The sequence below is a fragment of the Gopherus flavomarginatus genome, chromosome 5 (assembly GCF_025201925.1).
Source record: "Gopherus flavomarginatus isolate rGopFla2 chromosome 5, rGopFla2.mat.asm, whole genome shotgun sequence".
Classification (NCBI taxonomy): domain Eukaryota; kingdom Metazoa; phylum Chordata; order Testudines; family Testudinidae; genus Gopherus; species Gopherus flavomarginatus.
The window spans coordinates 57,096,116-57,168,026 of record NC_066621.1 but is presented as its reverse complement, the minus strand read 5'-3'; the positions used below and the strand labels follow the sequence as shown (position 1 = coordinate 57,168,026).

General features: G+C 42.0%; 1 protein-coding gene across 1 annotated transcript; it reads right to left on the bottom strand.

The window, feature by feature from the left end:
• Nucleotides 1-21,870: 21,870 nt before the first annotated feature.
• LOC127051786 (vitamin D 25-hydroxylase) lies at nucleotides 21,871-58,758 on the bottom strand. The gene is made up of 5 exons (XM_050954560.1): nucleotides 58,546-58,758; nucleotides 37,903-38,044; nucleotides 27,661-28,293; nucleotides 23,631-23,960; nucleotides 21,871-22,247 (listed from the first exon to the last, which is right to left on the bottom strand). Exons 1-5 carry the CDS (start codon nucleotides 58,756-58,758, stop codon nucleotides 22,072-22,074), a joined length of 1,494 nt encoding a protein of 497 aa, XP_050810517.1. The 3' UTR covers nucleotides 21,871-22,071.
• Nucleotides 58,759-71,911: the final 13,153 nt, after the last annotated feature.

Here is a 71,911-nt window from a genome sequence, read left to right as displayed (position 1 = left end):
AGCACATTGCCATGTGCCCTAGGAGCCTCATACAGTTTTGGGCTGTGAGTGGATGAATCTTGAGGTCTGTCGCAAGAGATCAAATAGATTGAAATCTTGACTTTGGGAGAAATGGTCTCACCTGGGTAAGTCCAACACAGCCCCTATCAACTCTATCCTCTGTACTGGGCAAAGGATAGATTTGTCTGCATTGATCAGGCCTAAGGCCTTGAAGGCTGACTGAATGAGTTGAACCCTGAATATAACCTGAGCTCTGGACTAGCCTTTGACCAGGCAATCATCCAGATAAGGGTAAACATGCACTCCTAATCTCCTGAGGAATGCTGCTACCATGGTCATACATATTGTGAACACCCAAAGAACTGCAAGCAGGCCAAATGGAAGCACAATGAACTGGCAATGCGAGTGCTTCAGTAGGAATCTGAGTAACTTTCTGTGCTGTTAGTATATCAACACATGAAAGTAGACATCTCTTAAATTGAGGGTCTCCTGGATCCATGTACGGAATAATGGATGCCAGGGTGACCATGCTAAACTTTATTTTTTGAGATAGCTGTTGAGCTGATGCATGTTTAAAATAGGTCTGAGACCTCCCTTGGCTTTTAAAATTAGGAAATAACCAGAGTAAAAAACCCTTCCATCTTAAATTCTGCAGATCACCACCTATGGCTCTCATCTGAAGGAGAGATTGAACCTCCAGGACCAAAGTTCTTTGTGAGAGGGGTCCCTGATGAGGGATGGGGAGGGAGGGTGGGAAGAAGGGGTACAAATAAACTGGATAGTGTATCCTCTTTCTACAGTGCTCAACCCCATTGGTCCATGGAGATATGGGACCAAGCACTATAGACATGGGAAAGGTAGTTTGCAAACAAAGGAGAGTCTGAACTGAGCTCAGGCACTGTCCCTGTTTTGGGGTCCTAAGTATATTCTTGGGATGCAGACCCTATATCTAGCACCTTCTCTAGAGTTGCAACTAAATTATCCAATTGCCCAGCCCCTAGAACAAGTGCTGAGCTCTCCCATACTTCAGACACAACCTCTTCTAGAACTTCACCCTACGATGTGAGCCTTGTGGTTCACCTCCTCAAGGGGCCATGTGGTTGGCACAATTTATAAAACACAGATTCTTTGTACAGGGTTCTTACCCATTAATTTTTCTTTACTAGCACAATAAATACACAGCTCTCTACAAAAATGATAAACCCTATGTGCATTTCCCTACCTCAGTTTCCTCACCACTCCAGAGCATTCTTTGAGCTAGGGTCAAGGTCATCTGTGTCCTTTTGTTGCAGAGCATGTTTTGGTTCTGAAACATGGAGCCTTCTCCCCCCACCTCACCTCGCTGATTCATCCTCCTCCTCTCTCCTGCCCAAACTTCCTATGTGTTACCCTAAGCTGTCCCTCCTGCTTTGTCATTTCTGTCTCTTTGCCTTTCTTGGGGAACTTCCACTGTCTCCACTTCCTCCACCCTCTTTAGGCAGGTAAAGGAAATACCTTCTCTCGGGCTCCAGCAAATCCATTGTCCCAAGGTACTTCACCCTGAATTGAGTTGTAGTAACCCACCAATATACCTATCTGGGAGATGCTTAAAACTTGTCAGCATTGGTGGATACACATAGATAGAGGGGCATTCATGATACAGAAATTTTCATAGTAACAACTTCATAATAACTTCATGATATCAACCAGAATTCATAAGTTGTACATATGTTCCCCAAATCATCACACAGAAATAGTAGGTGTACCTGGAGCCCTTATATTTGAAGGCTTCTGAGGTACCAATGACTTTAACAGTCTAAGACCAGCCCCAAGGCCATCATCAAGAGTATTGATGTCACTGTTATTAGCACCAGGCGTGAAGATGTCAATAGAATTGATGCCAAGGTCAAGATATTGAAGGAATGGCAATGTGTACCAGCTTCATTGGTACCAGAGTTGGTTCTTGAAGAGCCTTTCTAGTTTTGAGCTACTTATGAACACTACAGAGTCTTAGGGTCCTTTAACTGGCCTCGATATGGAGAACTGATCCTCTTTTCCGTAGGAGTCATATGAGGTTTTCTGCCCTCTATTACAAGTTGAGGATCTCAGTGACAGAGCTGCTGAAATTCTAGCTGCCTAAGTACTTCTTACAGAGGTGTATTCTGCTTAATCAGCCCTGGGCTGGTATCATAACCTTAGTCCCAGATTTGGACCTTAGCGTCCAAAATATGGGGGTTAGCATGAAAACCTCCAAGCTTAGTTACCAGCTTGGACCTGGTACTTGCTGCCACCACCCAAAAAATTAGAGTGTTTTGGGGCACTCTGGTCCCCCTGAAAAACCTTCCCTGGGGACCCCAAGACCCAAATCCCTTGAGTCTCACAACAAAGGGAAATAATCCTTTTTCCCTTCCCCCCTCCAGGTGCTCCTGGAGGGATACACAGACACAAGCTCTGTGAATCCGAACAGAGTGACTCCCCCTCTCCGTTCCCAGTCCTGGAAACAAAAGCACTTTCCTCTTCACCCAGAGGGAATGCAAAATCAGGCTAGCAAATCCAACACACACAGATCTCCCCCTGATTTCTTCCTCCCACCAATTCCCTGGTGAGTACAGACTCAATTTCCCTGAAATTTCCCAGAAAAGAAAACTCCAACAGGTCTTAAAAGAAAGCTTTATATAAAAAAGAAAGAAAAAATACATACAAATGGTCTCTCTGTATTAAGGTGACAAAATACAGGGTCAATTGCTTAAAAGAATATTGAATAAACAGCCTTATTCAAAAAGAATACAAATCAAAGCACTCCAGCACTTATATTCATGCAAATACCAAAGAAAAGAAACCATATAACTTACTATCTGATCTCTTTGTCCTTACACTTAGAAACAGAAGAGTAGAAAGCAGAAACTACTTCTCCAGAGCTCAGAGAAAGCAGGCAGACAGACAAAGACTCAGACACAAAGTTCCCTCCACCCAGAGTTGAAAAAAATCCGGTTTCCTGATTGGTCCTCTGGTCAGGTGCTTCAGGTGAAAGAGACATTAACCCTTAGCTATCTGTTTATGACAGCTGGCTTGGATCAGAGGCTGGACACAGACTCTCTCAGAGGTAATCTCTCAGAAGGGCTTCTCTGGATTTTTGCATCGTCTTAGAGAAGAACTTGCAAACAGTGCGTTTGTCCCTAACATGGCCTTCACCTAAACAGATTTGGCATCCAGTAATGCCCACTGTTAACAGGCATGAGGGCCTCACAGTTTTTAAAACCTGGGGACTTAAGTTTTGCTTCCTCTTCCCCTGCAAGGAGTGGCTGGGGCTGTGTCAGACCCATCCCCATAAACTCCCCCAGCTGCAGGAAACTCAGTATCCTCCCCTGCTTCCTGCCCTCATCACTCCTCAGCTGTGGGGGGAGGGGTCACTGGACGGGGAGCTGCTCTCCCATCCACCCAACCCCCATGCATCTGGACCTCCCATACCCAGATACCCCCGCCACACCTCACCCCATACACCCAGAACCCCCCTAGCCTTCCATACCTGAGCCCCACCCCACTGAACCTCAACCCCTGCATCTGGAGCCCCCTGCACCTGGACACCCTGCCTCCGGGCCCCCACCCCTGCACCCAGACCACCCCCCACTGAGCCCCCTGCATTCAAACCCCCACCCTGATGAGCCCTACCCCACTGCACCACCCTGAGCCCCCACATCTAGACCCCCACACCACTGACCCCTAACTAGCTGCACCCAGACCCCCAACCCACTAAGCCCCACTCCTTCAGCACCCAGACCCCCCTGCTGAGACCCCCACTCCCAGACTTCTCTGCTGAGCCCCAACCATTTTCACCTGGAAGCCCCTGCAGAGTCCCCATTACCCCTGCACCTGGACCTCCCCCTACCCCCAAGAGCCTCTGTGCATCCAAATCCCCCCACACCTAGATCCCCCTACTGAGCTGCTTGCACCCAGATTGTCCCACACAGAATCCTCTCGCCCCACATCCAGATCTCCCCACACACACACACTGAGCCTCTCCCCACTTGGATTCTGCCTGGTGGAACCTGCCTGCCCCACACCTTGTGCATGTGGCGCAGAGGGGCAGGGCCTCAGGGTGTTTCTGGGACAGGCCCAGGCCTTGTGCTTTGTCAGGGTCAGGTGCAGCCTCACCACTGAGTCCGTGTTCGGGGCTGCAGGGACATCTCCCACCTTCATGCAGCCAGTGGCCTGTGCTCCCTACTGCCATGCTGGAGCCTCTGCATTTATTTATTGACAAATAAAACTTGCAGAATTTTAAAATATTCTGCTCAGAATTTTTAATTTGTTGACGTAGAATGCCCTGTAATAAGTATGTAAGTTTAAGACAGAAATGTGATCTGACCATCTCAGATTAAGGAACATCCTCTTTTCTGTGGTAGCCTGTGATGCTTAAAAGGTGATATCTTGTCCCCACTTAAGTTGATGGCAAAAACTCTCATTGACTTCAGTGATGCCAGGATTTTACCCAGAGTCTCCATTGAGGAGGCTTTCTGATGGATGAGGACCTTAAATAGCAGTACATTTTCATTATCTGTACAAAAGATTTAACATCTCATTCCAAAAACTGCAAACCAAATTGTCTTACATTTTAAGTATATGGTTTGAAATGCAGTAATCTAATACAACCCCCCGCAAAAAGGCATGTAGCCTTTTTAATTTAAAAAAAAATTAAACTTTGGACAATTTTAGAGTGAAACTGGCAGGCTCTTCAGAAATTGCACTCTGGCTAATGTTATCTGTTTTTACTGCAGATTCAACAGTTTTTATCTATGGCTCAATCAGCACTTAGTCAGTTTTAGAAATTCCACATGGACTCTTCAGTGAGTAAACTGTAACAAACCAATTTTTAATGTGATCGTTTCCCCATATATTTTAACCCTATTCAGCAAAGATAAAAATAAAATAAATTGCACATAGGCAGGCTGCTTGCCTTACTCTTGGGGCTTCTCTGTACTAGAGAACTTGACCGTTTATAATGGAACCAGTTGTATTACATAAATTTAAGCACAAAATGTTCAGTGTTTCTGCACTAGCAATGTTCAAAATGATTATGGTTGCGATGTTTTCTGGGTACCTATCCCTCAGTTCCCAGCACAGCTCCCAGAAGCAACAGACCACTATCCTGGGAAGGACGGGCAGTTGGAATGTTTCAAGGGAATGCTTCACAGAGACTGGTAAAGACTTTTGAATCTGAGGAGATGACTGTCCACTGGGATGAAAATGAACTCTCCAGAGGACAGCCTGCAGAAGGTAAGGGCAAATAGCTACAAACCTTTATGCCCCTGCTTGGGAGCTGAGAGAAAAGATTTGTGTTTCATGTCAGGATTATTTGTGGGTAGGTGGTCGGGGGAGTATCCCAGTTCTCTGTGCTTTGAACTCTGGAGCAGATTTACTAAAGATTTTATGAAGAAGTGACTTTTCCCTGAGGAAGAGAACTTAAGTCTCCTTCTCTGAGAGGAGGGAACAGGGAGAGGCTTTGGTATGTGACAAATCACATCAGAGTGACATCTTGCATTTCCCTACAAAACCTATCCCTTTTGAAGGCAAAGGCTATCTTCTAAATTATGACAAGATATCCTCCACTCCATCTATGAAGTAATGCATATGCTCCGTGTGCCCCTGAGTTAACTGGAAGTTAACTTGAGGGAACCCTGGGCAATTGCACGAATCCAAGAGGATTCTGGGTAGGTTTTTCCTTAACTTTTAGAGACAGAATAAATGAGAAACCTCATCCTGCTATAACTAACAGCATCTGACAAACCTGGACATACAGGAAAGAGTGCTGCAGAAAATTGTGTGGTATGCAGGTCAAAAGAGAGAAAAAAACCAGTGACTGCCTCCACTTCCCTATCCATGCGGTCCATTTAGGCTGACATTGGATCCATAAAGATCTCTCTCTCTCTCTCTCTCTCTCTCTCCCTCTGTATGACATAAGATTTAAAAAAAAAAAGTCCACTCCATTTATGGTCTGATGCATATCTTTTTTTAAAAAGGTCAGCCAAAAAAATAAAAAATGGCTTGGTACATTCCTTCTGAGGATCTTTGAATTTCATGGCTGCAGAACCCTGCCTCAACAAATGTGAGACGTGCCTAGTGAAGTCTGGGGCCCAGTCCTTGAATTTCAAGTCATAAGAAATCTCTCTTTTCTCTGTTTTTAAGCCCTTGGCTGAAAAGATGGTTATCAAAACTGTGAGGAGCAGAGGGCCAGGGTCCGGAGAAGTATTGCCAGTGCTTGTCTGTCAAAGCAAGTAAGAAAAACCCACATATGGTCTCTGGTGGAGCAAACAGAATCATTGAATTAATTGTTCACAGTAATATAGAGAGAGATAAACTGGTTGCCTTTCTTTTTGTTATGCTGAATTTGCAAATCTTATTGAATTTTTTGGCCCAGTCTTGCTGCAATGAAGTCAGCGGCAAAACTGATTTAAATAAAAAGTGGTTCAGTGCCCAGATAGTATGCACCACTTATAGTAGCTGCATTTATCTTACATACTAGTAAGTAATCCTACATGCTGCTCTAGAAAAAACCTGCAGCACTCCCTCCACACTCAAACTACATTTAATAGTCACTGCCACAAACAATTCTCAGATATCAACTTTCAACTTTTTTAACTTTACAAAATGTATTTTAGTTGTAAAGATCAAATATTGTGGGGAAAAAAACAAATTTGATTAAAAGCTGAGGAAAACTGTCAGCTTTTCAAAGTAATACATACTTTTCATGAATAGTGTGTTAAAAGTCTGACATAAAATCCTGCATTTTATGTCAGTTTGTGTTCTGTCTCAAGTACAGAATTAAGTAAATTTGATACAAACAGCACAGCTATAGTTGTACAAACTTGTCCAGATGAAATATTTGTACTATAGAACGTTTAGTGGTTAGTAACATATGAAAATTAAAGCAATTTTGATTAGTTTTATTTCCATTTACTATATTTCTTCACCTTTTCAATGTTTCCTATTTTAATTATCTTTGCTTTACATTGAAGATGATGTTTGATCCTTTGAATAATTATCTCCCCTATAAGGCTGGAGGAGATAACTGAAGGATTATCTGTAAAACAACACCATACCATTTGAAGTTAGAATAAGCAATATTTTCAAAATAAAAGACAGTAGTTTTCACTCCATCTTAGCCCTATTTTATCCTTATTAATAAAATTTGATTACATTCATTTTCTCTGTACATTGTTCAATGAAAGATGGCTTAACTGTGGTATCTGGCAGGAGTTTAATCACTATAGTGTATATTGCAAATTACAGAAATAGCATATTTAAGATTATACATTTGTAACATTTTGGGGTGCAATCCAGACCACTTCCAGTCCTGAATTTCCCCAAAGCCATCTGTCCTGAAGTGCCCAGCCCTCTCCTGGAACACTCAAAGAAGTAATAAGATTTGTGGCACCTTTTAAAGAGAACAAAAGCAGAGTTTATTCATTTAACTGGAATTAACAATCACTTCGATTCACACACAGAGCATTGGGGTGGTTTAGATTAAAAGTAAAACAAGCTCATTAACAAAGAAAGAGAGGTTTTAAGTGAGTTCAGGGCTGTAACTAGGGTGGGATAAGAGGGGCAGTCACTTAGGGTGCAGAGCTGGAGGGAGTGCAAAAATTGGACAGTGCAGGAACATTTCTGAATATAGCTCTGTAGGGGGATCAACATGTTCCCTCAGTGCCTTCAGACAGTGTCTTGTCCTAAGATGGAATAAAAAGACCAAAGATGTTAACATTACCCAGTCACTGTCCAATGTTACACAAAAGTTTGGAGTTTCATATACAAACACCCCATAAAAAATTCTTTTAACCTTTTATTAAAGATAAAGAAGAGTAGGAAAAACAGTTTACATTTAAAATGCTGTAAGTATTAAATAATGCTTTTATTGGTCATCATTCATTGCCCAATCTCCTTTTAGCTGAAGAGAATTTTTACAAGGAAAATCCCTTTTGTTTGGCAGTCTCTTAGGTGGTATCAAGGTGATGATAACTTGTGGCAGAGCTCCAAAATTGTCCCCATGGGTCCCACACTTCCAGGCAGTTTATGCTAGCTTCAGAGGCTCACTGCAACCTTCCACATAGCCCTTTTCTCTCTAGGGCCAGGGATACAATCTACTGAACTCTTTTCATCATAAGCCAGCAAGGAGGTTGGTGAGAGAACTCCCAGTCTCTGTTGCTCCTACAGCCTTATACCAAAACAGTTTAGCCTCTTATCCTGACAGGGGTCCGTCTTCCCCTCCCAGGAGGTGTTTCTATAGTGGTGGGTTGGGGGGAACCCAGGCCTACCCTCTACTCCAGGTTCCGGCCCAGGGACCCTAATGGTAGCAGCTGTTGGCAGCCAACCTTTCACCGCCAGAGTTGCTACATTTCCCTGGGCCACTTCCCCACAGCAGCTCTCCTACTTCTCCCTTCTTCACCCTTACCAGTGACTTGAGGCTGTCTTCATTAACTAGCCCTTCAGCCGCACTTCCTCTCCTCTGGCTCCCTAGCTCTCTTCTGCCTGACTGGAGTGAGTCCTTTTATAGTATCTGAGGGCCTTAATTAGAGTCAGGTGGTCACGTTAGCTTAATGGCCTCACCTGACTCTTTGCAGGTTAATTGCAATCAGGTGTTCTCATTAGCCTGGAGCAGCCCCAGCTCTGATCAGTCAGGGAACAGAAAACTGTTAATCTAGTGGCCAGTATATCTGCCTTCTGCTACTCTGCTGTACCCAACTGACCTGGGTCTATCACACTGTCTTTTTGGGAAAAGAGAAGTTGAGATGGGCTGGAACTATTGTTGCTGCTAAATATCAATCCCATTTCATCCCAGGTGGTGGTTGGTATTCAGTTGGTCCCAGTAGAGGTGGTTATGTCACCTGGGTCCCTCTCTCTGGCCCAGTCTACTCAGGACATCCCTCAGGATCAGGACGACAAAGGCTCAGTCCCAGGAGACAGTAGGGGTGGCAGCTATAATGGTGAAGCTTGCTCCAGTAGCCAGTTTTTCTCCCACAGTCTCTTTCTTTGAAGACTCCAAAAGGGAGTGGTGAGCAGCCCATGGCCTCATTCTGCCCACCTATTAGGCCTTGTTTCCAACACACCAGTTTTGGTTCATGGATTTCTGGCTCCACACTGTCCTTGTTTACCATAGTCCTTACTTAACGCAGTCCTTGAGTTATATGAACAGGCCTTTTTTGTTTGGACTAATTCATTCTAGGTTATTGTGACATCTTATAAACTTACATTCACTTTTTACAGATGAACTTGCAATTAGAGTAAATTTATAGGCCCAATTATCACAACATAAGCTTTCCTATCAATCAGTTCTGCCAAGACTGGATGTTTGTTCACAAAACCACAATTTAAAAAAAACTGTTATAATTTTAAGCATATAGAAGAAGGAAAAGAAAAAGGTACTTGGTTATATTTTACAATTTGCAAATTTCTTAACCCAAAATTGGGATTTAATCAAATATTACAAAAATGATTGTTAAACCTTTCAGATGTTAATGGAGCTTAAGAACTTACAACTCACTTCACCTATAGCTAAAACAAAATTTAAAACTGCTGCTGTGTTGTCCAGCTATACTGAAAGACAGGCAACACTTGGTATGGTTTTAATCAGGCCACAACTTTATTATTAGGTGTCTGGGTCTACTCAGAAGATACAAGTGTACCATGCAGGTAACCCTGTGTTCATTCAATAATTACCTGGGGGCTTCCATCAGCTCCTCCTCTTTTTTCATCCAGGTCCCCCAGTCAACACATTAATGGGAACTTACCACCTCCCTCTGTAGGAGGGTTAAGGCCAGATGCGCCCAGAGGGGGGAGCAAGTGGGGCAATTTGCCACAGGCCCCGGGCTCTGCAGGGGCTCCCAAGAGAACGGTTGAGGCTCCCGCCCCAGCCCTGGCCCGACCCTGCCTCTGCCCCTCTCTCGGAGCCTCAGCTCATCCAGGAGCGTCCCTGAACAGCGCTGCAGCATGGCTCGGGCGGGGCCTGAGCTCTGCACCACTCAGAGCCGGGGTGGGGGGGCTGCGAGCTCCAGGCTGAGCGGAGGGAACTGAGCTCAGCCTGGAGCTTGCAGCCCCACCCCCTTACCACACGGCTCTGAGTGGGGCGGAGCTCAGGAACCCTGCCGGAGCCACACTGCAGCTGCGGAAGGACGCTCTTGGATGCGCTGAGGCTCCAGGTGAGGGGGTATCATAACCTAGTCCCAGATTTGGACCTTAGCGTCCAAAATATGGGGGTTAGCATGAAAACCTCCAAGCTTAGTTACCAGCTTGGACCTGGTAAAGCTGCCACCACCCAAAAAATTAGAGTGTTTTGGGGCACTCTGGTCCCCCCCAAACCTTCCCTGGGGACCCCAAGACCCAAATCCCTTGAGTCTCACAACAAAGGGAAATAAACCTTTTCCCTTCCCCCCTCCAGGTGCTCCTGGAGAGATGCACAGAAGCAAGCTCCGTTTGGATCAGTGGAGCCTCTCAGGGTAGCCCAGGAAAGGGAAAGTCTGGAAGGGGGAAGGGAGGGGGGATGGTTTATTTCTCCTGGTTTTAAGACCCAAGGGGTTTGGGTCTTGGGTTCCCCAGGGAAGGTTTTGGGGGAACAGAAAGTGTGCCAAACACTATATTTTGGCTGGTGGCAGCGCTATCAGATCTAAGCTAGGAATTAAGCTTAGAAGTGTCCGTGCAGGTCCCCACTTTTGGACGCTAAAGTTCAAACTGGGGGAAAAAATACCTTGACAGTAGCCATAATGGAAAAGCTAACAGCTTGGCTCTTCTGCAAGCCTCAAACTGCTGAATGAACTTTAGGGTAGGGAAGGCTGTGCCTCCCAAACAGCCTGGCCCTGCCCCCTATCTGACCCCCACCCACTTCCTGTCCCCCAACTGCCTGCCCCCCTCAGAATCCCTGACTCATCCTGCTCCTTGCCCCCTCACCATCCCCCCGAGACTCACCACCACCACCCCAGGACCCCACTCCTACTCCCTGTCCCGACTACTCACACCACTATCTATCTTCCCCAGCTGAGTCCTGACAGACCCCCAGAACACCCACAATCCAACCCCCCCATTCCCTGTCCCCTGACCACCTCCCGAACCTCTGCCTCCTCCATGTGCCCTGACTGTTCCCAGGTCTTTCTGCCCACTGATCCAAACTCCTTGGATCTTAAAACAGAGAGGAATTAACCTTCCTCCCCGCCTTTTCCCCCCACCAATCCCTGGTTAGTTCAGACCAATCCCCTTGGGTCTTAAACAAGGGGAAAAAAATCAATCAGGTTCTTAAAAAAGAAAGCTTTTAATTAAAGAAAGAAAAAGTAAAAATTATCTCTGTAAAATTAGGATGGAAAATGTTTACAGGGTAGTCAGATTTATATAGCCTAGAGGGACTCTCTCCCCCCTAGCCTGATATTCCAAGTTACAGCAAACAGAGGTAAAACTCCTTCCAGCAAAATACTCATTTGCAAGTTAAGAAAACAAACCAAAGACTAATCCGCCTTTTCTAGCTCGTACTTACTATTTTGAACATGAGAGACTGTTTCAGAAAGATTGGAGAAACCTGGGTTGCACGTCTGATCCCTCTTAGCCCCAAGAGCGAACAACAAACAAAACAAACAGCACAAACAAAGACTTCCCTCCACCAAGATTTGAAAGTATCTTGTCCCCCCATTGGTCCTCTGGTCAGGTGTCAGCCAGGTTTACTGAGCTTCTTAATCCTTTACAGGTAAGAGAGACATTAACCCTTAACCATCTGTTTATGACAGCTACCATCCCTTTCACTTCTCAAATGCCAAATTATAGTCTATATTTAATTTCAGTGCCATAGGGAGATTCATGTCAAGGGAGAGTAGCTTCATTTAAAATTAGCCACTGGCGGAGGGATCACATGAGAAGAGCAATATCCTTCCCAACCCTACCAAGGGAGACCCCCCCCCTCCACTGCATTCTCTGAGGCTTCAGAGGGGTTAATTCAGTGGTTCTCAAACTTTCGTCCTAGTGACCCCTTTCACATAGCAAACCTCTGAGTGCGACCCCTCCCCCCCTTATAAAGTGAAAACACTTTTTTATATATTTAACACTATTATAAATGCTGGAGGCAAAACAGGGTTTGAGGTGGAGGCTGACAGCTCGCGACCCCCAGTAATAACCTCGTGACACCCTGAGAGGTCTCGAGCCCCAGTTTGAGAACCCCTGGGTTAATTTAATTTTAGCACCCTGTGTCCATTCACATGCATATGCTATTTTGAGCATTTCAGTTTTCACGACATAAGTTCATCCCAGATTCTGGAACAAGCTCAAATGCTCAGTTTGTGGAGTATGTACATAAGCTATACTAAAGACAAACCCACAGTAACTGTCTCCAGTTTGTGAGGGACCCCATGGAGCCAGTCTAGGAAACAGATAAATGCATGGAGGTTAAGTCCATTAATGGCTGTTAGCCAGAATGGGTAAGGAATGGCATCCCTAGCCTGTTTGTCAGAGGATGGAGATGGATGGCAGGAGAGAGATCACTTGATCATTACCTGTTAGGTTCACTCCCTCTGGGGCACTTGGCATTGGCCATTGTTGGTAGACAGGATACTGGGCTGGATGGACCTTTGGTATGACCCCATATGGCCATTCTTATGTTCTAACCTAAATGAACCCAAAGTTATGGAGACAGATACGAGTCAAGGAAGCCAGCAGAGTATCAGAAACCTGGAAAAATCTCTGACTGGATGGGCTCAGGCGTTTGGTCACAAGCTGAGGTGGTTCAAAAGTTTTTTTTGGATTATTTTTTTAGCAGAATTTTTTTATCGTTTCTTTAAACAATCAAACACAGCAAGCAACAAATATTTGGTCACACACTTCTGAAACCCCAAACCATATTCAGGTTTTGGCAGACTAATTTCAGCTTTTCAATTAAAAAAAACCACAACAAATTTTGAAGGAAAGCAGACATTGTCCATGATTTTTTTCTGCTTTTTAAAAACCCCTAGTTTTTGATCCAAAAAAAATTTTGACAGAAAATATTTGTCCAACCCTTTTAATGAGCTTTGGTGCCTTTTAGCACTAGCTGATGCTGAGAACCAGTGATACCTTGTAAAGAAGTTTTTTCAAAACTGGGTTTGTGCCAAGATGCGGAAGGTTTATTTTTCCCAGGGCCTCCCGTCGGGGCAGGGGAGGGAGCAAATGGGGCAATTTGCTCCCTCCTCGAAATTGCTTTGCCCCAGGCCCTCTGAATTCTCTGGGTGGCCCTGGTTAAGGCGTGCTATAAGAAAGGGGGATTGTCTCCCTGCTGTACCATTTGTAGGAGCCCCAACCACTCCCACCATCCCTAATCCGTTCCTTTAACCAACACCTCCTTTTAAGTCCTTTTCCAAGGCATTATCTGCTCACTGTATCCCTTCCCTACGGAGTACCTGCACTGGACATCCACCCCACACTTACATAATGAGTTGTGACATATAGCCTAACCCCTTCATGCTGTACATTAACAAAGCCCTCCCTGAACCTGCTGTGGGGAAGGTGTGGGGAAAAAAACCCCACTCCACCAGGACAATCTGGTGGCGAGAGAAAAATTCCTTCCCAGACCCCCTGAAAAGGGCGGCTAGTGTAGTGCCCACACAGGTCTTGACCAAACTGGATATTTTATCAGCTAAGGGGGAGGGAGGGTGGGTGGGTCGGTGGGGGCAGCCTTAGCCTGCTCCGTGTAAAAGGGGCTTCACTGCTCAAGGCTCCCCTTTTAATCCCCTTCTGCCCTTCCAGCTCCCAGGAGATGAGTCAGTGACCATGCTGACCCCTTTTTGCAGGAGTTTCTGACCTCTTCCCACCCTCCCCAGGAGTAAAGCATTATTCCCTTCATTTGACGAGCCAGACAAAATCCACCCCACTTGAAGGAGCAATGTGGTCATTTGTAAGATGTTTAAAAACAAACTAGTTCTTATCACTTATCAGAAGACTATTTCTGCCTCTGCTTTCCCTGCCAGTTTGGGACTCCAGCACCCTGTCTTGCTAAGCCAGACACGCCCGTGTTCCAGGGTCTGAACCATGTGACCCAAAGCTGCAGACTTAACTGAAAGCAACTTACAGAAGCGTTCCTGTCTTTAACACTCAGGTGCCCAACTCCCAATGGGGTCCAAACCCCAAATATATCATTTTACCCTGTATAAAGCTTATATAGGGTAAACTCATAAATTGTTTGCTCTCTATAACATTGATAGAGAGAGATGCATAGCTGTTTGCGCACACACATACACCCCCGGTATTAATACAAACTCTGGGTTAATTAATAAATAAAAAGTGATTTTATTAAATGCAGAAAGTAGGATTTAAGTGGTTCCAAGTAGTAACAGACAGAACAAAGTGAATTACCAAGTAAAATAAAATAAAACATGCAAATCTAAGTCTAATACAGTAACAAAACTGAATATAGATAAAATCTCACCCTCAGAGATGTTTCAATAAGTTTCTTCCACAGACTGGACACCTACCTAGTCTGGGCACAATCCTTTCCCCTGGTACAGCCCTTGTTCCAGCTCAGATGGTAGCTAAGGGATTTCTCATGATGGCCATCCCCTTTTCTCTGGTTCCACCCATTTATATATATTTTGCATAAGGCAGGAATCCTTTGTACCTCTGGGTTCCCACCCCCCACTTCTCAATGGAAAAGCTCCAGGTTAAAGATGGATTCCAGTTCAGTGGACATGATCACATGTCACTGTAAGACTTCATTACCCACTTGCCAGCACACACGTATACAGGAAGACTCACAAGTAAAACAGAGCCATCTACAGACAATTGTCCTGGTTAATAGGAGCTAACAAGATTCCAAGCCACCATTAATGGCCCACACTTTGCATAATTACAATAGGACCTCAGAGTTATATTTCATATTTCTAGTTTCAGATACAAGAGTGATACATTTATACAAATAGGATGACCACACTCAGCAGACTATAAGCTTTGTAATGATACCTTACAAGAGACCTTTTGCATGAAGCATATTCCAGTTACATTATATTCATATTCGTCAGCATACGTTCATAAAATCATATAGAGTGCCACGTCACAGTATACATTAGTGGTTAAGTTTGCGCTGTTTGAGAAAAACTTTAGCCCTGATGGCATTCTTACCCAACTGTGTTGCCTTATTTAAAAAGAAGCAACAAAATGATGTTTTTTTGGAATCACTTTTGCATTCATGAGCAATTTGCAACACCCAAAGGCAGTAAAAATTCACAGGCATTTGTAGTTCATGACAGACTTAGCCCACCTGTTTTGCCATCAACATTTGTGATGACAGTATGACCAATGTGGCAACATAGTCAATCACAAGGATCTAACCTGCAGTACTAGCACTAACCAGTCTCTCATGCACAGAACAGCAAACAAACAAAAAAATAAAAAAACATGAACTGGAATGAAAAAAAAGAACAAGAAAAAACACATTGTAAAATCAAAAAGGAAAAAATTGCAAAAAAAAAAAAATCATCAAAAAAAATCACAAAAATGTTGGTGGTGCAAAAGCTATTAGTTCTGGGTTTTTGAGATTTAATTCATATTTAATGCAGTAACAGCCCTGAATTAAGATGGCATTTTCTTAACAAGAGGGTTACCCAAAATGTTATTTTGATAAAGTCTGCATTAGTAACTTAACCTTCCACTATTTAAATTACTTCATTTTTACTACTTTTTCTTAAAATATCTTTTCAATAAACCTTCAAAATTATTACCAATCACAGAAACTATAAACCTCAAAAAAGCATTTAAGATTTTTTTTAAAAGTAATTTTCAAACAATTGTCAAACCTCTTTTTTTAAGAAAGCAAAATAATTAACAATTTACTTTGCATGCTTATCTCAAACAAGTTCAACACATTTAAGAATTTTAAAACAAACTTTTGTTTTAAACTAACTTTGTAAATAACTGCTTGTTTACCAAGGTGCCAGCTTTTCAGTATGTATTTAGGCCCCATGTTGGGATGCCAAAAATGTTGTTTGGACTAATTAAGTCTCTCTCACTTTTGCACCTTTTTCCTGTCAACATTTGTTGCTATACATTACTGTGACATCCTATGAACTTGCACTAAGTTTTTACAGTTGAGCTTACAATTAGGGTAAATTTGTACCCAATTATCATAACTGTGCACAAAAAGAGGAATGGCAGCTGGCCCCTACAAGTGGATGTTGTGGCACTGGCAGCAGCTCGAGCTAGCTACCTGAGCTCGGACCCAGGGAATCAGGGGGGCTTAGATTAGGGTAGCTAGCCTGAGCAGCTGTCCTTACTGCAGTGTCCACACTTCTGCTTTTAGCACACTAGGTCTGCTAGAGCTAGCATGAGTCTGTCTACCCACTCTGAGAATATCACCTCCCAGCTGTAGGGTAGACACACTCTTGGAAGAAAGAAGGACTTTGGGGAGGGAACATCAAGATAGTAGCCAGAAGAAGTTCACAACTTTAAAGGGGACAGGAATGAGTAGGGCTGCTAGATGAGTATTCTTAATGCACAACCTTGCATTTCAAAGCTGGAGGGGATAAGGGCTGGTTGTGTGCACCAAAGCTGGGAGGCTACCAGTAGAGTTCAGATTATCTGTACCGAGTAGGGGAAGAGTTCATATTGCCAGGAAAAATCACAGAGAAGGAAGAAAAAAAACAAAAAGAGAAACCCCCCACTGCACTTGCAGCCCTAGATAAACAGTGGTGGGAGGGGGAAAGGGAAGTCAGGATTAAGGACATTCCCCAAGTGCTCTCTTTCTGAGGAAGAGATGGAGGTAACAGTGAATGAGTCAAGGTGAAAAAGTAGAAGAGGACAGTGGTGTAGTAGACAAAAGAAAGCTGTTATATCAAGGCAACAGGGACGGCTTGCCCACTGGAAAGGACCTGCCCTTTAGGGTTCAGTTGAGAAGTTACTGCCCACGACAAGGAAGGACCTGTCATTTGTCACCCATGGTGGTGGTGGTGATGAATTGGGGCCGGTAAACTGTCAACCATCAGAAAGAGAACCTGCCATGAGTGAGACGGAAGAGGGAGAGCCCAGAAATCTGAAAGACTGTACTAAAACCTCTTCCTCTGAGAGGCTGCATTTGAAACAAAGTGTTTTTCTTTGTTTTCAGGTGTCCTACTTCTACGACTCATTTTCCTAGTTGTCATTGTTCTCTTTCTTGGCTTCTTTTTTCTTGGGCCAGAGAACTGGAATGAAAGAAGGAACATTGCTAACAAGGGACTGCAGGGTTTCCATGCGTCCAGTGAAGAGGAAAAGAAGACTGCCTGGGTAAGGTTAAACTTGGGTTTATATACCCCCTACGAGATATAACTTTGCTTCTTTACTTCCTTGCTTTCAGAGATGCAGTGATAATCCTGCTTACAGAAAGGAAAAGGGACCATAAACTGTAGTGGTATTCTTTGGTACAAATACATCTACCAGAGGAGATTAAGCACAATAATGTATCTTTCCACAATGATAAGATGGCACAGAAAAAGGCACAATCATAATCAAATAATATACTCATGTTCACAGATCACAAAGCATAATCTTCCCATCCTTCTGTCCAATCTCCAGGTATGCCAAGGAAAGGGAGTGGCAGAAGGTTGCATCTCTACAGTTTACTAAGAAATTACTTCAAGAAAACAGAAAACTTTAGAAAAAACAAACTCATGGTCCACCTTTTATCTTTCAAAGATACAAAAAGCAAGTCAGTTATCTTTAATAGCAGCATAAACCAAGACATGTATGATGGGAGCATGCAAAACCAGTCTTCCTCCCTGAGATATTACAGCATACTAGACTAAGTTTGTGAATACAATGTAAGAAATCCTTTGTCTCACGAAAAGACAGATCTCCTTGTCCATGAATGAAGAATTCAGGAGAATAGCATTGTAATCTGTAGTGTCTTAGTAATGCAAATTTCTTCTAAAATATTTTTCAGTCAAAATGGCTCCCATCTCTGTGATATTTCCAAAGTTTGTATCACACAGTAAGGACTAATACATGTGGAAACAAAGAGCAATGGTCTAATTTCTGTTCTCCTGATTTCTATATTTTCTAATTCCATATTCAAGACATAATACTGATTTGGTTTGTCATAAGCTATTTCTCCCTTGTACTGCAAGGTTAATAATTTAAAGAAAATTGCCAAATTTTAGTTAGTAGGATTAATATTTACTAATTTTTCATGATACTGTTACAGCTTTGAGAATACAACCGCTTGGTGGTTTAAGTGGAAGGGTCCATCTCAAATATAGGAATGACAGATTGGGTTGTGCCTCCTAGTTTAAAGGAGATGGATAACCCACAAAAACAGACTGCTAAGCACAGAAATGAGGAAAAACAGAAATGTTCAAGAACACATATTTGCAGCATCAGCTTCTGTTTTGGCACACACAATTTAGGGTAATACCCACAGAAAATTTGGCCCCAGCACTCATCTATAAATTAGAACTAAAATAAGAATTTAACTGTGCATGTATTTAATTACACATTCTTATTTATGTTTTAATAATTGTGTATATTTTCTGTCTTCCAACCCAATACAGTTATTTCATTCGAAAAATAATGTAAAACGTTATATGTTTTCTAAGCACAAAACATCCATCCAAACACACACAGACACTGTGGATATAGAGACATTTATATATACAATATCAAATTTATAATTGCATATGAGAACAGATAATGTGGGGAGAGAGACCTAGTGGTGATAATGGACTGCAATTTATTTATACTACAGTAGTATGTGGAGGCCCTAATTGAGGACATGGAACCCATTATGTTAGGCACCGTAACAACACAGGAAAGATAGTCCCAGCCCTAAAAAAACTGAAATTTAGGTTAATGACAAGATCCGAGAAGTGGCTGAACAAACAAAGAGATAGGGAAGGGGAGAAGGACGATGAGGTAACTATACTATGAGCACATTTTCATGTAGACTAGCTGTGTCCACAAAGTAGCGAGCTTTTGTCGACTGGCAGTGCCCCACAGGCATCTGTAGATATGGCAGGACCAAACTAATGGAATATTGGGCTGAATATGAAGCAGCATTAAGTCAATGTGGCTCCTGATAAAACTACACCCACAATACTGATTTCAGTTCTGGGCATCTCAGTAGTAGAAAGAAAGAGAAATAGTAGATGGAATTCAGAGAAAAGCCTACATTAACGGAACTACTTGCATGAAGAGGAGTAGCAGGATCTGGCCCTTATTTACAAATGCTAATCAAAACAGAGAAATGATACAAGGTACACAGAGAGTTTAAAATAATCCATAATCTGGGGGGAATAATTTTTAACAAATACTCAATAGGAAAGAGAAACCTGAAAAGATGTCATACTAAAAATGTACTAGAGATGATAATAGATAACCAATTACACAAGAATTTGCAATTTAGTTTTCCCAAGGCTATTTTTAATTGCATATGCAGGGGCAGCACGTTACAAGTGAAAAAGTTAATAGTTCTCTTCTCTCTTGATTCTAATGCAACTGTATCTGGAAACACTGCCTTCATTTCTGGAGACCTCATGACCAGAAAGATATTAATACATTGGAGAGAGTTCAGAAAAGAGCAATAAGCGATGTGGGTATTGGAGGGATGGATGGATTTTGAGGACAGATTAAAAAAGCTAACTATATATAAATTTAGCACAAGGATGGGGAGCATAAATTTACAAATATTTGAAGAGAGACAACATCAAAGGGGAATAGGAATTGTTTATTGTGGTCTGACGGAGGCATAGCTAAAGGGAGCTTAGCTAAAATTATTGCGCTGAAATTAAGGAAGGTAAAATTTAGGATTAATCTACAAAAGCTTCCCTACAGTGACATCTAAGGCTCCATAATAGTCTCCCCTGGGACACTTAAAACTAGTCTGGACAAATATTAGCAAATTCACCATAGGAAACAATTTTACATTTACAGAGCAATTAAAAAATTTTATCGTTACATTCTGTGAAGAGAAGAAAAGGCTATCTTGGCTTAAAGGGGAAGTAATACATTTTATTAGTGGAAAAATGGGGAAGCTGACAGCAATGAATGTATTTTAGGAGCTAGGAATTGCAGAAAACTAATAAGGGAAGCAAAAGGACATAGGAAGAAATCTATGGCCAGCAGGGTTAAGGACAACCAGGAATTTAAGTATATTAAGAATACAAAGAATCCCAGAGCTGGTCCATTACAAGATGAAAATGATAAAACTGTCAATAATATAATGCAGAAGCTGTCAAATATTTCTGTTTTGTATTTGGGAAAAAAACAGATGATGTATTCCTATCACATGATGATGACATAAATACTTTCCATTCTAAGAGTAACTCAGGAGGACAGCAACTATTGAAGTTACACATTTTGATATCTGCAGGTCTGACTAAAATGCATCCAAGGGTTTTAAAAGTGCTGGCCCAGGAGCAATCTGGATCAGTAATGTTCAGTACTTGATTTTCAGTAACTCGGAACACTGGTGAATTTCCAGAGGATTGGAAGAAAGATAACATTGTAACAGTATGTTAAAATGGTAAATTGGATGACCCAGGTAATTACAAGACTTTACAGAGTGACAATGATCTTGGCCAAAATTTTGGAACAGCTGATACAGGACTCAGTTAAGAATTAGAGGAGGGTAATATAATTAATGCTGATCAAAATGGCATCTGCCATGCTGTCTGGGGTCCCAGAAGGAAATAATTTATTAAAATGGGGTTGTGCTGGCAAAAGTCTAAGAACTGCTGGGCTAATGTGATTCTTGGATGTATAAACAGAATATGGAGTTAGGAGTGGAGATTTTATATTAACTCTGTATTTGGCACTGATCGATCACTATTGGAATACTGCATCCAGTTCTGATGTTCACAATTCAAGAAAGATGTTGAAAAGCTGGAAGGGGTTCAGAGAAGAACCCCAAGAATGATTAAAATAATGAAAAAAACATACTTTCCAGTGAAAGACTCAAGGAGCTCAATCTTACCAAAGTGACAATTTAGGGATGACTTGATCACAGTCTATAAGTACTTACTTACATGGGGACCAGAAGGTGATAATACAGGGCTCTTCAGTCTTGCAGAAAAATGTATAACAAATCCAATAGCTGGAAGTTAACGGTACGCCAGGTTAAACTAGAAATAAGTAACACATTTTTAACAGTAGATAGGATTGCATGGGGAGCAATAAGAAGGTGCTTGTTTGAAAATGTAACAAATGGATAATGAAGGCTGCCATAATTGTCAGAGCAGAGACATGATTCAACATCCTGACAGCATATAAGGCACGCTAGATAGGGTGGGTATAGGCCATGAAGTGCCTTAAAAGTGAAGACATATAGTTATTATTTGATGCTGTAGCGAATGTGGAATAACCAGAAGGATGTAGAAAGAGAGGTGATATACCTGAAATGTCATGCCAGAAAAATGATCTTTGAAGCAGCATTGTGAATGGATACAAGTGGGCAAGAGGGGATTTGTGAAGGAAGAATATACAGATAGATATATGATTTATTACAACATATTTCAAAAAGGGGTTTTAATGAAAAATGAGGTTTATATATTTTTAATGAAGTACTCTAAAAATAAGTTTGGGGCAGTTTTTTATTATCTGAGATTTCATGAGAGGACTCTGACTGCAACAGGTTTCATCCAAGCTCTCCAAATTTATCAGAACATTCTCCCAAACTAAAAACAGTTTTCTGCTTATGTTAAAAATTTTAGAAACTATTTTTCTCAACTTTATTTAAATATCATGTATATAGAAAATATTGTGTCAGTAGCTGAATTTTTTATTAATCTTTAAATAGGGTAATTCAATGAAATTTTTAAAGTTGAAATGAGAAATGGAACCTGATCTAGATTTTTGAAGTGAGAACAGAATCTATAAACACATGAAAAGTATTAATGTCTTTTTTGTGACAATTACATACAAGTAAATGAAATACCTAAAAGCCTATGTATAAGACAAAATTTGTGTGTAAGTCCTTTAACAGAGAGTGTTTACAATTCTTGTTCTTTTGGCAAGACTATGAACAAGATAGTTGTAAATAAAAGATGGGGCCAGATACTCAGCTGCTGTAAATTGGTGCAGCTCCATTTATTCAGTGGAGCTATTCCAATTTACACCAGCTGAGAGTTTGACCCATATGCTTTAACGTCTTTCAGCACAGATGAGATATGGCTGTGGTTGTAATGTCATGCCTAATTTTGGCTTCAGATTTGGAATCAAAGCATGTGGAAAATGCAGGTGAAACCGCTGAAGTAATGAAGTAAAAAACAAAAACATTTCCATCCTGGCCAGTTGTTCTCCAAGACAATGTCTTCTTCCTGAATAGAAAAAAAAATATTTTTTAAATTACAGTAATCATGTTTGCACTTAAATTTAAAAAAAGAATAGTTATTTCTGCTTCTACTCTAAGTGGAGCTGTTTGGACATAATACTGGGTCTGATTCATAGGAAAGGATATGTGCAAATTATATTAAGTGTCATATTTTAAAAACATTTGTAGTTTTGACAACACAAATACCACCGGATCGAATCATGCAGTCTTAATTTAGGCAAAAACTGCTAATGATATCAATGGGATTTTTGCAAAAGACAACAAAATTGTGCCTATTGTCTATTGCCAATCATCAGTTGGTAATTACCCATGGATATCACAGTAAAATTGGGACTTTTGTACAGATCTAAAGTAGGATAGTGTAGTGGCTTTATACACTAATTCTCATTCCATGCATAATACACAGCCTGGAAGCATAAAGGTGTTTGTGGGAGAAGCAGATAAATAGACAGTCAAGGCTAGCAGAGTTGATGAAGTACAAGAGGCAAGAAGCAATGTGATAAGATACAAGAGCAGATAAATAGGAGCAGGTTAAATTGTTAGTAAGACATTTAATTTATTTTGTTCTAAAGCTTGAAAACACTCTCCAGATTCTGTAAGATGAAAGCTTTAGTCTGAAGGGTTTGGGGGTTTTGGTATTTGCTCAATTGATTTAATAAAGAAACCACATGCTATATGATTGCTTGAATAATTAGGACTCTGTATTCTGTAAATGCATCTGCAGCATCGATCAAGTAGTTCTGGATACTCCAAATTTCTGCTCCAAATCAATTGAATTTATTTTCCCAAAAAGTGATCAATAGGAAAAACAAAATTAGCTGACATCCTAAATCCAAATTTAAAATAAGGTATTCATTCATATTTTGCAATTTCAAGTGCTCAAAGATGGAAACTGGATTATGAAAATTGATCAGACACAAAAATCTGCTGCATCAATTGCCAAACAAACAAAACTCAGTTAGAAACCACAATGACAGAGGCTGTGTAAAATCCTCAGATAAAACAAACTTATAAAACATTAAATGACATGATCACTTTTTGTATCAAAATGTCCTTTAATTTATATAGGAGACACCATTACACGACATTGCCAGGGTTGCTGGAACAATTTATATAGTGGGAGTGGTGACAGCCATTGAACCAAACCGTAAACCCTGTATATAATGGAAACCACTTCAAGCCAGGGAGTGCGACAGCTCCCTTAGTTCCAGCACCTATGGACTTTACCAAGCCTCTGATGCACTGCATTAAATATAACTTTACAAACAGTTGTTTTATCATAAGTGTAGCTTTTTTACATCGTGCTGTCTATTGTGGATAGTTAACACTATTGTATATAGATGCATGAATAGGCATGAGCTCTTCTTACCTAGTGAAAAAGGAACAAATGCATCTTTCTTGATGAACTGCCCACTGCTGTCCAAAAACCGTTCAGGATAAAACACTTCTGGGTTACTCCAGTACTTTTCATCAAAGTGTACAGAATAGAGGTTTGTAATTATTGTAGTGCCTTCAGGGATAGAATAACCGCGCACAACTGTATCCTTAGAAGTTGCATGGAAAATACCTAACGGAGCTATATTACAGAACCTTAAAATTTCATGTAGAACTGCTTCAGTGTAAGGCATTTTGCTTTTCTCTTCTAAAGAAGGTATTTTGTTTGGGCCCACGACTAAATCAATTTCTTTATGAACTTGCCCTGTTAGAGAAAAAACCTTTAGTTGCAAAATACATTAATATTTTGTGTTAAGACTAGAAATGTCTTAGTACTTAGTGCAGCACCTAACAGACTAGTATGGTATATATTTTCAATGTTTAATTTCCTCTTGTACTCTCATTCCACTGCTGACAGTTTTTTCAAGCCTCAAAGAAATAGTAATTTCACAACAAACTGGAGCCGTAATCTTGATTCCAATGTTTTTCTTTACTCAATAAATTTCTCCTTTCAAGGAGTTCATGAGAATTGGAATAAGTAACATCACATTCTAGATAGCTAAGATGAAGTATATTAAATGCAAAAAGAAAAAATCAAACACAAGAGAAGACCATGTATAGAAAATTCAGAATTAAGAGCTACTTAATTTTTTATCTAATTATCCCAATATAGTACATCACATATGTTGTGTAAAATCACCCACCATTTTAAGAATCTTGAAATAGTTAGGCACCTTATGGTAAAAGTCAAAGGAACAACTTTAGCTGGATTCTGGATTTTTTTAAACTTTTTGGGATGTAAATTAAATTATTTCTCTTTCAAGCTCTTTTTTAAAAATGAGAAAATATAATTGGATCCTTTAAATCAACTCCACATTGAAAAATCACATAATAGTTTGCTCAATAGGGCAAAAGCCCATTTACTCTTTTTTTTTTTCTGATGTACTTTATCAATGTGTTTGCTAATGCCATTAGACAGCCCCTAAATCACATAAAATAGCAGTGATACAGCTTGACTGGCATCAATACAATACATCTAGACAATGAAGATCTATTACCAAGTTCTTAAAATGAAACTAACCTCTTCAATCCCAAAGAAAGTGCATGAGATAGATCAGACCAGAACTTTAGTGCATTTTGTAGTTAGCTATTATTTTTTATACATGTTGAGATTCTCATGTGGAAAATGTGTACATAAATGCAGGATATTAATATTACTTACTGCTATGTAAAGAATCTGAACTTGAATCCTGAGCTTATTTTTCTCCGAAGGGCTAGCAGAAGTTGAGATCACAGGAGAATTTTAGAGGAGAGGGATTGCTTTGTGTTTTAACAATACAGTGCCTCTTAAATGATCTGGCTGAGACACAAAACTCCACACAGTGCCTAGTTTCTGTCCCCTGTTGGAAGATGATGTTTTGGGGAAGACCTAATGCAGAAGGGAAGAAGGCCGTATGCTGCCAGCGTTGCCAACTTAGCAACTTTGTCACTAGATATAGTGACTTTTGGGTTTCCCTAGTGAGAAAATAAGTGTAAAAGTGACCAGTGACAAATCTAGCGACTTTCACTGCCAATTACAGTGACATTCAGAGAAAGAAGTCACCAATATCTAGTCACAAAATCATTCACAAGCAGCTCAACAGTGTTAATAAAATCCATTCCATGATCTTTTTACTACATTCTGTTGCACACCAAGTCAATGTCATTACATCTCAATTGAGCATGTCCTCAGAAGGAATCACATTCCAGGATTTCTTGGGCTGAGATCACTATAATCTGCAGATGAGGAAAATAAGTTTGTGGAAGCTAATTAAATACTTTACTAATGTCAAGTGCACTTTGGAGAGAGCAGCACATTAGCGAGGGTTTGTTTTTACCCAAATGTGTTCTTTCTTGCCACTCAATAGTAGGTATCAAACCTTGTGATGAAGGAAAAAATGGCTAATGAAGTGGGTAGGGTGGGGGAGGCAGGTTAGCCAGCGAGGAGAGACGCACGGAGGGAAGATGGGGTGGAATGACACAGGGGTACCGTGCCTCCAGGAATGAAGCCCTTACTACAGGATCAAAGGTGGAGCTAGCTTGATTTCAGTTCCACTTTACTGCTTCCCCTGGCCTGGCCTGGCATTAGCTGCCCAGCTGTTTTCAGAAATGAAACCCTGGAAGTGGGGGAAAAAGGGGTCCAGCTAACAGATTTTTGTTTTTAAATCTACTTTCTTGGCTCCCTGCAACACCAAGTTCAGGTCAGGTGAATGCCTCTTCCCCCTGGTTCTGGACTCTCCCTTTCACTAACCTGTTAGCTCAAATGCAGGCTGACAAGAAAGGAAGGCTCAGCTGAAATTAACCAACCTCAGCCAACCTGGGCTGCAGTGTACAGAGTGCCCTTCCCAATGAGCAGAGGGCTGCAGTTTCCTTCCCAATGAGCAGAGGGCACCCTCCTTATGAGTGTACTGTTATAGTTGCTTCCAGTATGCAACAGAATGTAAGAGCATGGGATGGACTATATTAACACTATTGAGCTGCTTGTGAATGATTGTGTTGTGACTGTACTTGGTTGTGTGTGTGTGTGTGTGTGTGTGTGTGTATATATATATATATATATATATATATATATAAAATTCTCTGTTGAATTCTCTGGAAATTTTGTTCGGTGACATTTTGGATTCCTTTTGAGTGTTTAAACAGCTGCATCTAGTGACTTTTCAGGGTTTGTCTGGTGACTTCCTGCTATGTGCAGTTGGCAACGCTGTATGCTGCTTTTAAGGTAACAATGATCCTGTATTATGAGGAAATTAAAAGAGAGTAAATATAGCTAGTTATGAAGGTAATTATTAGCCTTCAATTTTTTCACTTCCATCTCATGCCACATACATACAAACATATATTGCTATCCCCTAGATCTTAGCTGCTGACAAGGTGTAGACATATAAATGTGGAGTTTAGGAAATCCTTCTGATGAAATAGAGGCCCTCCAAAATGTATAAGATATTTTAAGTGATGGTCCCTATGCAATTACAATCACAATTTCTGTGGAATCGCCAAGATGTACAGGAGAGCACGGTTAAACCAGTTAAACAAATGTATGAAAATTAAACACTGAGTAGAATTCTCTGCTGGTGTTTGTTAATGAGTACAGCTTCACTGAGGTCAGGGCAGCAGCATCCATTTACATGAACAGAAAATTTGGCCCATCATATATAAAATAGCAACTTTTCACACAATAATATTTAAGCCACTTAACTGGCCTCTTCCCCAAAGTATTAAAAAGTCTTAGTTCAACCTGAGCACTTACAAGGTTGTGATATGAAAAAACAACTTTTCTCAGAAGGTGTGTGAACTCAGAAAGGAAGCTAACTAATGACATTTAATGTTCAAGTTCCTGCACTAAAACTTCAATATGATCATCTTCAAAAACACGTTAGCGTAATACTTCAGAACTGTGCTAACACTAGTTATGTTTTAAAATGCTCATATTGTCTTTTCCCCCCCTAATAATCAATGTAAATACATATAAGTGCATAGTACATAAACCTGTTATGGATTGATGCACTTAAGGATTAAAAAATGGTTCAAAGAGTTACCCAAAATCTGATTTACATTTTTTTGCTGATTCTTGCATTCTTTTGCCAGCCAGTATTCTGAGTCATCATATTGTTCAACCTACACACAATAAAAGTAAATCTCTCCTTATTTAAAAAAAAGTTCACTGAAGTGTTTACAAAAAAACCCAAAACTTAAAATATTATCCTAATGGTAACTAGATACCCATTTTACCTGCAGATAAAATAGCACTGGCATGTCTGTCTGCAATGCATTAAGAAAGGGAGATAATGGAGTAACGCACACACATTTTTATTTTTACTAAGGATTAGTACTGGCAACTCCAACACACCACATTGAAAATGCACTCTAAATTCTCACCATAAAGGCTACAATATCAGTTCCTCAGAAATGACAAAAATTCTTACCTTGAATGTTCGGATAAAGAGCCATAAACAATACTGCCCATCTTAAAACATTTGTTGTGGTTTCTGTTCCAGCGATGATAAGTTCTCCAACAGAGAAAATTAAATTTTTGGTTGAATATGTAGACTCTGGATCATTTCCACTTCGATCCATTTCATCTAAATATGCATCAATGAAATGCTGAGGAGACTGAGGCCTCCTCTTTTTAGAGACACGCTCAATAAGTTTAAGCAAAAAATTATAGACTTCAGCTGCATTCTTAAACAGTTGTTGATGTTTTCCAAAGGGTAATATGCCAATCCAGGGAAAAGCATTATACAAGAACACTGAAGCACTAGCAACTAATTCAATGTTTTCACTAAAAATATCTATCATGTGCTGAAATTCAGTGTCTTCATATGTAAAACGTTCTCCAAAGATAATCAAATTAGTAATGTTTGAGACTGCATTTGTTATCAAGTGTTTAAGATCAAAAGGTCTGCCTTTGTACGTATCAATGGCATCAAGAAAAAACATGGATTCTTCTGAAATTTTGTGTTCAAAGGACTTTTGACCATATCCAAAACAACGAAAGCTGTTTACAGCTAACTTGCGATGCTCTGTCCATCCTCTACCGTATCTAGAGTTCAGTAAACCTGAAAATACATTTTCAACAGTGTTTTATGCATAGCTCTATATCCTTATTCAACAGAAAACAAAACTATGAAAAACAGCAGTCCATTCTAAAAGTAAATTCACAAATAGAGATGTCCCAGTGTGGTAATGTTCACTCCAGTGCAGGAAAGATTCAGACATCTCTTTCCTCATTAACATATATAAGTATTGTGACCCAAAGCACCTGTGTATTCACAGCCTACACAGTATTGTAATAATATGCCTCATGGGGTATCATATGAAAACACATCCTACACGTTATTGTAATAATATGCCTTTTGACGTATCATTTGAAAACAAGTAACCTGCTTATCAGTAATATCATGGTGAAATTTATATAGCAAAATTATATGTAAAGGTATTAATTCTTCTATATGATGTTATTGGGAAATATTCAAAACCAGACAGCTCTGCCTAGGAAAAAGTTGTTAAACAGGGTCTGTCCTTAAACAAAGGAATGTGTGTTTACCCCAGTTTACATGTAAGTAGTAAACAGGATCACCAGGACAACTCGGGGAAGAGATGGCAGGAAACAGAACAATTTGCATTTCAGCAAACAAAGGTGGGGGAAGAAAGAGCATGGAGCTTCCCTCACCACCAGACTCCATGTGCCTTCCTCACAGCTTGAATAAACTTTACTTTGAAGGGTATTGTTCAGGAGAATCCACTTCAGAGATTCAATGGATATAAAAGAAAGGGTTAGAGAACCCCAAGTTATCACTTTCACCTAAGATGACAAAGGCACGAGAACCTCTGGAAGAGATCCTGACCAAGGAGAGAGTGGGTCACCCTCTTGCTAGAAGACTGAGAGTGAGAAAGGCCATCTTGAACAAAGCCTTCAATCAAAACTTGCTAAAATACGTTTTAGATGTGTGTTTTAACTTTTATTTGCTTGTGGCCATATCTAACTTTATCTCTTATTCTTGAACTCACTTTAAATCTATTAAAAACTATTGATCTAAACCAACAGTGCTGTGTTTGTACTGAAGTGAATGTCAACTCCAGTTAATGTAGCAAACTGGTGTGTTTTGTCTCCTTAAAGAAGCAAATTAACTATATTATTTCTTTTAACTGTCCAGGAAAGAGCTGAACATTATAGTGAACATGATTTTGGGAAGTTTCAGGACTGGAAGTGTGTTTGGATCATCCTACAAGTAGTAACCCAGACTGGTGAAAACCAGTGTGGGGCTGTACACAGACTTTGATGGTCAGAGCTGCTAAACCACAGGTGTATAACACAACAGATACTCAGGGTGTGACCTGCATGATGGTAGGTTAGTTGTGAGCTACAACAGCAAATATTGCAAAGCACCCAAGGTTGCAGGGCAGGCAGTGATAACCTCTCATTGGTCTGGACTGCACTCCAGAACATGACATGTATTTATTAGCAACTCCCTCAAATCCTAATGAGAGTTATGTACATCTCTGTGCAAAGATGGGATAATAGACACTTTGTCTCTAGAAAACACCAGCAAAAGAAAACACCAGCAAAAGAAAGAAAACGACCAGCAAAACAAGAAAAAGGTTAATTGTTTTAGTTTCAGAGTGATAAGTTGCATGGTGTATATGTCAATGAATACAGGATGGTTCTGGATACAGATAGGTATCACCTTTAGTTCCCCACCCTTACCTACAATCTCAGAGTGGCAGGCACTTAGCTTATTAATTATGCTCTAGCAATTCATTTTTATCTAATATAATGGCCTTCCTGTGTAATACAGAATGGGATTGGGGTTATGCTCTTATTTTTTTATATACTGACACACTTTTAGCTATGGGAGAATATTTAGAAGAGAAGGTTATTCACCTTGTGCAGTAACTGAGGTTCTTCAAGATGTGTGTCCCTATGGGTGGCTCCAAGTCAGGTGTCAGTGCTTCCTGGCACCATCAATAGGAAATTTTCTTTAGCAGTGTCTATCAGGGCCACATGTGAGCAGTAGTCATCTTGCGGTGAAGTTGGCAACTTGACTAGCATGTGCGCGACCCAACACCCTCAGTTTCTTCTCTACCATAGAGTCCTCACTGTGAACTCTGAAGTAGAGGGGAGGAGGGGCGGGTAGATAGTGTTCTTGCTGAATAAGCCCTGATGGGGGTTCTATTTTGAGTTGTTCGTAACACATCTAGATGCAGTTGGAAATCCATTTCAGTAGTCTCTGAGTGGATACTGTAGAGCCTTTGGAATACTCTGTCTTTGAAACAAAAATCCTTGGGGATTTTTGGAAGGGCTTTGTTCTGTCCAAGTAAAATGCTAACGCACGTCGGATACCCAACATATATAGGACAGTCTCCTGTGTATTCACATGAGACTAGGGATAAAATGTAGGCAGGTGAATTGGTTGATTGATGTGGAAAGAGGATGATATTTGGGGTATAAATTTTGGATGTGGTCTCAGTGTGACTGTCCTTGAAGAATATAGTGTATGGGAAATGAGCCACAAGAGTCTCTATTTCGCTTTTGTGGATGTAATTACAACCAGGAACACCATCTTCATTGATAAGTGGAGAAGGGAGCATGTGGCTAGAAGCATGAAACGGGCTCTGGGTAAGGCTTTTAAGCACCAAGTTTAAGTCCCATAATAGCATGGGTTCGCCTATTTCTGGGTACACATTTCATATGTCTGTGAGAAAACGTTTTGTCATCGAGTGTGCAAATACTGATACGCCATCAACCTTATGGTGAAAGGTGGTAAGTGGTGGTAGGTGTACTCTAGCTAAGCCTGTGTAAAGCCTTGAGTTCTTTAGTTGTAGTATGTATTCCAAGCCTAACGGGAGTGATGCCTTAAGTGCAGATACGTTCTTGTTCTGGCAACATAAGGAGAATCTTTTCCATTTTTGGAGGTAAGTGGTGCGTGTGGTTGGCTTTCTGCTGTTTCCTAACACCTGCTTTACTTGTTCCAAACAGATTAGCTCATCATGGAGAAGCCATGCCCTCACGTGAAGTTTCTCCAGGCTCGGGTGGAGGACTTGACCTTCGTCTTGTGAGACAAGATCCCGTCACAGAGGGAGATTGTGTGGCGCACAGATTGCCATGTACTTCAGGTATGGGTACCAGATCTGCTTGGGCCATGTCAGAACTATAAGTATGACTTTGGCTTTGTCAGTCTGTATCTAGTGTCTTACTCTTGAGATTAGTGGTATCGGTGCGAATGCGTACAGGAGATGAGCAAGACGTTCCCCTAGGTCGTGGTCCCAGGCCTGCTCATGAGCAAATTTGTGGACATTTGTTGTTTCGTGATGTCACAAATAGGTTGATGAGTAGCACCCCCATTTGGAATATGTGTTGTATGATACTGTCATTCGGTTCCCATTCATGGTCTTTGGCTTTGTGTTCTGGCAGCCTGGAAGGTATGAAGTGGTAATAGTGACATTGTGATTTATGCATCAATTCCATAATTTTATGCATCTATGCACAGGGAATGAGAACAGGGTTCTCCCTCTTGATTTATGTAGAACATACATACAGTGTTGTCTGTCATGACTCTTACTATTTTGTTTTTTATCATTGGAAGGAAGTGACTGCACACATTGTGAACCACGTGCAGTTCGAGCAGGTTGATGTGTAAGTGTGTCTCTGGGATTGTATGCTGATTCAAGTGTATGTCCCAGTCGATCAGCAAAGCATCTGTTGTGATCAGTATGAATGGTGGATCCTGTTGGAATGGGATCCCTGACGGGGCTAGCAAAACCCGATCATATTATTTCCAAGACCCATTGATCCATGGTAATAGATGCCCAAGTGTGAATAGAATGAGCGCAGTCGGTGACCAAAGATCTGGGTATGTGTAAATGGCACCGGTTGTTGGGACAGATCGTTCAAACCCTTGACCAATGTTTCAAAATTGTGTCTTGCCCGATGGTGTCTGGGACGCAGTAGGCTGAGACTGTGGGGTTCAGAGTCTCTGCGAGCACTGTCTCTGTCTCTGGAAGTCGTAAGGTCATTGTCTTTGGAAAGTACTCTCCTGGCCATGCTGGTATGGTTGATATCTTCTCCGCCTGTTTGAAAGTGTGTATATGCCTAAGATATGGGCAGTTGTCCAGAAGTCCTTCACGGAGTGAAGGACCTTGCCTGTTTTGGCCAAGAACAACTTGTCTCTGTTGAAGGGGAGGTCTTCTACTTTGTCTGTAAGTCCTTCAGATTCTGGATGAGTGTAGCCATGATGCTCTATGCATGACTATCGCTGTGGCTGTTGTTTGTACAGCCATGTCCACCATGTCGAGGGATGCCTGTAGTTCTGTTCTTGCCACAATCTGTCCCTCGTTAAGGACTGCCTTAAATTGTTCCTTCCTGTCCTTGGGGATGTCGTTAAAGACCTCTCTGAGTTTCGTGTAACTGTTGTGGTCATATTTTGTGAGGAGTGCAACATAATTAGCTGTGTGGAATTGTGGAGTTGCAGATGAGTATACTTTGTGACTGAATAGATCTAGCCTCTTCCAGTCTTTTTGTCTTGTGGAGTGGACCTGTACTGCGGTTGTCTTCCTCTTTGATTGACCACAGCTACCACTAATGAATTAGGTTGAGGGCATGAAAAGAGGAAGTCCATTCCTTTAGTCAGGGACATAATATTTCCTGTCAGCTCTTTTACATACCAGGGGAATGGTGACTGGTGTTTGCCATGCTGTTTCTGCTGGCTCCATTATCGCATCACTAATTAGCAGCGCTATTTTGGACGTAGATGAAGTGTGTTGGATCTTTAGAAGTTGATGCTGGGTCTTGGTCACTTCCTCAAATGGGACGTTTTAGCTGTGTGCTTCATGCTGGAACAATTCTTGGAATTTAAAGTCATCTGCAGCCACAGGAAGCGGTGGCATGTCAGCCTCATCCAGCGATGATGATGAGTTATGGGCAGGTGATGTGTCTTGTTCCGTGTCCACTTCTCTGTCATCCTCCATTTCCTGAGGGGTCACTGACGGCTCCTGTACTGAGGTTGTAAAAGAACATGGTGTCTCTTTTGAGGTCTGTTGTACTGATTCATGTAGGCTGCCCCTGTGTCCTATTACGGCCATTGCATCGGGAATGACATAAGTGGACATATCCATGGGTGTCTGAACCATGGCTGTATATTTCGGCCTCAGTGGTCTCTCGATCTCATATGTCCCAGCATTGGCCCGGTACCGGACAGCGAGGAGTGGCACGATGAAAAGGTGCCCTTCTCTAGACTGTCCTCCTCATTGCTGGAGAATGGTGGCATGATGCTGTTAGTACCGGTGAATCTTGGTACCATATAGTGGTGAGCGTGGGGTGGAAGATACTGCCATGTCCTCCTGTTGTATAAATTGGTACAGTACCATGGACTTCAAAAATGTCAGCACCAAAGGACATAGCCCTGAAGGCGCTGTGGTCAGAGACGATTATTTATGGGTTATCTTGGTCTGTGCTGGTGCTGCCAATGTGTTGTAGGCACCGGAAGTGAAGGCATTGGCATTAAAGGCTGTGGTACTGTTGTCTTCACTGGTGTTGATGGTACCATGGAGGAGGAGTTTGGCTTGTGTTTGCCTCTCGACTCCTTAACCCTGCTAGTAGGGCCCCGGTGTGGGTGGTGCCGGAGGTTCCTGGTGCATCAAAGGTGTTCACTCTTGGTGTAGTTGGCACTAAGGATAGCAAACTTGCAGGAGACTGTTTTCTTTTCAACGGTTCTCTCTGCTGAGACGATGTCTCTCTTCTCCTTGCTTTCTTGGAGTAGTGAGTATTTGATGTTTCTGCCAATGACTTGCCTGGAAAGTCCCTCATTGGGGAGTTCTGCTGTCCAGATTCAGAAGCTGATTGAAGGGATTTCTTCATGAGAAGGAGTTTAAGTTGGAGATCTCGATCTCTTTTGGCTCTGGTTTTAAGGTTGCTTCAGCGAGCACACTTTTGTGGTATGTGCGACTCACCTAAGCAACAGACATAGAGTGAGTGGCCATCAGAAATCGGCATTGCAGCCTTACACAAGGAACATCTTTTGAAACCTGGTGAGCCAGACATATTTTAATGTCCCTTGTTGAGGTTGTTTTTAAATGGAATAAGTAAAGATTTTTTTTTAAGGGAAACAGAAAAGGGGATGAGAAATATCTAGACTAGTAACTAACTAAACCTAACTAACACTAATAACTGCTAACTAATTCTAATTATTTTCTTTAGGTTGTCTTTCAACACCTCTACAGGGCTCTGTCTCAGGCCGAGGATGGTTGAGAAGGAACGGAGGGGGGGATCGGGTCACATGTGCTAGTCAAGGCATCAACAGCACCGCAAGACAAATACTGCACACGTGCAGCGCTGACAGACACTGCTACCGAAAATCTCGAACTGACGATATCTGAAGTGGAGCACCCAGAGGGACAGCGCTTGAAGAAGAATTCTTTCTTATGGACCCAATGACTGACAGTGATTTCCTCCCCTCCTTTTTTCACCAACCGATTTCTTCTGATATGGCATTTTGTGTTCCACACTGCTTATCTCAGAGTACATGTACCAGTACTCCATAATCTGCACAACCTAATAATAAATTCTAAAATTTGTTCAAAGTGTTAGTTTTTAGAGTCCTGCATAGTTTGAAACCCAGTTACTTGTGAGACTACTTCTGTCTCTGTGTGATTCTGCTACAATAGCTATCAGAGAAGACACACAAGTCAGAGATCCCTCAGTATAAAAGAGAAACTGATGATGGCAGGGCATCCTCCAAGAAGAGACCTTACTTGTATTGCTTGGTCCACCAGTGTGCATTGTTAACGCTTTGTGTTCACTACAAAGCCCATCTTTTCTCTTGGGTATCTAGGAGGTAGTGAGTTGATGGGACAAGAAATACTGCTTTGATGGTAAGGTTATTATGTGAATACTAAATTTTATTATACTTCTAGGCAGTTCAATACATTAAACCAGTGGTTCCCAAAGTGTGAGACATGCCCCCCAACGAAGGCGCGGAGGAACATTTAGGGGGGAGGGTGCATGCTGGGGCCCGGTTCAGCCCCCAAGGGTGCGGAGGAAGCAACACCCAGCCCCGCTCTGCCCCCGCCGCAGCTCCACCTTGGCCCCTGTTCTGCCCCTAGTCCAGCTCCAGCCCCAGCTGCAGCTCTGTTCCAGTCCCAATTCCACTCCACCTCCAGCCAATCTCCGGTTCCAGCCACAGCTCCACTCTGCCTCCTGCTCAGTTCTACCCTCATTCCCTAGGCCAGTTCTGCCTCTAGCCCCAGCTTCTCCCTCATCTCCAGTTCTGCCCCCAGCTCCACCATCAGCCCAAGCTCCTCTGCTGAGCCAACTGTGCAGTAATGGAGGGGGGATGAGGATAGATTCCATTACTGGTACGGGGGGAGAGGGGGTGCAACAGGAAATGTTTGGGCACCACTGGGTTAGACATTTTAAAAATGTACTACTGTTTTTAAACTGAATTTCAGACTGACGAATAATATAAAATAATAAGTTAAGTGAACTCAGATGACAAAATGCTGAAGCCACAGTACTATAGTGGTAGTCAGTAGAGATTTCTATAGTTAAGATTGAATTCCAACTTCTGTATAGGCCCCCATTTTTCAGATGCTCACGTTTATGTCCACAATTTAGCTGTGCAATACTTTAAAAAACAAAAACACATTGTTCCATGGGGTGGATTCTGTTCTATACCAATTATTTTATGTCTCTCATCAATATAGTAATCACTGAAGTGCTCTGAGCAACCTGACTAGTGTTTGTTCCATGTAGTTCCTTCTTCTTCTCTCGGAGAAATTGTGTGAGGTTTTTAATAAATAATTTTAACATATTATATGTTCACTCTGTGTTTATATTAGCAAAACGAAGTCAAAGACACATGGTTTGCACTTGGAACCAAAGGTGATGTCTGTATGATGCCTCATATTTGACAACTGCTCCCTTTACTCCTGTTTTATCTATGTCAGTTGCAGAATATTTAAACAGCCATGCTTACAGGGCCAGTTGTCACAAAGCGTATTTACCTCGTGGGAATTCCCTCAGGGAAGAACAACTTTAAATTCCGGCTGAGCTTCACAGGATTCCCACCAGTGAAGGCTGCCCCAGGAGAGCTGCTAAATCAGCACATACCATGGCTAGTCTAGGCCAGTTTTGCCAACTTGGAACTCATAACCTCTCGGTGGAGTGAGATTTGAGGGTGGTTTGCACCACTACATTCCTGCTTCTGGTGGATTTTCTGTTGCTGGATCCCAGAGACCAGATCCTACATCCAGAGATTAATCTAGACCATTACTTCTTCACCATTACACAGAGAGGGTCCACAGTCAAAACACTTCAACTGTGGACAACTCAAGGAGCATAAGGGTTTAAAAGACCCTATTTGCCCTTACCTCAGTTGTTATATTGGGAAATTGATTCTACATAAATTTAAAAGGTGAATTAAGAGTTTCAAAATTCTGCCTTTGTCTTTCTCCAAAAGATCAGTTCATTTCTTTAATTCTTCTAGGTTTGTCACAGGCACAGGAAAAAATAATGAGCAAATTATATTTTGAATGACAAAGCATGCGAAGGTTTTTTGATTCCACTTGAGTTGGGAAGGATAGCAACAGAGCTCTGAATGCGAGTGAAAATAGTCTACAGCCATGAAGATTTTAATGCAAGGTCCAACTATATCTGAAATGAAAAGTAAAATTCATTGGCATCATACTGCCTTCTTCACAGCTAAAATGGAACAAAAGCCCATGCATCCAAAGAGAAGCAAAGCTTCTGCATTCTAAGAATTTTAGTCTTTATTTTGCAAGAATGAATATATATGATGTGTGTGCACAAAATCTGTTTTAGTTTCTTTTCTTGCTACTTAACTATGTTAGTTAATGTTGCCCCAGTTCACTTGGAAGGGAGAAGGGAGGAATGGCAAAATTACCCAGTCCAGCGACCAGAAATTAATATAAAAGAGAAAATGGGTATGAGAGAAGCAGTCTATGTTAGGAGAGCTATCAGGACCTGAGTAATTAAAGCCTGAGGGAAAATAATCCTGAGTCCAAGACGCTGGCAATCAGCATTACAACTCAATTCAGTGAAATGCTTTTTCTTGTAAAATATAGAATAATTCACTCTCCTGGACTGTGAATTCTAATAATTTTTTTTGGTTATGACAGTGTGAGACCAGCTTCCTATTGATCATCCTGAATCCACATTGAAGAAAAACTCATAGAAAACAAATTAACACACAAAAAGGGCCAGACCTGCACGGGAAGCAGGAATGGACACAATAGAAAAAAATATTCAAACAAGATCAACACTGAACAATTGGAAGACTTGAAGTGGCAGATGAAGAAAGTGTAGCTTCTGCATAAACTTCTTTCCCTGACCACTGTCAAAAAAAGTGACTGAAAAGTTCCAAAGTCAACAGTGTCCTGGGTTGTGTGTGATCACTAGTGAGGAGGGAGGGGACTCATGTTGCAACCTGCTACCACAGACCATAAGAACATTAACTTTAGGGCTTAAAGAATTCCACTTCCCTTGCTCATGCGCACAGCCCAAGTATGGGACTCTCCCAGACACTATCTTTAGAAAAGTGTCAAATATTCTGGAACAGGAGATTAAAAGATTGGGAAAGTAATCTAATCTAAAGCAAGTATCCAATGTAATAAGAAAATATTATCTTCCCTTTCATGACAGCAATACATACCTCCCATATTTGTCAGCTTCTTGAACAAAGGAAGAGATGGTCTGTCTGCAAAAACTTCACTTTGATGAACCAGGCATTCTTTTACAGCATCATAACCATTCAGTACAATAGCAGATATACCTCCAAGATCAAGACTGAAAATCTTTGAAAAGAACAAATGAACAAAAGTGCACTTGTAAAATTAAACTGCAAGTCATTTTCAAGAATAAGTAATGGAGAAAATACTGGAAAAAGTACAACTAACCATGACTACAATAAATAATTCTTAAACTGTTTCCAGACAGCAAGTATAAACATTGTTCAGAATAATCTTTTCTCCCTAAACTTTAGATAATAAGTTCTTGAAGGCTGGAACCATGTCTCTCTATGTGTTTTTCTGAACAGTGCCAACTACAATTCAGCCCAAATTCTATCTGGGCTTTTGAACACTCCTGCAATATAAATATTAAATAATATTAATAGAAAGATATTGAATTGACAGTTCTATGAAATCCTCTGTTTATTATGAGTATTATTTATCCACAAAATAGGTGTGCCATGCAAGTTTCCCAAAACTATCCCCTATTCTGATTTGCAGGAACCATCTCTACAAGTGAGAAGAAAGGCATGGTGATGAAACTATGTAACCCTGGGTCTCCATACCATGCCACCCTTCTGCACTTCTGCCTGCAGAGCTGAACCCTCAGTAAGCAGCTGCCATACTATAGAATACTATATTCTCATAGGGCCCCTGTGGGGCCCAGAGCAAATTGCCCCACTTGTCCCCCCCTATCCCAGGCAGCCCTGGGAAAACTAAACATTTAAAACCCTTCAGCATCTCGGCACAAACCCAGTTTTGAGAAAATTTCTTTTCAAGTGATACCTTTTCAAGGTCTCAGCATCAGCTACTGCTAAAAGACACTAAAGCTCATTAAAAGCATTGGACAAATATTTTCCATCAAAACTTTTTTTGGATCAAAACCTAGGGGTTTTTAAAAAGCAGAAAAAATCACGGACAATGTCTGCTTTCCTTCAAAATTTGTTGTGGTTTTTTTAATTTAAAACCTGAAATTAGTCTGCCAAAACCTGAACATGGTTTGGGGTTTCAGAAGTGTGTGGACAAATATTTGCTGCTTGCTGTGTTTGATTGTTTAAAGAAACGATAAAAAAAATTCTGCTTAAAAAAATACAAAACTTTTGAACCACCTCAATTTGTGATCAAACGCCTGAGCCCATCCAGTGAGAGATTTTTCCAGGTTTCTGATACTCTGCTGGCTTCCTTGACTCATATCTGTCTCCATATCTTTGGCTTCATTTAGGTTAGAACATAAAATGGCCATACTGGGTCAGATTAAAGATCCATCCAGCCCAGTATCCTGTCTACCGACAGTGACCAATGCCAGGTGCCCCAGAGGGAGTGAACCTAACAGGTAATGATCAAATGATCTCTCTCCTGCCATCCATCTCCACCTTCTGACAAACAGAGGCTAGGGACACCATTCTTTACCCATCCTAGCTAATAGCCATTAATGGACTTAACCTCCATGAATTTATCTAGTTCTCTCTTAAACCCTGTTATAGCCCTAGCCTTCACAACCTCCTCAGGCAAGGAGTTCCACAGGTTGACTCTGCGCTGTGTGATGAAGAACTTCCTTTTATTTGTTTTAAACCTGCTGCCTATTAATTTCATTGGTGCCCCCTAGTTCTTATATTATGGGAACAAGTAAATAACTTTTCTTTATTCACTTTCTCCACACCATTCATGATTTTATATACCTCTGTCATGTCCCCCATTAGCCTCCTCTTTTCCAACCTGAAAAGTCCTAGCCTCTTTAATCTCTCCCCATATGGGACCTGTTCCAAACTCCTAATCATTTTAGTTGCTCTTCTCTGAAGCTTTTCTAATGCCAATATATCTTTTTTGAGATGAGGAGACCACATCTGTACGCAGCATTCCAGCTGATGGCCTACCATGGGTTTATATAAGGGCAATAAGATATTCTCTGTCTTACTGTCCATCCCTTTTTGAATGATTCCTAACATCCTGTTTGCTTTTTTGACTGCCACTGCACACTGCATGGACGTCTCCAGAGAGCCATGCATGATGACTCCAAGATCTCTTTCCTGATTAGTTGTAGCTAAATTAGCCCCCATCATATTATATGTATAGTTGGGGTTAGTTTTTTCCGATGTGTTACATTTATCCACATTAAATTTCATTTGCCATTTTGTTGCCCAATCACTTAGTTTTGTGAGATCTTTTTGAAGTTCTTCACAGTCTGCTTTGGTCTTAACTATCTTGAGCAGTTTAGTATCATCTGCAAACTTAGCCACCTCACTTTTTACCCCTTTCTCCAGATCATTTATGAATAAGTTGAATAGGATCAATCCTAGGACTGACCCTTGGAGAACACCACTTGTTACCCCTCTCCATTCTGAGAATTTACCATTTATTCCTACCCTTTGTTCCCTGTCTTTAACCAGTTCTCAATCCATGAAATGATCTTCCCTTTTATCCCATAACAACTTCATTTACATAAGAGCCTTTGGTGAGGGACCTTGTCAAATGCTTTCTGGAAATCTAAGTACACTGTGTCCACTGGATCCCCCTTCTCCACATGTTTGTTGACTCCTTCAAAGAACTCTAATAGATTAGTAAGACATGATTTCCCTTTACAGAAACCATGTTGACTTTTGCCAACAATTTATGTTCTTGTATGTGTCCAACAATTTTATTCTTTATTATTGTTTCAACTAATGTGCCCAGTACTGACATTAGACTTACCAGTCTGTAATTGCCAGATCGGCTCTAGAGCCCTTTTTAAATATTGGCGTTACATTAGCTATCTTCCAGTCACTGGGTACAGAAGCCGATTTAAAGGACAGGTTACAAACCAAAGTTAATAGTTCTGCAATTTCACATCTGAGTTCATTCAGAACTCTTGGGTGAATGCCATCTGGCCCCGGTGACTAGTTAATGTTGAGTTTATCAATTAATTCCAAAACCTCCTCTAGTGACACTTTAATCTGTGATAATTCCTCAGATTTGTCACCTACAAAGGATGGCTCAGGTTTGGGAATCTTCCTAATATCCTCAGCCACGAAGACTGAAGCAAAAAATTCATTTAGTTTCTCCGCAATGACTTTATCATCTTTAAGTGTTTCTTTTGTATCTTGATCATCCAGGGGCCCCACTGATTGTGTAGCAAGCTTCCTGCTTCTGATGTACTTAAAAAAACACTTTATTATCTTTTGAGTTTTTGGCTAGCCGTTCTTCAAACTCCTTTTTGGCTTTTTCTTATTACATTTTTACACTTAATTTGGCAGTGTTTATGCTCCTTTCTATTTACCTCACTAGGATTTGACTTCCACTTTTTAAAAGATACCTTTTATCTCTCACTGCTTCTTTTACACGGTGGCTCTTTTTTAGTTCTTTTACTGTGTTTTTTAATTGGGGTATACATTTAAGTTGGGCCTCTATTATGGTGTCTTTGAAAAGTGTTCATGCAGCTTGCAAGGATTTCACTCTAGTCACTGTACCTCGTAATTTCTGTTTAACTAACCTCCTCATTTTTGCATAGTTCCCCTTTCTGAAATTAAATACCACTGTGTCGGGCTGTTGAGGTGTTTTTCCCACCACAGGAATGTTATATGTTGTTATATTATGGTCACTATTTCCAAGTGGTCCTGTTATAGTTACCTCTTGGACCAGATTCTGCACTCCATTCAGGACTAAATCGAGAACTGTCTCTCCCCTTGTGGGTTTCTGTACCAGCTGCTCCAAGAACCAGTCATTTAAACAAACCCAATTTTTTTCAATCTTTCCTCATAGATCATGTTTTCTAGACCTTTAATCATTGTTGTTGCTTTCCTCTAGACATATCCAATTTGTCTACCTCTTTCCTGAAATGTGCACAGAACTGGACACAATATTCCAGCTGAGGCCTTATCAGTGCAGAGTAGAGCAGAACAATTATTTCTCATATCTTTCTTAACAACACTCCTGCTAATACATCCCAGAATTAGGTTAGCTTTTTTTTTTGGAAAGTGTTACACAGCTGACTCATATTTAGCTTGTGATCCACTCTAACCCACAGATCCCTTTCCGCCGTACTCCTCCCTAGGAACTAATTTCCTATTTTGTATGTGTGCAATTGATTATTCCTTCTTAAGTGGAGTACTTTGCATTTGTCCTTATTGAATTTCATCCTATTTATGTCAGACCATTTCTCCAGTTCGTTCAGATCATTTTTAATTTTAATCCTATCCTCAAACGCACTTGTAACAATTTCCAGCTTGGTATTGTCCTCATACTTTGTAAGTGTATTTCTATGCCATTATCTAAATCACTTATGAAGATATTGGACAGAACCAGACCCAGGACCAATCACCGCGGGACCCCACTCAGTATGCCTTTCCAGTTTAACTGTGAACCACTGATAATTACACTCTGGGAATGGTTTTCCAATCGATTATGCACCCACCTTCTGGAAGCTCCATCTAGGTTTCATTTCCTTAGTTTGTTTATGAGAAGGTCATGCGACACAGTATCAAAAGTCTTACTAAAGTCAAGATATACCACATCTACCACTTCCCCTCATCCACAAGGCTTGTTACGGTGTCAAAAAAAGCTATTGGGATGGTTTGGCGTGATTTGTTCTTGACAAATCCATATTGACTGTTCCTTATCACTTTATTATCTTCTAGGTGTTTGCAAATTGATTGCTTGATTATGTGCTCCATTCTCGTTCCGGGTACTGAAGTTAAACTGACTGGAATGTTATTCCCTGGGTTGTCCTTATTCCTCTTTTTATAGACTGGCACTATATTTGCCCTCTTGTGTCTTCTGAAATGTCTCCAGTCTTCCATAAGTTTTCAAAGATAATCACTAACAGCTTAGATATATCCTCACTTCAGCTCCTTGAGTATTCTAGGATGTATTTCATCAGGACCTGCCAACTAGAAGACATGTAACTTGTCTAAGTAATTTTTAACTTGTTCTTTCTCTATTTTAGCCTCAGATACTAGAATCATAGACTATTAGGGTTGGAAGGGACCTCAGGAGGTCATCTAGTCCAACCCCCTGCTCCAAGCAGGACCAATCCCCAGATTTTTACCCCCGTTCCCTTAATGGCCCCCTCAGGGATTGAACTCACAACCCTGGGTTTAGTAGGCAAATGATCAAACCCCTGAGCTATCCCTCCCCCCACTACTTCCTCTTTTCACTGGCGTTCACTAGACATCAAATCACTACTAATCTTTTTGGTGAAAACTAAAACAAAACAGTCATTTAGCACTTTTACCATTTCCACATTTTCTGCTGTTGTCTTTCCCCCTCATTGAATAATGGGCCTGCCCTGTCCTTGGTCTTCCTCTTGCTTCTAATGTATTTGTAGAATGTTTTCTTTTTACCCTTTATGTCTCTGGCTAGTTTAATCTCATTTTGTGCCATGGCCTTTCTAATTTTGTCCCTACATGCTTGTGTTGTTTGTTTATATTCATTCTTTATAAGTGGACCTAGTTTCCACTTTTTATAGGTCTCTTTTTTTGAGTTTCAGATCATTGAAGATCTCCTGGTTAAGCCAGACAGACTCGTGCCATACTTCCGACCTTTTCCTGTGCCTTGAGATAGTTTGCTCTTATGCTCTTAATAATGTCTTTCAAAAACTGCCAACTTTCTCAAACTGTTTTTCCTCTTAGAGTTGCATCCCATGGGATCGTACTTACCAATTCCCTGAGTTTCCTAAATACCTATCTCATAGCTCTCATTCACTATTGAGCGGTCTATGCTTGCCTCCATTCAACCAACAATGCCAGCCTCCAATACCCACTTCCTAAATTAAAAAAAAAAATTAAAAAAAATTCATGTTTTTTCATGTTACCCCACATGCTTGGGAGGTGCTCCCCATACATATCCACAAAACAACCTCATTATCCACCTTCAAATCCCTCCTCAGTCTCTCCTCTGCTGTAATGCCTACAAAATACATGACAATGCTGTCAGTGCCTATTATGCTGACATTGTTTACTTGTACTCCCCTCTGTCTATATTTCCATTTGTTTTCTCTTGTGTTATACATAGATTGTAAGCTCCTTGGGGCAGGAGATTGTCTTTTTGTTCTGTGTTTGTATAGTGCCTAGCATGATGGGGTCCTGGTCCATGACTAGGGATTCTAGGCACTATGGCAACACAAATAATAAATAATAATTTTGTCAGGAAATTAGGAATGTTATAGTGTGCCCTCACCACCAGAACACTTCCCTCACCAGGCAGGACACTGCATTGCAGGGACTCATCCTCTCCAGTCCCTCCCTAAGTTGTTGTTCCTCCAGCCTGCCCAGCTCTCAGTCCAGACCTCTTCCAGGGATAACAGAAAATCTTAATTCAAAATAGACACCTAGGCATTTAAATCTTTAATATAAACACTAGCCCTTCATAGATACCTAAGGCCAGTGCTGTTAATGTTAGGTTACTTGGGTTATAGCAGGGAGAGTCCTTCCCTATCCTGACTCCACCCAGAAATGGCCCCTAGTAGAAGAAGCCCACCCTTTTCAGCTAGCCCACTCAGCCCCTTCTAGATGCCAGAAGACCAATTCTCACTGGTTCTGCTGCAGCTCATCATGAGAGACTTCTTTAGTCATCTCCTGGTGGGATGAACTCAGTGCTCTTCCCTTCCAGTGGGATATTTTCTCATGGTGGGGTGTGTCAAGACTCTGGGGGCCCCAACAGGGGGCAACAAATGCTTGGTACACCTCATCACACACCTCATCCCACATGGATCCATGGGTCTTATCTCCTGTTCCTATGAAAAGAAATCTGTATTTCCATGTTGTATTCCTGACCGGTGACATATATGGAATGCACAGGGCTGTATCACCAGGTACCATCTTGTGATATGTGGACTGGCGTCTTTCATCACTTGCATCCACTTTAAGGAGGCACAGACACCATACCTATTCCCCGGGCCTGGGTTCCCCTACCAGCCACTGGGGACATGGCACTGAATGTGCAGACGACAGTGGACTGCCTGTGATGATTTGGTCTGGAAAGACTTTGTTACACCTCCCAGAAAGGGGAACCATGGACTGACCTGGCTGGAGGGCTGAGTCACAGAAATGAGGCTGCAGTTCCTGGAGCGAGAAGGATAAGAGGACGATGGGAAAGACACCAGCAGAGGAGAGTGCAATGCCAGGTGAGAGCTAATTCCCAGAGAGACCACGGGGAGGTGACACTAGTGATGAGTGTATCCCGCAACACACTTCTTGGGAGTTGTATACTAATACAACTCCTAGGCCAACTTCCGATGCATCTGTTTGAAGAATAAACGGTAGCCAGAAGTCTGGGTACTGGAGCATGGGTCGCCTCCATAAAATGTCCCTTAATCTTTTCAAAGACTCCCTCACACTCCCTGGTACACAATATCACTGGTGTGGATGACTTTCTAGGTTTAGTCAAAGATGTTGCTAGGGTGGCAAATTGTGGAATGAAGCAATGAGAATAACTTGTCAGTCCTAGAAAACCCCACACTTGCTCCTTGGTCTTAGGGACCAGGGTTTTCTTCAAGGCTTCTCTCTTGTTCTCAAGAGAATAAGTTCAGCCATTTCCCATAAGCAATCAAAGATATTTAGTCTCTTGCATGCCAAATTTGCATTTTTGGGGGTTTGCTGTGACCAGCCTCCCCCAGCAACTAGTACAGATGCCACAAGGACCAAGTGTGACCATCAGTCTGTGCTGAAAATAACCACATTGCCAAGGTATACTGCTGCAAACTGGTGGCAAACCACATGGTCCATGAGCAGCTGGGGCCCCATGCAAACCAAAGGACATGGGATGAACTGAAAAAGCCTCAGGGGCATGGCAAATGCTACTTTTTCCCTCAAATCTAGTGTAAGGGGTATTTGCCAGTATCCTTTTGTCAAGTATGGTGTTATAATATACCTTACCTTCCCTAAATGATCGAGCAGCTCATCTACCTGGGGCACTGGATAAGTTTCAAACTAGGATAGAATCCAGAAATCTATGCAGCACCAGATGGTGTTGTCTGGTTTAGGTAATAGCACCACAGGACTGCACCAGGGACTTCTGGACTCCTCAGTGACTATGAGTTCCAGCATTAACTGTACCTCCCACTACACAACTCCATGAAGCTTCTTAGAGATTTGATGGGTTTTATGTTCAGGCTTTGTCCTTGGGTTTGTCAGAATTTGGTGTGCCAGGACGTGCCTGGCAGGGAGGAGAACAATGAATAGTGCTCCAAGAGGTTCTTGGTTATCCAGAATAAATGTGAGGCAAGATCTACTACTACTGATACATCGGGGGCACTGGAGGCTCTACCTGTGGTACAGGAGAACAGGGAGATCTCGGGGATCTATACAAAGGTTTTCTTGGCTCACCATGGTTTTAACAGATAAACATGATAAATCTGATCTCACAGTCGCCCTCGCCAAATGACCTGGTATGGACAATGCCATTTGGCCAAATGTTTAATTTCCATATTGGGGACTAGTACTAGATCCCTGGGCTAATAAACCCTCTCTTGAGCACCTTTATCATAGTGTCAGACCTGTATTTGCTGGTCTTGCAGTACATTTTCTTGAGCAAATTGTCTCATGAGACCCAGCCATTCCCACATCCACATGACATAATGTAGTACATTTTGGAAGTGGTATGGTTATTCTTCCCAGGCTTCTCTAAGGATAACTAGAATTCCCCAGGACTGTCAGCCATACAATAATTCAAAGGACAAAACCCCCCTCAATGTAGTGCATGAAGTGCCACAAGAAAAGAGCAGGTTGACAGAGGCTTATCCCCACAGGAGCAAATGTCCTCATGTATGCAGATAACCTGTACTGAATCATCATATCAGAGAACTCTGGGTCACAAAAGGTTTCCCAGACTAAAGATATGGAAAACCCTGGGCCTAATAAGCCCAAGGCTGTTTGCCTGCCAAGATGTACTGGGACTATATATGCTTGTCAATTGCTTGATCAGAGCTCTAAGTTCTATGATTCTACAGTCCATGAGGTCACATTCCATCGGGGACATGAATGAGTGATAGGTCCTGGCTTCCCGTAACAAACATAATCAATGTGATTGCTAGGAAAGCCTGCATTACCAGCTTTTGATTGCAACTCTCAGTAGGCCTCTCCTGGAGATGTGATCAACATCCCGTGTTGCAACAATTTGGTTTGCGTTATGGAGTCCATTAGCTGGCCTCCACTTGCTCCTGAAATCTGCTGGGGGCTCGACAGTGCCTTTCTCATCTTAGGGCTGTGTCTGTGAGCCATCTGGTTTGAAGTGATTAGTTTTACTGGGCCAACCTTTAGCCAGATAATCTGCAATGATCTGGATGGGAACTGCTATTGAGTTGGCATTTTGCAAGAGAACTCAGTTCTGACTCAATGATCGCTGAGTCTATAATGTCTAGTGCAACGCAGGACTCTGGACAGAGCCAATGGATAGCTCAGTCCTTCAGGCATTGGACCATGATGTGGGATCGTGATGCAGAAGAAAAAGGTTCTGTCCAGAATCAGTGTTGATATGTCTCTGGGGACACACCCATCTGATAATAGTCATTTAGGGATCTGGAGCAAAAATCTGTCTGGGGATTGGTCTTGCTGTGAGCAGGGGGTTGGACTAGATGACCTCCTGAGGTCCCTTCCAACCCTAATATTCTATGATTCATTATGGTGTCATATTCTTTAGCTTTCTCATTGTCAAGGGCCTGGCAGGAGGCCTGATCTTCCCCAGATAGCAAAGGCAAAGGCAAAAGACAAGCAGCTCAGATACTCTTAGCTCATTGGGCTATCCACTCAAATATGACCAGGTATGCCTTTGGGTCATCATCTGGCCCCAACTTGGCAAGGTCAGGCCTGGCCTTAGTGGTACTGTTCCAGACAGGGATAGGCTAGCTATCCACAGAAGCACTGATTCCTGAAACTCTCTGTTGCTGTTGTTGCTATAGTTGATGTCGCTCAAGGCTGTCCATTGGGCTTCTTGTTGTCCCTTTAGGAACAGTCACTGAGCCTCAGCATGGGCTTGCTGTTGTCAAGCAAAAAGCCTTAACAAATCTTCCATTGTCTCCTTTGAGGACCATCACCACTTCTGGTTCCATGTATTATAATGTGCACTCACCATAAAAATGCCCCTCCATGTCAGGACGCAGCATTTCAGGGACTCTTCCTCTCTAGTGTACACCTGAGTCCTGGTTCCACATTGGTCTGCTGCATCTGTGTCCTAGCCCTCTGGTCAGGCCAGCAATCAGTCCAGACCCCTTCCAGGGTTAACAGAAAGGAATAAAATCTCAACTCAGAATAGCCACCTGGGCATTAAACTTTGTAATATAAACACTAATCTTTCATAGAAATCCAAGGTCAGTGTCGTCAAGGTCCCCTGACTGAGGCAGTTACTGGGTTTACAGCAGGGAAAACCTTCCTTCCCTGTCCTGACTTCACTCTAAACAGGCTCCTAGTAGAAAAAAACAGCCCTTTTTATCTGGCCACAGAGCTCCAATTGGCCTCCGCCTGCCCCTGGCCTTTCTAAGTGCCAGAAGACCAACTTCCGCTGGTTCTGCCTGTAGCTGATGATGTGACGCCTCTCTAGGTATCCCTATAGATCTGAACTTGCTGCTTTTCCCCTCCAGTAGGACACCTTCTTAGGGCAGATTGTGCAAAGATGGTGGGCCTCCAGCAGTGGCTGGCAAATTATTGGTATACCCTGTCACAAGGAAGCTACTGATGACACAGATGATTGGCAGAGCATGAGAGTGAGACTTCCCTCTGACAGAACAATTCAGGAGAGATCTTTAGGTTTCACCCTCTTTAATCCCCTCCTACTAGTTTTCCACTGGAAATGTGCAATAAAGTCCAATGTATGTAATATATGTAACTTGTTTTTTGCTTAACAAGATTACTTGTGTCTCAATCATAGGTACTGGAATTAAGGGTGCTGTTGCACCCCCTGGCTTAAAGTGGTTTCCATTATATACAGGGTTTACAATTTGGTTTAATGGCTCTCAGAACCCTCACTATAAAAACTGTCCCAGCACCTCTGGTCTCAGTGGCAAATGGTGACCTTCATTTTAGTTAATATTTACCTGTAATTTCAATAGTCTTGATGATATTATTAAATGTCTCAAAGCTGCAGAGTAAGGCAGATATAATATTTTTAGCAAACGATAACATGATCCACAGAAAAATACATGGAAGGGTTAAGTACAGCCAGCGAATACATTACATATCTAGAAACAAGAGTCCCATGGTTACAGGGCAAGGTAAGAGTGGGGTAGTGAGGGAAAGTCATTGCTAACACCCACTAATATCCTTACTTAAATAATTATATATAAATATATGTATGAATGTATGGACTTTATCTGCTCTGTAATTTTTCATCTTAATTTTTAAAATACAAATGGACTTGATACTTCTAAGTAAGCAAATAAATTGTCTCTTTCAGTAACATGATAGTCAATGATTTCAGGAATTCCTAGATTAGGGGAGGAGCAAACATACAAAGTTCTCAAAGTTGCAGAGTGAGAGAGATGGTGCCATATATAACTGGCAAACGTTTCAAAGTTACAGGTGAGAGGTATATGGTACTTCACTGGAATACATATTTTGAAACTATCTTGATACTGTGTCAAAAGATTTAACAAAGGTCTTAAAGCTATGTGGTGAGCTATGTACAATGTCACCTTATGCTTATTCTTTGCCAAGGTCTTCACACTTGCATCAGTGCATGCTATGTCCTGTGTAAAGCTGTGCTGCACCATCCTGTGAATAATGGATGTCTCCACATGCTGCACTTAGTTATTCTATTGCATTTATCAAAACATCACGTACTATATTACATGTAACTAAGGTCTCAATGCCCTATACTGTGGTGTACGCATCATGTTTAGCAGTGGTTTCAGTGCCCAGCCATGAGCCAGGCTGCACCATGTTTGGTGTTGAACTGGATGGCTCCCAGCAAAGCGTGCTGCCCTGTGTTTGATTACAGTATTAATGCCAGAGATAGAAAAACTTTGCTGTGCCATAAGTAACAGTACTACCTACATACACCAAGGTTGATTACTGTGCTATGAATAGTGCGATCCTCGACACTCCCTACCCCAGGGATAGACATGTTGTGCTGTAAAGAGTGGGATTTGACACATCCTGCCCTCTCAGAGGGGTGTCCTATATCATAAATAGCAGGGCTTGTGACTCTCCCCAGGGGAATTCTGCACCATGAATGGTGGTGCTCTCGACAACCTGGGGAGAGACATCCTATGTGATAAATAGCAGTGCTCTTGACGCAACTTGGATAGGCTTCCTGTGCCATGAATAGGGACATTGTGCATTAACATAAGAATGGCCATAGTGCATTAGACCAATGGTCCATCTAGCCAAAAACCCTGTCTTCTGAAAGTAGCCAATGTCAGATGCTTCAGAGGGAATGAACAGAACAGGCAATCATCAAGTGATCCCTGTCATCCACTCCCAGCTTCTGGCAATCAAAGACTAGGGCAGGGATCGGCAACCTTTGGCACACAGCCTGCGCCACTTCCTGCAGCCTCCATTGGCCTGGGACAGCGAACCACGGCCAGTGGAAGCTGTGATCGGCCGAACCTGCAGATATGGCAGGTAAACAAACCAGCCCGGCCCACCAGGGTGTTTACCCTAGCAGGCCGCATGCCAAAGGTTGCTGATCCCTGGGCTAGGGACACCCCTGACCATCTTGCCTAATATCCATCGAGGGACCTATCCTCCATGAACTTATCTAGTTCTTTTTTGAACCCCTATATAGGCCTTCCCACGATCCCAAGGCAACAAGTTCCACAGGTTGACTGTGCGTTATGTGAAGAAGTACTTTCTGTTTGTTTGTTTGTTTGAAATCTGCTGTTTATTTCATTGAGTGACCCCTGGTTTTGTGTTATGTGAAGGAGTAAATAACAATTCCTTATTCACTTTCTCACATCAGTCATGATTTTATAAACCTCTATCATATCCCCTTTAGTCATCTTTTTCCAAGCTGAAAAGTCCCAGTCTTTTTAATCTCTCCTCACACAAAAGCTGTTCCATACCCTTAGTCATTTTTTTTGCCTTTCTCTGTACCTTTTCCAATGCTAATATCTTTTATGAGATAGGGTCACCAGAACTGTAGACAGTATTCAAGGTATGGGCATACCATGGATTTATATAGTGGCATTCTGATATTTTCTATCTTATTATCTATCCCTTTCCTAATGGTTCTTAACATTGTTAGCTTTTTTGACTGCTTTTGCACATTGAGCAGATGTTTTCGGAGAACTATCCACAATGACTCCCAGATCTCTTTCTTGAATGGTAACAGATAAATTAGATCCCATCATTCTGTATTAACAGTTGGGATTATGTTTTCTAGTGTGCATGATTTTGCATTTATCAACACTGAATTTCATCTGCCATTTTTTTGCCCAGTCACTCAGTTTTGTGACCCTTTGTAACTCTTTGCAGTCTGCTTTGGACTTAACTATCTTGAGTAATTTTGTATCTTCTGCAAACTTTGTCACTTCACTGTTTACCCCTTTTTCCAGGACATTTATGAATACACTGTGATAAGGGAAGGCCAGGGAGCAGTGGGAGAGGGAAAATATATAAGCACTAAGCTAATTAAGGCATGGTTCCCTGTAGACTAGGGAGAGTTGCTTAAGGAAAATTGGAGCACCTGTAGTAAATTAAGGCCCTGTCAGGAACCTAATAAAACCCCCTGCTTCAGGCAGTCAGGGTGTGTGAGGAAGGAGAGAGGACTGGAGCTTGGAGGTGCATTGCTCAGACTTGAAAGATCAGAGAACTGAAGTAGGGGAGACCCCCTCGCAGCATTTAAGGACCGAGGGTAACCCTACCCAAGGGAGGAAGAGGGTAAGAAACCCGCAGGGGTTGAGAGAAGCTGGAGTGCGGAGTAAACCCTGGGCCACTAGCAAGGCCCTTGGCACCCCAAGAGCAGGGGCAAGAGGTGGCGTCTTAGTCCCCCCGCCAAGAAAAGCACGAGATCCACCGTACCAACATTAGCTATTTTGCCACACGTGGTTTCAGTGATGGGATTTCCACGCCGTGAACATAATCCATGGTGGATCATGACCACCCTGCCCCAAGATGGGGGACATGGTCAAATCACTGGCGCAAGCCGCCACCACCCAGCAGGAGGCTACCTGGGCGGCTGCAACAACAGACCAATTGCCTGCTGATGACCCATGACACCCAAGATTGGGCCATGCTGCAGGAACAAGAGAACCAGGTGAAGGCCCTTACAGAGCTGAGCTGCAGGTATGATGGGATGCAAACCATACGGGCCAGCTACTGTCTGCAGAAAATGACCCACGAGGATGACGTGGAGAAATACCTCCTGGCCTTCAAGAGGACAGCCCTGCGGAAGGCCTGGCCCCAAGACCAGTGGTCAGGCATCCTTGCCCCATTTTTGTGCAGGGAGACTCAGAAGGCCTACTATGATATGACCGCAGAGGAGGTGGCAGATTACTCCTGGCTGAAGGCACAGACCCGTCCAGGGCAGGGGTATGAACGGCCTTACAAGCCCAGAGGCTCCATGAATGGTAGTCTTGCAAAGATAAGACACCGTGGTCACAACTGTTTGACCTAATCCACCTGGCCCGGAAGTTGTTTCTCCCAGAGGCTCTCACTTCTGAAAAAATGATGGAGCTCCTGGTGGTGGACCAGTATACAAGTGGACTACCGTTGGTCCTCTGAGCCTGGGTAGGTCAGAATGACCCCTCCACCTATGATGAACTGGTCACCCTCGTGCAGAGACAACTGACAACCCGTGAACTGTTCAAAACCCCGGGAGGTGAAACATGGCATTCCAGGAAACCAGTCCCAATCCCGAGGCCCCGGATCGTCGAGAACTACAGGAAAGTCATAGCTGGAAGAACAGGCACCAAGGAGCAGCCTGAGGCCCCAAAGGGACCTGGGAGTCCAGAGGGGGAGGACTGGGGAAGCGGGTCAGAGAGCCGAAGACAGAGGGCAACCTCCAGGATGAGATATCGCTGTTATGAGTGTGGGGAGTTGGGGTACATAGCAGCCAGGTGCCCCAACAGGGAGGAGTCCATGCAATGCAATCTGGGGGATCCCAGGGACCAATGTGGCCTAATCAGCCTGGTAGGGGTTGCAACGGCCCCACATGAGTACATCAGGCCAGTAAAGATGAATGGCATCCAGACCATAGCTTTGGTAGATTCTGGGAGTGCTGTCACATTGTTCTCAGGGAAGTTAGTGGGGCAAGACCAACTGAGCTGGGCCAAGAGTGACGTGTTTCCATGGCACAGTAAATTTCTACCCCACAATCCCAATACAAATTGAGATCCAGGGGAACACTACCAAGGTGACTGCAGGGGTGGTCCCCAAGCTCCTCTACCTGGTCTTAATTGGCAGGGACTTTTCCAGGTTCGAGACCTACTCCCCCACATCGAGTTAGAGGAGGGCAGTAAACCCAGAACAGAGATCAAGGCGCCCATGGATGGCCCTACCACAATTTTTGCTGGGTTTTCCCCAAAGATATTTTCACCCCCTGGAAAGTCCTGGAAATCTAGATGGCAAAGGAGGGCAGATAAAAGATTAGGAACCAGGATTTTGGCAGCAAACCAGAGAGCTGCCCTCGTTGGGAGAAGGCCCTGTCAGGGAAACTTTAAGGTAGCACAGACCAGTGGAGACCCAGAGAAGGCCCCCAGCACAAGCAGTAGCACCCCAAGAGAAGAAGGGGAGCCCCATCCAATAGAATCAAGCCAGATTGGTCCTGCATGCGAGTGTTTTGGGCAGGACCAAGCCTATGACCCACTGCATGCGAATGTGAGGGAGTAGGTAGTAGAGGTAAATGATGTGCCAGAAGAAGGGAAAACCAAAGGCCCAGGGCCATACTATATAATCAAACAGGATCTGTTGTACCAGGTAGTGCCAATACAGGGGGGAAGTAGCATACTCATCATCCTGGACTAGCTACATGGTACCCCGAAGCCATTCCTTTAAGAAACCCCACATTCAAGGTGATCACAAAAGAACTGGTCTAGGTTTTCTCTACGGTAGGCATTCCTAAGGAGATCCTAACAGACCAAGGGACTTCCTTCATGTCAAGAGTAATGAATGATTTACGTACTCTTGTCATAAACAGATAAGTAAGAGTTAATAGAACAAAAGTACTTCATATCTCTTTTGCCTGTAAAGGGTTAACAAGATCAGTAAGCCTGGCTGTCACCTGACCAGAGGACCAATCAGAGGACAGGATACTTTCAAATCTTGAGGGAGGGAAGTTTTTGTGTGTGCTGTTAGTTTTTGGTTGTTGTCCTCTCTGGGTTCTGAGTGACACCAGACGTGCAACCAGGTTTCTCTCCAATCTCCCTGATACAGGTTCTTATAGATTCAAAATAGTAAGTACTAGGTGATAAGGCGAGTTAGGCTTATGTTTGTTTTCTTTATTTGCAAATGTGTATTTGGCTGGGAGGAGTTCAAATGTGTATTTGGCTGGAAGGAGTTCAAATTTGTATTTTGCTGAAAGGATTTTACTTTGTACTTGTATACTTAGGCTGGGAGGGTATTCCCAGTGTCTATAGCTGAAAGACCCTGTAATATATTCCATCTTAAATTTACAAAGATAATTTTTACTGTTTTTTCTTTCTTTAATCAAAAGCTTTTCTTGTTTAAGAACCTGACTGTTTTTTTTATTCTAGTGAGACCCCAGGGGACTGGGTCTGGATTCACCAGGGAATTGGTGGGGAGAAAGGAGGGGAGGGGGAGAGAGGTTAATTTCTCTATGTGTTAGGATTACTTTCTCTCTCAGGGAGAGTCTGGGGGGGGGAGAGAAGGAGGGGGGAAGGTGAATTTTCCTCTCTGTTTTAAGATTCAAGGAGTTTGAATCACAGTAATCTTCCAGGGTAACCCAAGGAGGGGAAGCCTGGGAGAGGCAACGGTGAGGGAAAGGGTTTACTTTCCTTGTGTTAAGATCCAGAGGGATTGGGTCTTGGAGGTCCCCGGGCAAGGTTTTGGGGGGGACCAGAGTGTACCAGGCACTGGAATTCCTGGTTGGTGGCAGCGCTACAAGTACTGAGCTGGTAATTGAGCTTAGAGAAATTCATGCTGGTACCTCATCTTTTGAACGCTAAGGTTCAGAGTGGGGAATTATACCATGACAACTCTGCTCTGCAATCAAGCCTTGCGGACCTCTGTCTATCATCCCCAAACAGATGGTTTGGTCAAGCAATTTAACTGCACTCTCAAGAGCATGATCTGCACTCTCAAGAGCATGGCCCAAGATGGAAAATACTGGGATACCCTCCTACCATATCTGATGAGAAGTTCCCCAGGCATCTACTGGATTCTCTCCCTTCAAACAAATTGCCCAAGTGACCCCCACAGTATGAGAGCATTTGGAGAAAGCACAAGGGGCCCAATGAACCTACTACAACCATTGTGCAAAAACACAGAACATTCAACCAGGAGAATGGGTGCTGGTGCTGTTACCAACAACAGAAAGAGAGCTCCTGGCCAGTTGGCATGGATCCTAGGAGATCATGGAAGCCATTGGATAAGTGAATTATAAGGTGAAGCAGCCAAACTGCCAAAGGACAGAGCAGATCTACCACATCAACTGACTGAAACCCTGGCTCGATCGGGAAACGTGCCTGGCCGTCCTGCCAGCTCCACCCAAGGCAGATGGCCCACAAGGGCAGGTAAGGATATCCCCCGAATTAGTCCCAGAACAATGAACAGAGGTTGTCAAATGATCCAGCAGAACCAAGATGTGTTCTCCACACAACCAGGCAGTACAACACTGATCCAACACCACATCGTCCCGGAGCAAGGGTGACAACAAAACCATATCGCATACCAGAGGCAAAAAGAAAGAAATTAGGGCAGAAGTAAGGAAGATGCTAGAACTTGGGGTGACTGAGGAATCCCACAGCCAGTGGTCCAGTCCTACTGTCTTGGTCCCCAGGCCTGATGGCACCCTGAGGTTTTGTAATGATTTCCGGAAGTTAAATGAGGTATCCCAATTCGATGCCTACCCGATACCAAGTATTGATGAGCTGGTGGATCAGTTAGGCAAGGCCCAATACTTGACCACCTTGGACTTGACAAAAAGCTACTGGCAGATCCCACTGGCTGAGGATGCCAAGTCAAAAAACGCTCTCTATACCCAACAGCCTCTTCCAATATACCATCCTCCCTTTTGGGCTCCATGGGGCCCCTGCAACTTTCCAACGATTGATGGACAGATTACTTCGACTCCATGCCAAGTATGCTGCCGCCTATTTAGATGATGTGGTAATCCATAGCCCTGACTGTGATACGCACCTGGGGAAAGTGGAAGTGGTACTAGATGCTCTTAGACAGGCCTGCCTCACCGCCAACTCATCCAAATGTGCAACAGGTTAGCTAAGGCCAGATACCTTGGGTATGTAGTCGGAAGGGGCCTGGTGAAGCCCCAGTGGAACAAAGTGGAGGCAATACAGGAATGGCCCCACTCGATCTTCAAGAAGCAAGTCAGAGCATTCTTAGGGATGGTGGGGTATTAGTGCCAGTTCATCTCTCACTTCACCACAAAGGCAGCACCTCTGATGGACCTGATAAGAGCTTGTGACCTGGAGATAAATCTGTGAAAGTTCTTTTGCTGCCTTGATCCACTTAACTAACGACGATCCTTTGCAGTCATCAAGTGCTCACAGCCCCCGATTTCAAAAAGAAATTCATCCTACAAATATATGCCTTGGAGGTAAGACTTGGGGCCATCCTTTCACAGATGGTGGAGGATGAGGAGCACCCGATCCTTTACCTCAGCTGAAAGCTCCTGTCCAGGGAGCAACTGTATGCCGTAGTAGAAAAGGAATGCCTAGCAGTTAAATGGGCCATGGAAATTCTATGGTACTATCTACTTGGACGGTAATTAATCCTTGTGATGGACCACGCCCCATTCCAATGGATGCACACAAACAAGGAGAGGAATGCACAACCTTTCCACTTCCGGATATAACACAGGGCCAGAAGACAACACAGCAACACGGATGGACTGTCACGACAACACTGTCTCTCGTCCCAAGTAGCCCAGCCCCATGGTGTTGAGCGGAGGGGAGAGGTAGGGGGATATGTGATACAGGAGGGCCAGGGAGCAGTCGGAAAGTGGAAATATTGAATAGTACTGGACCCAGGACAGACTCCCTGGGGGCCATCACTATTTACCTCTCTGCATTCTGAAAACTGACCAATTATTCCTACTCTTTGTTTTCTTTTAATCAGTTACAGATCTATAAGAGAACCTTTCCTCTTATCTCATGACTGCTTACTTGTTTAAGAGCCTTTGATGAGGGACCTAGTCAAAAAGGCTTTCTGAAAGTCCAAGTACACTATATCCCCTGGGTCACACTTGTCCACATTTTTTGATCCCCTCAGAGAATCCTAATAGATTGTTGAGGCATGATTTCCCTTTACAAAAGCTGTGTTGATTCCTCCCCAACAAATTGTGTTTGTCTATGTGTCTGATAATGCTATTCTATACTATAGTTTCAACCAGTTTGGCTGGTATTAACATTAGGTTTACAGGCTTGTAATTGCCAGGATCATTTCTGGAGCCTTTTTGAAAAATTGGTGTCACATTAGCTATCCTCCAGTTATTGGGTACAGAAGCTGATTTAAAGGATAGGTTACACACCACAGTTAGTAGTTCTACAATTTCGTATTTGAGTTCCTTCAAAACTCTTGGGTGAACACCATCTGGTCCTGGTGATTTATTGTTTAATTTATTGTGAATTGTGAATAGTGGCATTTTTATAGCCCCAGTGTGTGTTCTGCATTGTGAATAGTGGTGCTGTCACCACTAGAAGAGAGGCCTGACACAGGAATGGTGGCATTCTTGACATATCTTGGGAGGCAGGGGAGGAGGGCATTCTGCAACCTGAATAGTGGCACTGTTGCGACCCTGTCCCCTCAGTGGGGCATCGTATGCCAAGAATAGTGGTGCTCTCAACATCGCCAAGAGGGGTCTGCACAGGTTCTAGGAATGGGTCACTCTGGGTGCCAACTTCAAGGTGGCACTGTACTGCTCACATTTTTTTTTTATTAATTGGCTTGCCTTTCCCCCGTCCTCTGCTGATTGGTTGGCGGTGAGTTGTTTCTTTTGTGACTTGGCCACTACCATTTTTCACCCTGGCTGGCAAAAAAGCTAGGGCCACTCCAGGTCCTGCACTCTGAACAGTGGTGCTCTTGACATTTTCCAGAGTGCCACTGTGCATCACAAAAAGTGCCTGTCTTGACACCTGCCGGAGGAGTGTCCTGCACTGTGAATAGTGGCACAATGGGAGCACCCCAAGATGGCACGTCCTGCATGGTGACTAGCAGTGCCACGAACCTGCCCCTGGGATGAGGCATCCTGCATGGTGACTAGCAGTGCCATGGACCCGCCCCAGGACAGGGCATCCTGCATGGTGACTAGTGGTCCCAGGATGTGCCCCTGGGAAGCGGCATCCTGCACAGTGAATGGTGGTGCAATGGACGTGCCCCGGGATGGCACGTCCTGCATGGTGAATGGTGGCGTCTGGTGCACCGTTCAATGCACCTAGCTCTTGGCTGGGGTGTGGGGGATCGTCCCTACTGCCCCTCTCCCAAACACTCCCCAGGCTGGTAGTCGGCGAGGATGTGCTGAAATACCTGGCCATGGACTTGGCTCTGCTTCTTCATATAGATATGCGGCTGCTCCGCGGCCAGCGAGTAGATGTTGCCGATGAGGGGCAGCCCCCGGGGCCCCGGCGGGAAACCGGGCGGCCGCCTCTGCTTGAGCAGCTGCCTCACCGTCAGCGAGAGAAGGAGGAGCAGGAGCGCGCCAGTGCCCACCGCCGCGAGCAGCTGGCCCTGGGGCCACATTCCCGCGCTCCGCCGCTGGCCCCAGCCAGCGCCCGACTGCCCTTTCCCCCGCCCCTTCACATCGCCACGTGAGCTCGGCCTTCCCTCGACCGCCCTGATTGGCCGGCGGCCGGGCTAGTCAAGAGACTCCAAATATGATTGGCGGAGTCAATCCGGCGGCCGTTCTTTCCCGGCTCCTCCTCCCCCCTGTCAAGTTCTCAAAAGGGGCCGTTGGGATTTCAGGCGTGGGGGGGTTGATACTCCCCTTTGTGACCACTATGCGTGTAACGCCTTTGTGCGCTGGTTCACCCAGGCAGGAGCGAGCCGAGGCGGGCTGGTTACATAACTGACCCTCGTGTAGCTGGCAGCAAAAATATTTGCTCGGGGAGTTGCCCTCCTCCCCCGCGGCCAACTGTGAACAGTCCAGGACCCCTACTTCACCCCAGCGCCCCAACCACCAGTCTCGCAGTAGCGTGACTGGGGAGATTAGTGGGCAAGGTCCTTATGGGTTGTTTCAACGAGGGCTGTCACCTGCGCTTGCCTTGCAATAAAGGTCGCTGCCGGTTACAAATAGCCCTGTGGTGCAGCCCATGCAGCTTCCTCAGAGAGAGCCCCAGACGAACGAATTAATAATCAGTCACCCTGTGCCTTGCAAACAGTAGTGAGGAGCAGACACGTATAAAGCACCTCACTAGGAAGAGAGGGTGGGAGGGAGGCAGCTTGAAAGCTGGCTAGTAACTGCTTTGGGGGACTTTTTCTGCCATCTGTGCCTTACAAAGTTGTTTGAGCAGGCTAAGATGCAATGCTTTAGCAATATGCTTCCCCTAGACTGAAAGAATCTTCTGCTGAGGTCAAATGACATGACAGCCTTCAGGCCAGACAGTAAATCCATAAATGGGGCCCTGGAAAGACCTTCTGAGCAGAAGTTTTAAAACCAAGCTATGGGGAAACATTTCAAAAGTAATTAAGTGATTTAAGAGCTTAAATCCCAGGCTCCTAAATCACATAGGCGCTTTATAATAGTCTACCATATGTGATTGTTTTGTTGGTTTGGAGGGATGTGTATGCCAAGTGATTGACTTTTCCATCTAAAAATCAAAAAGATTACTATTGTGAGTAAAATGTTATGAACATGTTTGAGGCAGGAAGCCATTTGTTATTTAAGTCATTAATTCAGAAAGGGGTCTTTAACTTTGGAAAGTTTTTCAATTTTATTTTGCTACAGTCCAAGTGTGCTACTTTGAGACAAAATGCAAACTAGGTGTTTGAATTCCTTCCTGTGGCATCATACTATACCTGCCCATGATTGAGGGGTTTAAATATATTTCCAGAGAAAGGTGATTAAATTGGGAGGAGAAAGTGAGAGAAAAGGAGGAAAAAAACAAGTCTATTCCAAAGAGGAGGTTGACTGACAATAAACTCAAGATTTTAGTTTTTTGCACTATCTTTTTATTTTATTTAGGTATGGGAGGTTATAAAAAAATCATACACAGACAGGCCAAAGCACTGTACCAGTACTGCTCTACTTTCCCCTCCATACCTATTCTCTCTCTCTTCTGGCTGTAGGGTGACCAGACAGCAAATGTGAAAAATCGGGACAGGGTGGGGAATAATAGGAGCCTACATAAGAAAAAGACCCAAAAATCAGGACTGTCTCTATAAAATCAGGACATCTGGTCACCCTATCTAGCTGCTACACTATTGTATCTTTGAAGTGTGAATTGCAAATCAAAATTTAATAAAAGCACTGTTGCACTCCATTTTACATTCTTTAGCAAGAAATTACAGTAACTGAAGTATTTGGGAGAAACTGAGATTGTCCCAAACACTGGGTAGATTGTATTCAGCAGCACTTTCTTAGAGAGAGCTAAGTAGATTTTTGCTTAGGGTTGTGCCAGTTATTCCCAACATTGCCCAATAATTTCAGTTTGTCAGTTTTGATCCTCTGTGCTGATGATAGCTTTTGCAGGATACAAAAAGTGAGAAAGGTATTAAAAAGATGTAATCATACAGTGATATGATATGGTCATATGATCATCTTGAAAATTTATAATCAGTAGAGCACATGTAGGGCTGGCTGCCACCCCAAGCTCCAAGAGTGCAACTCTCCCAAACAAAAGAAAATGGCCAGAATGCTGCCCCTGGAATTGTGCCGCTCCAAGCACATGCTTGTTTTGCTGGTGCCTAGAGCTGGTCCTGAGCATATGTACAAATGTGAAGAGCATTACCAGTATGCTGCTGTAAGGCCAAGGTTGTTTGTAACTCTAGGTAGCTGATTTGCATTAACTAACGAGCAAAAATCCTGGTGAAAACAAGTCAGTCTGTAGTTTTCCTATCAGTTAGCAGGACAATGTAAACCCTAGGATCGCCCATAATCTTTACTTTGTCTTACTAACTCATGTGAAAACTACAAACTGCTTTTTCTTTCATTGCTTAAGTATCTTCTGCAGCAAAATTGAATTGAATTCCCTACATGGAAATTCCACAGTAGTTTGTACTGAACCTCCATGCACAAAGATGGAATTTCTTTTATTAAATTGAATCTTTGGGTGGAACAAAAATGAACATAAAGTACATAGTGCCAGTGCTCACAAGTACTTTCCTGAATTTTCTCTACAATATTTGATGATTCTTATTGACAGATTGCTAACTATGGATTTATAATTTGCTCCAATTTTGAGGTCTTAGATGAGTTGCTTATTTCTCTCTCTTCCCTCATATCAATACCTCACTACTTCTACTTTAATCTTTACTAAGGAATCCACACATTTCTTCCTGTCTGTAAGAAATTGTCTTAAAGCCATCCCAAACTTTCCAGCATATCAACTAAATTTCTTCTTTAAACTATCAAGTTGCAGATTATGTTCTCCCCGCAACCAGTCAAGCTGTCTGAGTTCCAGCATATGTTCAACTTTTTACTGTAGATTTGCCTTTCATTCAGAGACTCATGAAGGATTTTTTTTTCACACACTATTGTAGAATTAATTAGGTGCATTGTTACTTTATAATCATTGTGAAGCATTAGGTTTTGGCCATGATAATAGTCAGGATACCAGGATGCCAGACTTGAAGGACCAGTGATTCTTATGATGGTTCCTGTGACTCAGTCACCTCCACACAATTATTTCACCACCACCACCCTTCTCCTTGGTCATTTCAGAACTGTGATCCATTTCTGCTCCCTATCTGTATTAGTCCAATACTGAGGTAATTTAATGTTGCCATCACACATCCATCCTTAAATTTCACAAAGATTAAATCTAATATGGATTCTTCTTCCCAAACTACAATCCAGATCACTCTTCTCAGTGACAATCGCTTTCATGGCCTTTCATGGCCATAAGTTAGCCACTGAGAGATCTCAGGTAGTGCCTCAGTCTCACTCTCGTCTTTGCCAACTGTTTCCAGGGTTCTTCTGTTATTTAAATATATCTGGATGGGCACCATTTGTATTGAGCTTGTATAGGATAAGAAAGAAAAGAAAAAATAGATCACTTTGGCAGCATTATTTTGAATGGGATAGATGGGAATGAATCTAGTATAAAAATATTCAAGAGGAGGAGGTTAGGGCATGGAAGAGCAATTTGGCCATTTTGATAGAAAGAAAGGAGTAAGATTTATATAATGTGGAAGAAAAAGTAACCGGATTCAGGCCTGATTTGGATGAAGAAGAGAAATAAAGAGAGGAATTGAACTTGACCCTCACTCAGCTAATGTGCTTGGGTGGCAAGGAAGACTGTAGTATTATCATTTCTGATAGAAAATGGTTGTATTAAAGAACATTCAGGAGGAACAATGAGCTCAGTTTTGGCCATTTTGATCTTAAGATGTGGAGCCATCCAAGATTAAATATCTAAGAGGTACTGAGAAATCCATGATTGAATACAGAAGAAAGGTTGAGAGGGGATAAGCATATTTGAAAGTTGCCAGCACAGAAATGATAGTTAAACCCATATGAGATGATCAGGTTACTCCAGGATAAGATGTTGAGGGAACATACAAAGGGGCCAAGAGCTGAGCCATGAGAAATTCTATCAGACGAGTTACGCTCCCTCTATCTAGTCACTGTTCTTTTTGTATCTTTTGGGGGATCTTATGATATCTCTGTTATACTCTTAAGACAATAGGAACAATTTCTAATTTCCCTCTGTATCTCACAAGCTTGCATTCACCCCTGTTACTTATTCTCTTAACTCAATAACCCCCTATTTATAGAACACTAGCTACTGCTTTCACACTTCTCACAACACAAATATGTTGGAAAAGTTATAACCAGGTTGGAGTTTTCTCCCTGAAACTCCAGGATTGTTTCATACATGATATATACTAGTACTCTTGTCCACATAATTTATAAATAGCATACTCTACTAGAAAACATGTTTTATATCCTAGACAAATAATGTTAGAAAAACTTTTCCTCTTTCCTTTTCCTTTGAAAGAGAGATATCTGTAGAAACTGTGCATGAAATACACATGCTAATTACTCAACAAAATGACATATGAGAAACTCATTTAATAAATCTGCTGGCAAACACAAGATTTTATCTATGGGAGTTAAATAACACTTTCGTAACACACCCATAAAAACACAATTACCAGTTTCTAAATTACAGTCTCTGGCTAGCTAAACCTGCGTGAGTTATAGATTCATAGACTCTAGGACTGGAAGGGACCTTGAGAGGTTATCGAGTCCAGTCCCCTGCCCTCATGGCAGGACCAAATACTGTCTATGGTACTTTGTAGCTGTGTATTTCTCTTGCCAGCTTGTTATTCCAAAGCTGAAAATTCTCAGACATAGTATTGCCAGCCCTAAATGTTAAAAAATTATGCATCAGGTCCCCAAAATTAAGAGATTGGCTTAAAAATGAATTGAGATTTTTTTTAAATAGTCAATTTTGGGATATTTTTGTTTGCTTTTGAGCCTTCAGGTGCACTTCAGTTACATTTAAAGTTGCAATTAAATCATGAGAGTTTGCACCACTCCATTCAAGTGAGTACAATACTTACTAATGTACTTTTGTTCCAAATGTGTAGCCCTTACCTTGACCTACTCTTTATCAGAAATACAAGGAAAGAGATCTTCTACAGAAGCCTGATGGAAAAGACTAGCCTAGATTTTTGGCCCTGCATTGTCTCCTTTGCAACATTCTGGCAACACAATTTGGAATGATGAAAAGTAATCTTAAAAAGCTAATTGCTCCCAGTCCACGCACTGTAGAAGGCATATCAGAGAATGTAAGGATGTAAGTGGTATGGTCTGAGGATCTTGTGCTCTAGTAATCCTGGGTCAATTGAATGGCTCCCATTGAGCTATCAGTACTAAGTTGAACCGGAACCAAATCAGCTCCTTCTGACTGCTGGGAGTGGGAAGGCAGAAGGGTAGTGTAGCCTCTTCCTTCTTCATTATGTCCTGTGCTGAGCATACCTGGGCTGAAACTGAAGACCTAGTCTGTAGTTTCTCAACCTGACTTTTGCTGACATCCCATTAATGTATAGGGCACAATCATGAGACTCTCACTCGTGCAAGCAATCAAGTGTGTGTGGGTGTGGGTGTGTGGGTGTGAGCACATATACATATATATATGCATATGCATAACAAGATTAATTGTCCATTCTGATCTAACTTTTCAAATAGAAATGGAGAACGATATTCACCCCCTATCTCAAATGCAAAATGTGTAAAATTAAACAGATCTACTGAATTTAAATTAAGGTAAAGTTTCTGAACCAGATTTTCTCCCCTCAATCTGTCCCCTTTATGCTGCTCCAGAGGTGTAAAGGAGCCATATACTAGCCATATTTGGTAAGCTAAGCATTCCTCTTGTTGGGTGAGCCCTCAGCTGGTATAAGGCCAGTATAACCACCTCCTACGTCACTCTCCCCCTCCATCTCAGAGGAGGGCATGTATGGAACACTGTTGTGCTTTGGTAATTTACAGCTGACAGGAGATCCTGATGAGGCCCATTGCCAGCTGGCATGAATTAGGGCCTAGGACTTGCTCAAACCAACAGTGGGTCTGGGACTGGAACTGTGTAGGACTGAGAATCAGGGAACCATAAATGGCTCCCTGACAGTTTGTCCCTGTCTCCTGTGCTAAGTAGATCTCAGTGCAGACTAGAATCTGACCCCCTAGTTTTAAAAATTGTGTCTTACTTAAAAGAATATGTTAAGTTAAATTTGTTCTCAAATTTAGATTTTATAAAAACAAGCTTTTACAAAACCCAAGACCAAAGGAAATGTTTCCATTAAGTTAAAAATAATCCAATGTAAACAGTCTTTTAAACAAAAAAAAATAAAAAAAAATTACTATAATGCTGGGACTCCTTCCAATAAATGATTTACTAGGGTCAGTTTAAAAAACGTATGGTGAAGATAATAACCTAGACAAGTTTTTTTTTTGTTGGCTTTTTTTAAAGTGTCCCATTCATTTACATTGTTTTAACATCAGAATGATTTTTATTTAGGTTTGAAGAATAAAAGATATTCAACCTTATAATTTGTTTTGTAATAATATTTACTAAGGTCTATCTGATTATCACATTACAACACCTGATGGTGTGTGTCCTCCTGGAATGTAATCACTTACTGTGATTATTTTAACATGACTCATACACATATAAATATATACACACCTTATTTCTTAAATTTAGATTACCATTTGATAATCTGCAGGTGTATTTTCTTTGGAGAGAAGGAGTTGTATTAAGGGAGAGATGAACCAATTACCTGACAACTCTAAACAAATACAGACCCAATTTCAGTTCACGATGTCACGGTCTTTCGAGACATACAAGCCATAGAAAGTCCATAGATTGTGTCATAAAAAAACAGTACCAAACATTCATTGTACATTATACTATCCTCCTGCCACAACTATATAACTCATTTGAGTTACTTGAGTGCTATTAGTCACCAGACCGTCCCTGTTAGTCACTGTGGTATGCAAAGTCCCATTTTATTAATGGAAGGCCCTATGAGAGCCTCCCTTTTCTTCCTGATCTCTATCTCTGTATTTTTCCCCCAGGAGGAAGAGGTTTGCAAGCCCCTTGTGCCTCTTTGCTTCCTTTCTCTGGGTGACAAAAACAGGTAGGAAGAATATTATAGACTAGATAGAGAGGCCACACTCCAAATATATCTCTTTAATCTGTCTAGCCTATCTGGCCATTCTCCTTATCCCTGTAGTATTTGTTAATTTTATAAAATCTATAAATTTGTATGAGTTAACTACACATAAAACTGCATTCTCCCTCAATCAGGGAGATCTTCACTCTTCTTACCCTTATCTGACAAAGTGGGTATTCACCCACGAAAGCTCATGCTCCAAAACATCTGTTAGTCTATAAGGTGCCACAGGATTCTCTGCTGCTTTTATAGATGCAGACTAACACGGCTACCCCTCTGATACTTACCCTTATTGTTTTCTCCACCATTTCAAGAACAAGGCAGAATGCAGTATATATTTAAAAAATATAATTCTCAACAGTGTTACTATATTAGCCTAGAAAAAATGTAAGCATCTGGGAAGAATCCAACCTGCTCATATGCTCATTGAGTCATTTATGCATTCTCAAGGGACCAACCAGTTAGTGAACTTGTTGGACTCACAGATTGGGCTCTTGAGCAAGCACTGGCTGAAGAATGCCTGATGCAGCTTTCCATGGCAGTTACAGAGAAAATACTTCCATGATGGGGTCAACCTTAGTGATTATGTAGTTCAGAAAACTTCAAGAAATTTTGCAGGGCAGATGCTCATTTAATGGTCAAATTGAGATCTGGCTGTAAGTAGGTGAAACTCTATTTACTTTTATAGAATTGAGGCCCACTTACACCTGTTCTGAATTTGGCCCTTCAACTGGATTGGACAAGCAGTACTCAAAAAGAGATTTGGAGACGAACATCCAGATTTCTAGTTAATGCTAACAAAAACAAATTGGAAAATATATAAAACCTCATTTTCAGAGTTTAAACCACTCTCCATTAGATGTTAGGGTGAGACCTACTTGGAAGGCTACTTATCCCACATCTGCCTATTGCAAGGTTTTTTGCACTTTTTTTGAAGCATCTGGTGCTGGCTGACCACTGTTGAAGGCAGGATACTGGACCAGATAGACCATGATTCTGATCCAGTAGCAATTCCTATGTTCTGTAGGTTTCCCTTTATAGAAAGGGACTATTTAACTCTATAGACAGACTCTCATGCTGTAATTTATTCTACCTGCCTAAGGCTCAATTAGACTCTGTGCACCCCTGTATTATGTGCATGGAGAGAGTGGGGCATGAATTTAATTCCTCACAGTTCACTGGCTCTGTATGATAAATGTGGATCTATGGCACCATCTCAGCACATGCCCATTGTGTATGTCTGTGGTGTTCAATGTGGAGCCACCGTGGAGAGTTTCTGTTCTCCCTGTTTCCTTCATGTGCAGCTCCTTTGTGCAGTATATTGGCTTGTGTTAGAACACATTAACTAACACAATACTAAACACACAGTGTAAACACTATTATTTTAACACCATTTCAGCTGGTGGTGCTTAGCAGGGCTAACCAGGCTCAGAAGACACAATGGGAAGGTCTAGAGTTGGGGAAATGGTTAAGTTTTAAAATGTGTCAGCTAAAACTTTTTAAAATTAACAATTTTAAACAGGACTTTGCCCCTACTCTAGACAGGACAAGTCCTGTTATTGAGAAACCTAGGCTTCTCCTATTAACATAAATAAATAAATTAAATAGAAAATCAGTTCACTGAAGAGAAAATAGCTTTACAGATTTGCATCTCTAACAAAAACAATCAGAATGTAGCTTTTTTAATTATTCTGCAGTGAATCCATCTCTATCTATATGTTTGAGAGAAAATATTTATGTGGATGTGGAAAGCTGGATTCCTTTAAGCAAATGTATTTTGTTGTGTATACACACACACACACACACACAACTGTACAGGCCATGTTGAAAAGACTAATGTAATGCCTGTGAAGCAAAGAATTAACTGTAAACAATGACAGACTGCTTTAAAAACAAGTTGGTCCAGTGAAAGATATTACCTCATCCTGCCTGTCTGCTTCAAAGACAAATATTTCTAATGTCCAGAAATAAGGATACCAAAGAGGCAAAACACATTAATTCATTCTTCCAATAGAGTATTAGAAATTATCTTGGTGAAAATAAGCATTCTGAATGGGTTATTTAAAATCAAACTTCCATTAATCTGTTAGAAGGAAAAAGCATAATAATAATAAATAAATAAAAACTTCAAAAACTGTTCCCAAGGGCTTCCAGTTAAATGCATGCGACATTTCTGCATTTCAGGTTAAGATACTCTCATTTCTGCAGATTGATCTTTAAATTCGTTATGGCTTTTAGCAAAGTGATCTTGGCTGTTGGCACAAATTCAGATGAGTTTGGTGAGTGTCCTACATTTTCTGTTAGAACGTTATTTCATTTGCAAATAAGTTGTTCTGTTTTTCTGTCGATGAAATCCATATAAACGCATTGTCAATAGTTCCCGGGAGGATGGTGAACCTTCTTGTAAAAAAACACAAGAATTTCACCCCTGTGGCAGCCCTAACAATCCTTAGCAAAGTTTTGAAATAGTCCTAGTGGTAGTCAGGAGTCCACTAATTTCTGTATAGTGAAATTATGATAATTCTTTTAGATTAGTTTTCGTATATGAAATTAATTCGGTGCGCACGTAGATTGCAAGTACAGGCGTGGTAAAATGTTAATATACCTCGTGTAAGCAAGAGGAATAAAACTTAAATATATTTGGACACTTTCATCAAAAACTGAAAAGTCGAAATTCTATATATAACTATGGAGAAATCTCGGGAAAACTGTAAACCCAAGGTAATTTACAGTTAACAATAACATCTTCAGCATAGTTGTGCACTTGTATAAAGCCATTTATTGCGTACTGCAGTTGAGGTCGGAAGCCTGAAAATAAAATAAAACATCGAAGCCCCCTCTGGACCTGTAACTGTTATTACATTCTGAACCCAGGGAAAATGTTAGAGAGTTTAGAAAGACATGAATTCCTAGTCATCTGAGGAAACCTGGTGCTGATTTACGATCAGCCAAAGTGTGCGGCTTAAAAATTGATGTATTACGCAATCATTATTACTAAAATGAACGGGAGAAGTTTGGTAATGGAAAACCAAAAATGATGACAGAAAAAAAAATCAGCAATACCATTTTTAGGTGGCCAGTGAATTGTGCGCGTCTTTTAACGTGTTTTCACTATGATCAAGTATATTTATGCTTTAGAACTAAAAACAACATTAACGAAAGACAGCACGTATTTTGCATTCATCTTCTTATCAATCGGCACCTAATTTTTTACTACAACAGGAGCTATTCCTGTAATTATATTTTGTGTAAGGGTCAGATTATAGAAAGTTAGGCTCCTAAATCCAAATTTAGGAGGCTAAATGAATGGCTCGATTTAAAAAAGTGCTCCGCGCAGCTGCTCCCCTCTTGAAATACAATTTTAATGTCTTAAATGTGGATTTGGGAGCCGGATTACCCATTTTAAAGTGTTGTTAGCCATATTCTGTAAAACGATTATGTAATTTAACCAGTTTTTCAGATATGGAAGGTCGTAGTAGAGTGTTAATGTAAAGTTTCATTATCAAATATCAACTAAACCTAAAATAAAAACGTCACACATTTGATGTTCAAGCACATGTAGACGGTAGCTTCCAACAATGAGAAACAATGAAATAGGAATTGGTATATCTATATAAGATTCACTTAAGTAACTGAAGAAATCATGATTATAGATGGGTGTGTATATCGAATATGTATTGGATAATATTTCCGTGCAGGAATAGTCTTTCAGTTTTTCAGATTATTCTTGAAAGTGTTAATATTGTGGTCACATGGTATGATGGCTTTGTGTAGAAGTAGGACTCAGCAACCCTTCTGTAGATTTTTCCCAAATCCCATCCATCTACTTGATGTCAGAGGCAGGGGGTCTCCTTCGGAATTTCGCAGGGTCCAAAGCTGTCTGGGTTAGGAGAGAAATAGTTTGGCTTCTACCTTAGCAATTATGTCCAGGGGTGATCAGTTCATATTATATGTCTATAGAGTATCATCTCTACAAAGTGAAATGCTTATGAAAGGCTGAAAAGGTTTTCTGTGCAAGTCTCCGGGGTGCAATAAAAAGGCTTTTTTCTGCTTTAAAGCACTGAGAAGCAATCAGCCTGATGCAATTCTTTTCTCCCTCCCCAGCTCTCCCAGAGCGGGATTTCTCGGTAACCACCCTTCTGACTCTCCCTCCAGACTCCTCGTATCACCGTTACACGGGAACCAACTCCCGGATCCCTGCCAAACGCACACAGCCAGAAAGGCAGCCAAATGGACCTCATAGCTTGTGCAAAGGCTCCCCTTCAGCAAATGAACGAGAGGGGAACAATTTGCTTGCATGATATTAGGGTTTACGCTTGAACCCTGGGTCCGAGACGAGCTACAGATTGGTATGATCTGTTTCTTGTTAAGGAGTAACTCGATTCCCTCTTCTATGACTCAATGTTATTAACAGAATGTATTTGAAATCCTGTACTTGGATGGGATACTCACGCGCCCACTTTGGAAAGCAGAGTAAAAGAAAAGCATTATACTAACCACCGGGAATATTCTCAATAGCATAAAGGAAACTTAACTCAAGTGAGAAGAAAATGCAATGTTTATTATGATGATGCAAACAGAAAGTGGTTTATCCCCATTTGTTGTTCTTGGCAGAACCTATTACTGCCCTTTATAAAGAGCTTTTCTAACATGAAGAAAAGACTCACCGAGAAAGTACACACCATATTGATATTTTCCACAGGAAAAACTACTTGCTCTCCGGTCTTTTCCTTTGGATGTTTTTGCGTCAATGTGTGTGTGCAAAACAGCTTTACAAACATACAGTAAATCCAACCATCCTGTAATGGAGCAGGTGTACAAACTCGAGACACGTCTACAACGCCTCTAGACAATGACTAAGAGACCCTTTAAGAGTGATTCATTTGACCCTATAGCTTGAGCCGGGTTGGCTCGGGCAGAGGCTTCTCCACTGCGGATGCAACTCTTGCAGCTCTAAGTGCCCAGGAAAGGGAAGCAGCTGGGTAGCTGCCGGAACGTGGCCACTTCAACTCTGGACTAGGAAGGGGGGGGAGCCACGGATGCGAGATACAGTCCAAACACTTCCAGCTGCTCCAAGCAGCCTGTAAAAAGGACGCTGCCAATATAATAGTATTTATGGCAATCAATAAAGACAGAGCTCGCAGCACGAAATGATTGAATCGCCCCGGCTACAACATCTGCTAGCAATCCTCCCCTCTGGGAGACGATGGCCGAGCCAGTCCCGCTGTTTGTACACTTTCTGCGGACAATTAGCTGGGGAATACAGAGGGTTTCTTACATTACTTCTCAATATCAGGATGTTACCGTTGGTTACATAGTAGTTCAGTATGCAATTTCTCCTGGGTTTATATTAAACAAACTACTGGTCTTAACTGTGTGTCACAGAAGACAGTGCAATTATTATTTTTTCCTGTAGGGAACAGTAATTGCGTTCGAATCAGTGACTGTAAAATCTGTCCTCCAAAGAATGCACACCAAAGACCAGTTTAAATCAGTCCTGTTCAAAGGAGAAACAGAGAAGAGTAAATAGTCATAATTTAGCATTGACTCTGAATAGAAGTCCCTGTAAGGAAGGAGAGTAGACTCCTATCCCTTCAGTCTTAACCAGACTTAACTCTCTCTCTTCAGAACTGCTTTCCATACAACTGCCTACCCCACTAGGTTGCGCTAATCTTCAGATGACTCAAGAGACTAACGTAATTCTTGTTCTCAAACCCTATGAAAAGTGAAAATGATAGCCAGAGAGAAAGAATTATTTTGCAAGCTGCTTGAGCTTTAACTCGGAATTTAGTTTACATTAACAATAAGAAAGCGAGGTGTGCTATGTGGAAAGCCTTCAGCGTGGTCGATACTTGTAGAAGAGTGGGAAAATGGAAATTGTTTTTCTTGGTTGATAGAGGAAGGGGAGTCATTTTCATTCATTATAGACAAAAGGCCTCATCTAAAGCACATTGAAATCGGAGTGAAGATTCACATTAATTTCAGTGGGCTTTGGGGCTTTCCATGAATGTTTTGGCTTTTATTTTTAGTTATTTTAAATTCCCCGTTCCCC

Excerpts from the sequence above, each read along its gene's own strand:
- LOC127051786 (XM_050954560.1), bottom strand. The coding sequence starts at position 58,758 with ATGTGGCCCCAGGGCCAGCTGCTCGCGGCGGTGGGCACTGGCGCGCTC. Across the intron at positions 28,294-37,902 it reads GAAGCTGACAAATATGGGAG|GTTTACTGAACTCTAGATAC; the intron begins GTATGTATTGCT and ends ATGTATTTTCAG. Across the intron at positions 22,248-23,630 it reads ATTTGTTCCTTTTTCACTAG|GAAGAAGACATTGTCTTGGA; the intron begins GTAAGAAGAGCT and ends TTTTCTATTCAG.